At 43.0% G+C, this 72,089-nt stretch overlaps 3 protein-coding genes and 1 non-coding gene across 5 annotated transcripts; 3 read left to right on the top strand and 1 right to left on the bottom strand.

The window, feature by feature from the left end:
* Window positions 1-42,131: 42,131 nt before the first annotated feature.
* On the top strand, window positions 42,132-46,139 carry LOC127295264 (HVA22-like protein a). Its single transcript, XM_051325178.1, has 6 exons — window positions 42,132-42,414; window positions 43,710-43,736; window positions 43,832-43,954; window positions 44,524-44,767; window positions 45,291-45,780; window positions 45,862-46,139. The coding sequence occupies exons 1-5, from the start codon at window positions 42,359-42,361 to the stop codon at window positions 45,762-45,764; spliced, it is 924 nt and encodes a 307-aa protein (XP_051181138.1). The 5' UTR covers window positions 42,132-42,358; the 3' UTR covers window positions 45,765-45,780; window positions 45,862-46,139.
* A 9,387-nt stretch (window positions 46,140-55,526) lies between these two features.
* Window positions 55,527-59,786, top strand: LOC127295265 (peptidyl-prolyl cis-trans isomerase CYP23). Its single transcript, XM_051325179.2, has 8 exons — window positions 55,527-55,714; window positions 56,208-56,321; window positions 56,418-56,566; window positions 56,759-56,831; window positions 56,911-57,000; window positions 57,316-57,355; window positions 59,327-59,409; window positions 59,517-59,786. The coding sequence occupies exons 1-8, from the start codon at window positions 55,589-55,591 to the stop codon at window positions 59,535-59,537; spliced, it is 696 nt and encodes a 231-aa protein (XP_051181139.1). The 5' UTR covers window positions 55,527-55,588; the 3' UTR covers window positions 59,538-59,786.
* Window positions 59,787-60,243: 457 nt separating this feature from the next.
* LOC127297688 (U6 spliceosomal RNA) lies at window positions 60,244-60,346 on the top strand. The gene has a single exon (XR_007849381.1). It is a non-coding gene; the product is annotated as a U6 spliceosomal RNA (small nuclear RNA).
* Window positions 60,347-60,690: 344 nt separating this feature from the next.
* On the bottom strand, window positions 60,691-63,916 carry LOC127295267 (uncharacterized). Of its 2 annotated transcripts, XM_051325180.2 has the most exons (4): window positions 63,648-63,916; window positions 63,392-63,490; window positions 62,960-63,283; window positions 60,691-60,952 (listed from the first exon to the last, which is right to left on the bottom strand). In XM_051325180.2, exons 2-4 carry the CDS (start codon window positions 63,407-63,409, stop codon window positions 60,902-60,904), a joined length of 393 nt encoding a protein of 130 aa, XP_051181140.1. In that variant the 5' UTR covers window positions 63,410-63,490; window positions 63,648-63,916; the 3' UTR covers window positions 60,691-60,901. The 2 variants fall into 2 exon arrangements, with proteins under 2 accessions (XP_051181140.1, XP_051181141.1); XM_051325181.2 differs by lacking the exon at window positions 63,648-63,916 and having other exon boundaries at window positions 62,960-63,280; window positions 63,392-63,641.
* Between the last annotated feature and the right edge of the window lie 8,173 nt (window positions 63,917-72,089).

Here is a 72,089-nt window from a genome sequence, read left to right as displayed (position 1 = left end):
TAAGGCGAAGTAGGAAATGTATATCCATCGAGTACAAAACTATACTACATGATTATGCATTTCAGCAATCATGTCGAGTACAAAACAAAAAATGCCCATCGACATTTTAGCAAACATATCGTGTACAAAACTCTGCCATGGCATTTCAGCAAATTAACGGATCGAGTGCAGAACTGACTCTATATGCCCACGCAAATGAACAAATTGATCGAGGACAAATCGAGTGGAAAACTATAAAGTGCCAATTAGTTCGAGCATACTGACGATTTTTTTAGCAGCATCAAGAAAATATAAATCGTTAGGTCGTCATGCCCGATGCATGATTGAGCTAGAGATAGCAGCCCTACCGTGGATCAACTTGATCGCCGGTGCGTCTCGAGAAGAACGACGGGGAGGAGAAGCTTCTTCTTCGCACGGACGGGACGGGAAGGGGAAGCTCTTCGCACGGACGGGGATAAGTTGTGTAGGGGTGGGTGGGGGGTCATGCGGCCGGGCCGCCGGGGTAATAATTAAGGTCGGTAGGTGGTGTTTAATGGAGTTGCATGTGTAATTTGTCGTGCACAAGGTTGAGGAATAGGCGGTTCCCTTTGTCGCGCGCACAATTCAAACTATCCCGCCCATGTAGTTTAAATTCGCCCTATTTTCGTTAAATCGGCATAAAGTCATGTGAGTGGGGGGAAATTAGCAAAGTTGCTTGAAAAATAGTAAAACTCTGAAATTATCCTTTAAATATGCTCTACTTCGTGTGAAAATCGGGGTGTCACTACTAGGAAATGGCTTACCGCCGGCGACCTGAAATGGCTTACCGCCGGCGTTTTTGCATTCGCCGGCGATCACCTCGCCGGTGGTAATGCCTCATCGCCGGCGCCTTCCAATTCGCCGGTGGTAAGTGCCGTTACCGCTGGCATTTTACCCAATTCGCCGGGGGTAAGTCTTACCGCTGGCGTCTTCCCATTTCGCCGGGGGTATCAGGTCGTAGTGCTGGCGATTTGGAAAACGCCAGGGATACATGAAAATTTCGCCAGTGGTAATATTAACAGGAGCAAAAATAAAAAAACTCGAATTTCACAATATATACACCAGAATTCATAGCATATACACAGAATATACAGGCAAATACCAAAATGACAGTAAAATAGACATCATTAGCAAGATACACATCATTGGCAATGATACACATCATTAGAAAGTCCCGAAATGTCCATAACATGCATGCATATGCATCAATAACACAAGTGTCAACCATATGGTTCAAACATAAGATACACAAATACATATAAGTCCAGTCGACGACCTAGCTAAACAACAATGACATAATAAACTAGAGAGGCGGTGGCGGCAAGTAGCATCACTGCTGGCACCCCGCCGCTGCACTCTGCCGCTGCTGGATCGCGCCTCTCACCGCTGCTGGAGCTCGCCTCCTGCGCCCATGCTTCCGGCTCAAGGGTGCCGGCGCTGCCGGGACAGCTTCACCTCCCTCCCTGGTGGCCCGCTCCCATCCGGCATCCCTCTTGACGTGAAGCCATGGAGGCAAGGCCACTCGCCGTCGCCTCCCCCGCCCGAGCACCATGCAATGTCTTGAGCTGGTAGATCTGCAGCACATGTTGATTTATACGCATCAATACAGCAGTATATGAATTTTTAAATGCGGCAGTATCTGAATATTACAATGTACAGCAGAATATATGTCAGTGTTTACAGTGAACATCAGCACAAAAGAACAAAATTGCAGGTTATGTGAAGCAGATCAGGACAATTTGCACACAGATCACACACTTAATCCTGTAAACATTGAGCCAGAACGTGAATGATTCGTTTAAACTGAAAATTTGGGTTGAAGCTGAACACTTCAGGTCATTCGGAAGCATGTGCACAAAATCACTCTTACACAAGCAAGGGCATGTCCTAGAACCCCAAAATCTACACGCCGAAAGGAGCAAGCAAGAAAGGAACCAGACCTGCATTGCATGAGGTAGGTGGATCCTTCTGCAGATCCTTGATCTCCTTCTGTATCCTCTTAGACACCATCATGCATACACTTGCTGTGTCCACCTATTTATCCAAGAACCAGAACTTAGAGATAATCAAATCTGCTGCGCTATACACAATCAGGAGAGGAATTTAAACAGAACCAACAATGGAACCGGGGAAAAGGGCCAGGAGCAAGCTATATATGTAAATGAACCCCCAACCCTCTCCTGTTTATCTTGATGCTAGTTGCAGCTTGCTTGCTGCAGGTTAGCATGCTGGTTTTATTTATTCGTCTTCATATATAGCTTTCAAAGTCTAGTAGACAGACTATTGCTCTTTTAAAGCATTGATGTTTGAGGACAGCATACTATGATTGGCTATTTACAGTTCATCAAGTTCCCGCAAATTAATTTGCATGCGGAGTGCGTCGTTGTCATCTTACAGTAGCCTTTAGTCTACTGGAACAACACTACAACAGTACTCCCACCTAAATGCATTGTTAGAGGTAATTGGCCAATTAATAATCTGAGTAGGCTTGTTCATCCTCACATAAAACGTACTGGTGTATTGTATATCAGATCTCTCTAAACTATCTATTTATTGAATATTTTATTCAGGTTTGTGAGATAGATATCACTGCAAAGAGTTGCACTCTCATGTGACCTAGTCATTTTTTGGTCATCTGGTAGATACAATGTCAACATAATTTTTTGGTCATCTGGTAGAAACATTAGGGAGAACTAAAGTGAGCTGAATAGTGTTGAAATGTCAGAATGAAATACTCCAAAAAAGGTTTAATACCATGACCAGTAATGGATCATTAGCTTTGTTTGGTAAACCTTGCAATTCAATTTGAAAGGTGACTTTGAAGTTTATTTTGTCCTTAACAAAAAAGATTCAGTTTGGAATTAATCAAACAAGAAAATTTGGTTTATTTTTGTGTGTGCTTTCTATGTTCCCAAATATGCTCTAGTCAAGATTAAACATTTGACTCATTCATGTTCTTAAAGTAAAAAAATCCATATCATTTGCCATGAGAGCATCGATGCGCGTAATGAGGTGAAGAAATTTTCTGGGCGGGGAGCGAAATTGGAGTCGGGAATTGGGGGAAAAGGGTGAGGGTGTGAGCAGGCACCTTGAGCTCGACGTTGATGACGCGGCAGAGCAGCTTGGAGGGCAGATCGTAGAGGCGCATCTGGTTGCCACCTAGAAATAAGACAAAACAAAAAACACATCGAGAGCGTGAGAATTTGGCGCGCGAACCGAAGGGGAAGAGCCGAATCGCGAGGGGGTGGTGAGGATATGAGCGAAGAGGAGGAGGCAGGGAGCGTGCGGGTACCTGCTCGATGTGTCCCTGCGGGAAGTAGAGGATGAGGTCCCCGACGCGCGGGACGGTGACGAGCGGGCCGGCGCAGGCGTGCCAGAGCTCGTCGAAGAGAGGATCCCCCGCTGCTCGGAAACGACCACGGAAACGTGACGAACTAGAAGAGGAGACTAAGGGAGAAGGCCCGTGTTGAACAGATCTGGAGGCGCGCGTACCTGCGGAGGGCGTCTGCGGCGGCGCCATGGCGGCGGCAGGCATCGCTGCGGCAGCGTCGTGGGCGGCGTAGCCTGGGGACGCCCGAGATCGTCTTCTGCGACCAGATCCGGTGAGTAGGCGGCGAAAGCGAGCCGGAGGAAAGGAGGGGATCCTGAGGACGGGGAGAAGGGGCTTTGGCGGCCCGACGGCACGAACTTGGCCGCCATCATCTCAATCTGCGGTGCGGGGAAGGGGATGCGCCCGCCGTGGGTGGCCGTCGCCGCCAAGTCTGGGTGGGGAGGAAATGGGGATGTAGGGTTCCTTTCTATGTGAGAGACTTGTGCGTGTGTGGCGACGAGGGTGTGGGGTGGAGAAATCCAAGATGACCAAATACCCCCGGCGAAAACGAAACACGGACACCGGCAGTAATTTCGGCCCAAATGGCTCACAGCAGCCCACTTTATCCCTGGCACGTGTAAATCTGTTTCGCCGGCGGTAGTTAATTTACCCCCGGCATCTTCGAGACAATCTCGCCGGCGGTAAGGAGAGGCCCATCCAGGTGCTCTTAGCCCACCATACCCCTGGCTGTTACAATCCTGATTCGCCGGCGGTAAGTGCCCTATCCCCGGCGACCTGAAATCAACTCGCCGGCGGTAACGTGAGGCGACCCTGGAAGGCCTTACCGCCGGCATCTTGAAATCATACTTGCCGGCGGTAAGGAGTGCGGCTATAAGCCTTTTCCTAGTAGTGTGTGAGGCATGTTGAGCTGTTTTATTTGTACTTTCTTCATTAAAACTCCCACCTTATGCACTTTGGATGGAAAGAAATCATTTGTACATAAATTTTGACAACGCCATTTGTAAACATTAATTGTTTTACATGCCAAGATGCACCCATCCACCAAATATGGGGCAAAAGTTTATCACAATCTAGATATATATGTATAATTTGTGAGGGACCCCTTTTGATTTTGTGCAATTTCCACTAATTTGCTAGAGAGAAGGGGTCAATTAATTAGGCCATGTTAGGGGCTATGTGTTTTAGATTAGGGTTGTGTGGATTCAAATACAACTTCTTTATTTGTGTGCTATGATTAATCAAAACTAGATCGATCGACTGCGCACACATTATTAGAGGCACATGCCTTTGCGCACAAAGTGCATGTGTGTGTTGTTGGCCACCAACGAGAGAGCGGCGAGAGAGCGATTAAAATCCCCAAATTAAACACATATATAAGCATGCATGGTTAGGCCATGTTGTGAGGCAAATTAATTAAAGTGTGTTTTTATTTCAGACCTTGTCAAAATTCAAGTTAATTAATTGAATTATCATTACTTATTATATAATTAATGAATCCCAATAATGTCTATATATATATGATCGATATAGGCCATATATTAATTGGGGTTAATCTAGGGTTTACTAGCTATATATATAGCAAGGTTTTATTAGATCGGGTTATTAATTAGCTTGGGGTTATGTGTTTTAACGAGGGTTTGATTAGCTAAGGTTAGTTTTCTATATATATACGGTTTAGGGTTTAGGGTTAATGGCACATATATTTAATTAGAGGACCGCGAGGACCCCTGGCCTGCTTGATGCGCAATTAAGGGTCGTCGTTGGCCTATAGCTAGCTATATAGGGTTTTATGGTTTATTTAGAGGGTTTATGTGTTAGGGTTAATTATAACTTGTTGTGAATTAAATTACAACTTTTTTATTAGTGTGCTACACAATTAATCAAAACTCTAGCTAGATCGATCGAGTGTGCACATACAAGCACTATTAGAGGCACCCGCCTTTGCGCGTAAAGTGCAAGCATAATGTGTCTCGTTGGGCTAGCCACCAATTGATAAAGAGGGAGATAGAGATGAGAGATTATTGAAATCGCCAAGAATGTTCAAATATATATATATATATGCATGCATGGTAGGCCATGCAAGCACACTAATTATATATATATATATATTGTGAGGCAACTTAATCAAAGTGTGTGTTTTCATTCGAGAACTTGTCAATATATTCAAGTTAATTAATTTATCAGCGCTAATTATATAATTAATTAATGAATGAATCTCAGGGATGTTCGATCATACATGATCGATATAGGCCATATATATTAATTGGGGTTAATCTAGGGTTTGCTAGCTAGCTATATATAGAGAGCAGGTTTTTATTAGATCGGGTTATAGCTAGTATAGTTTGGGGTTATGTGTTTTAATTAAGTAGTCAGGTTTGATTAGCTAGGACGGGTTAGTTATATATATGGTTTAGTTAGGGTTAATGTCACACTTAATTTAGAGGACCGCGAGGCCCCCTGGCCTGCGTGATGTGCAATTAAGTGTCGTTTGGGGCCTATATATATAGCTAGAGCTAGGGTTTAGGGTTTATAGGGTTTAGGGTTTAGGGATTAGGGTTCGGGTTTAGGGATTAGGGTTTAGGGTCTAGGGTCTAGGGTCATTAGGGTTAGGGTTGTTAGGGATTAGGGTTAGCTAGGGGTTATGGTTTAGGGTTTAGGGTTTAGTGTTTAGGGTCTAGGGGTTATGTGTTTTAAGTATGGGTTAGGGTTTAGGGTCTAGGGTGTTTAATTAGGGTGTTTAGGGTTTAGGGATTAGGGTTTTAGGGTTTAAGGTTTAGGGATCATCGATCGAGTGCGCACACACATTATATATTAGAGGCACCCGCGCCTTTTGCGCATAAAGTGCATGCGTATGTGTGTGTTTTTGGCCACAAACGATATATAGATCGAGAGAGAGAGAGAGAGAGAGAGAGATTGAAATCCCCAAGAATATGTTCAAATATATATTAAAATATATATATGCATGAATGCATGCATGGTAGGCCATGCATGCACACTAATTATATATATATTGTGAGGCAACTTAATCAAATGTACGTGTTTTTCATTCGAGAACTTGTCAAAATTCAAGTTAATTAATTTATCCGCGCTAATTAGTTGGTCGCCTGCTTGATGCGCAATTAAGTGTCGTTGGCCTATATATATATATATGTAGGGTTTAATTAGGGTTTAGGATTAGCTACACCTAGGGGTTAGGGTTAGGGTTAGGGTTAATTAGGGTTTAGGGTCTAGGGTTTAGTGTTTAGGGTTTAGGCTTTAGTGTTTAGGGTTAAGGGTTTAGGGTTTAGTGTTTAGGGTTTAGTGTTTAGGGTTTAGGGTTTAGTGTTTAGGGTGTTTAGGGATTAGGGATTAGGGTTTTAGGGTTTTATGGTTTAAGGTTTAGGGATATCATCGATCGAGTGCGCACACACATTATTAGAGGCACCCGCGCAATTAAGTGTCGTTGGCCTATAGTGTTTAGGATGTTTAGGGTGTACGTTTAGGGTTTAATTAGGGATTAGGGATTAGGGTTTTAGGGTTTAGGGTTTAGGGATCATCGATCGAGTGCACACACACACATTATTAGAAGCACCCGCGCCTTTGCGCATAAAGTGCATGCGTATATAAGTGTGTTTTTTGGCCACCAACGATATATAGATCGAGAGAGAGATTGAAATATATATATATCCCCAAGAATATGTTCAAATATATATTGAAATATATGCGCGAATGATATGCAAGGTATGCCATGCGCGCATGCACACTAATTATATATATATATATTATGAGGCAACTTAATCAAATGTGTTTTCATTCGAGAGAACTTGTCAAAAATCAAGTTAATTAATTTATCAGCGCTAATTAGTTGGTCGCCTGCTTGATGCGCAATTAAGTGTCGTTGGCCTATATATGTAGGGTTTAATTAGGGTTTAGGGTTAGCTACCTAGGGGTTAGGGTTAGGGGGTTAGGGTTAATCAGGGTTTAGGATCTAGGGTTTAGGGTTTAGTGTTTAGGGTTTAGGGTTTAGGGTTCAGGGTTTAGTGTTTAGGGTTTAGGGTTTAGTGTTTAGGGTGTTTAGGGATTATGATTAGGGAGATTAGGTTTTAGGGTTTTATGGTTTAAGGTTTAGGGATCATCGATCGAGCGCGCACACACATTATTAGAGGCACCCACGCAATTAAGTGTCGTTGGCCTATATATGTAGGGTTTAATTCGGCTTTAGGGTTTAGGGTTAGCTAGGGGTTAGGGTTAGGGTTAGGGTTTAGGGTTTAGGGTTTAGTGTTTAGGGTTTAGGGTTTAGGGTTTAGGGTTTAGGGTCTTGGGTTTAGTGTTTAGGGTTTAATTAGGGATTAGGGATTAGGGTTTTAGGGTTTAAGGTTTAGGGATCATCGATCGAGTGCACACACACATTATTAGAGGCACCCGCGCCTTTGCGCATAAAGTGCATGCGTATATAAGTGTGTTTTTTGGCCACCAACGATATATAGATCGAGAGAGAGAGATTGAAATATATATATATATCCCCAAGAATATGTTCAAATATATATTGAAATATATGCACGAATGATATGTGCAAGGTATGCCATGCGCGCATGCACACTAATTCTATATATATTATGAGGCAACTTAATCAAATGTGTTTTCATTCGAGAGAACTTGTCAAAATTCAAGTTAATTAATTTATCAGCGCTAATTAGTTGGTCGCCTGGTTGATGCGCAATTAAGTGTTGTTGGCCTATATATGTAGGGTTAATTACGGTTTAGGGTTTAGGGTTAGCTAGCTAGGGTTTTAGGGTTAGGGTTAGGGTTAATTAGGGTTTAGGGTTTAGTGTTTAGGGTTTAGGGTCTAGGGTTAGGGTTTAGGGTTTAGTGTTTAGGGTTTAGGGTTTAGGTTGTAGTGTTTAGGGTTTAGGGTCTAGGGTTTAGGGTTTAGTGTTTAGGGTGTTTAGGGTGTACGTTTAGGGTATAATTAGGAATTAGGGATTAGGGTTTTAGGGTTTAAGGTTTAGGGATCATCGATCGAGTGCACACACACATTATTAGAGGCACCCGCGCCTTTGCGCATAAAGTGCATGCGTATATATATAAGTGTGTTTCTTGGCCACCAATGATATATAGATCAAGAGAGAGAGAGATTGAAATATATATATCCCCAAGAATATGTTCAAATATATATTGAAATATATGCACGAATGATATGCAAGGTATGCCATGCGCGCATGCACACTAATTATATATATATTATGAGACAACTTAATTAAATGTGTTTTCATTCGAGAGAACTTGTCAAAATTCAAGTTAATTAATTTATCAGTGCTAATTCGTTGGTCGCCTCCTTGATGCGCAATTAAGTGTCTTTGGCCTATATATGTAGGGTTTAATTAGGGTTAGGGTTAGGGTTAGGGTTAATTAGGGTTTAGGGTCTAGGGTTTAGGGTTTAGTGTTCAGGGTTTAGGGTTTAGTGTTTAGGGTTTAGGGTTTAGTGTTTAGGGTTTAGGGTTTAGTGTTTAGGGTGTTTAGGGATTAGGGATTAGGGTTTTAGGGTTTTATGGTTTAAGGTTTAGGGATCATCGATCGAGTGCGCACACACATTATTAGAGGCACCCGCGCCTTTGCGCATAAAGTGCATGCGTATATATGTGTGTTTTTTGGCCACCAACGATATATAGATCGAGAGAGAGAGATTGAAATCCCCAAGAATATGTTCAAATATGCGCACACACATGAATTATTAGAGGCACCCGCGCCTTTGCGCATAAAGTGCATGCATATGTGTGTTGTTCTGGCCACCAACGATAGATCGAGAGAGAGAGAGAGAGATTGAAATCCCCAAGAATTAATATGTTCAAATATATATACAAATATATGCATGCATGGTATATATATTGTTGTAGGCCATATATCGGGAAGCAAGTTTTTTTGAGAACTCTTCGAAATATATATATATTCAAGTTTACCAATGCTAAATGTACACTAGTGCACATATTTATAGATGACCCCTTGATGCGCAATTGTTGGCCATTTAATTTGAATCCCATGAATGTTCATACATGATCGGCCATATGCAAGTTTTTTTGAGAACTTTCAAAATTAAATACAACTTTATCGATGCTAATCGAAACTAATATATATTGCACACATTAGAGGACCCCGACCCTTGCGCAAGTGTGTTTGCCACCATCTATAGATTGAATCACAAGAATGTTTATACACATGTGGTATGCCATATTATATCGTGAAGCAAGTTTTTTCGAGAACTTGTCAAATTTCAAGTTTATCGGTGCTAATGGAATCTAGCTAGTGCACATTAATTAGAGGACACCCCCATTTCGCAAGTGTTGGCCATATATAAAGTTTGAATCCCAAAAATGTTCATATATGCATGATATAGGCCAACGATCGCGAAACAAGTCTCTTGAATATATTGTCAAAATTCAAGCTTATCAGTGCTAATGGAACTATTGCACACTAGAGGACCCCGTTGCGCAAGTATTGGCCACCTATATATAGTTTGAATCCCAATAATGTTCATACATGATAGGGCATATGTGTAAAGCAATTTTTCCCGAGAACTTGTCAAGATTCAAATTTATCGGTGCTAATGAAAACTAGTGCACATTAGAGGACCCCCTTGCACAAGTGTTGGCCATCTATATATACTATGAATCCCAATAATGTTCATACATGATAGGGCATATGTGTGAAGCAATTTTTTCCGAGAACTTGTAAAGATTCAAATTTATCAGTGCTAATGGAAACTAGTGCACATTAGAGGACCCCCTTGCACACGTGTTGGCCATCTATGTATAGTTTGAATCCCAATAATGTTCATACATGATAGGTTATATGTGAATCAATTTTTTCTTCCAAGAACTTGTCAAGATTCAAATTTATCGGTGCTAATGGAAACTAGTGCGCACTAGACGAGCCCCTTGCGCAAGTGCTGGCCATTACATATAGTTTAAATCTCAAGAATGTTCATATATGATAGGCCATAAGTGCAAAGGAAATTTTTTTCCCGTGAACTTGTCAAAATTCAAGTTTATCGGTGCAAATGGAAACTAGTCCAAAAAATTACATAGAGGTCCAAAAGAACTAGACAATAACTAATAGGACCTGCAACTTTACAAAAAGAACCCCAAAACATATAGAAGAAAATCAATCGAGTCCTTCTCGACGGCACATCAGATCTCTGCTCCGCATCCTTTCTAGCAACTCCGTCGCCGGGGACGCACCACTTGGGACAGTGTCGCTGGTAGTCGCCAGGACGAAGGAGAAGAAGGGCCTCAGCAACGACATATTGGCTCTGAGAAGGGCCGCTGAAAGGCCAAGATGTTCACGGGCAAGACGGATGACGCCGTCGTATGCCCCGAGCTTGTGAACGTTAGCAGCTTGACTTCCCCATTGGCCAGATCTGAAGCACTGACCAAAGCAAGCCTCACCGTTAGCGCCATCACCTTGATGGCACCAGATCGGGGTTTGGCCGGCAAGATCCGTCAGATCTGATCCGCCAGATTCACCATAGGCTAGATCTGAAGCCGATGACGAGATCCCCGACTCCATTGCGCCATTCTGCTCATGGGAAACACTGGATCTAAGCTTACAACAACACTAACTCCCTCGGATCCAAATTAGCTGACTCAATGATAACGCGTGAAGCACACGTCCTTTGGGAACCCCAAGAGGAAGGTGTGATGCGTACAGCAGCAAGTTTTCCCTCAGTAAGAAACCAAGGTTATCGAACCAGTAGGAGATGAAGGCCACGTGAAGGTTGTTGGTGAAGGAGCGTAGTGCGGCGCAACACCAGGGATTCCGGCGCCAACGTGGAACCTGCACAACACAATCACAATACTTTGCCCCAACTTAACAGTGAGGTTGTCAATCTCATCGGCTTGCTGTAACAAAGGATTAAACGTATGGTGTGGAGAATGATGTTTGCTTGTAGAAAACAACAGAGAACAGAGATTGCAGTAGATTGTATTTCAGATGTAAAAGAATGGACCGAGGTCCACAGTTCACTAGTGGTGTCTCTCCAATAAGAAATAGCATGCTGGGTGAACAAATTATAGTTGGGCAATTGACAAATAGAGATGCATACATATCATGATAATTACTATGAGATTTAATCAGGGCATTACGACAAAGTACATAGACCGCTATCCAGCATGCATCTATGCCTAAAAAGTCCACCTTGAGGTTAGCATCCGCACCCCTTCCAGTATTAAGTTGCAAACAACAGACAATTGCATTAAGTATGGTGCGTAATGTAATCAACACAAATATCCTTAGACAAAGCATTGGTGTTTTATCCCTAGTGGCAACAGCACATCCACAACCTTAGAACTTTCTGTCACTGTCCCAGATTCAATGGAGGCATGAACCCACTATCGAGCATAAATACTCCCTCTTGGAGTCACAAGTATCAACTTGGCCAGAGCCTCTACTAGCAACGAAGAGCATGCAAGAACATAAACAACATATATGATAGATTGATAATCAACTTGACATAGTATTCAATATTCATCGGATCCCAACAAACACAACATGTAGCATTACAAATAAACGATCTTGATCATGATAGGCAGCTCACAAGATCTAACATGATAGCACAATGAGGAGAAGGCAACCATCTAGCTACTGCTATGGACCCTTAGTCCAAGGATGAACTACTCACGCATCAATCCGGAGGCGGGCATGATGATGTAGAGCCCTCCGGTGATGATTCCCCTCTCCGGCAGGGTGCCGGAGGCGATCTCCTGAATAGCCTGAGATGGGATTGGCGGCGGCGGCGTCTCTGGGAGTATTTCCGTATCGTGGCTCTCGGTAATAGGGTTTTCGCAACGGAGGGATTTTATAGGCGGAATGACAGCGCAGGGGGGCACCCCAGGGGCCCACCCCATAGGGTGGCGCAGGCCCCTCCTTGGTCGCGCCGCCCTATGGTGGCGGCTCCTCGTGGCCCCACTTCGTATGCTCGTCGGTCTTCTGGAAGCTCCGTGGAAAAATAAGACCCTGGGCGTTGATTTCGTCCAATTCCGAGAATATTTCCTTTGTAGGATTTCTGAAACCAAAAACAGCAGAAAACATCAACTGGCTCTTCGGCATCTCGTTAATAGGTTAGTGCCGGAAAATGCATAATAATGATGTAAAGTATGTATAAAACATGTGGGTATTGTCATAAAAGTAGCATGGAACATAAGAAATTATGGATACGTTTGAGACGTATCAAGCATCCCCAAGCTTAGTTCCTACTCGCCCTCGAGTAGGTAAACGATAACAAGGATAATTTCTGAAGTGACATGCTATCATAATCTTGATCAATACTATTGTAAAGCATATGAAATGAATGAAGTGATTCGAAGCAATGGTAAAGACAATGATTAAACAACTGAATCATATAGCAAAGACTTTTCATGAATAGTACTTTCAAGACAAGCATCGATGAGACTTGCATAGGACTTAACTCATAAAGCAATAAATTCTTAGTAGAAAGTTTTGAAACAACACAAAGGAAGATATAAGTTTCAGCAGTTGCTTTCAACTTCAACATGTACATCTCATGGATAATTGTCAACACAAAGTAATATGATGAATGCAAATAAGCAAGTATGTAGGAATCAATGCACACAGTTGACACAAGTGTTTGCTTCTAAGATAGAAAGAAGTAGGTAAACTGACTCAACATAAAGTAAAAGAATGGCCCTTCGCAGAGGGAAGCAGGGATTAAATCATGTGCTAGAGCTTTTCAAGTTTTAAAATCATATAGAGAGCATAAAAGTAAAGTTTTGAGAGGTGTTTGTTGTTGTCAACGAATGGTAGCGGGTACTCTAACTACCTTATCAACCAGACTTTCAAGAGCGGCTCCCATGAAGGACATTATCTCTACCAGCAAGGTAGATCATCCCTCTTCTCTTTTGTTTACACATGTATTTTAGTTTCATTATTTATAGATGACACTCCTCCCAACCTTTTGCTTACACAAGCCATGGCTAACCGAATCCTCGGGTGCCTTCCAACATTCTGATACCATGGAGGAGTGTCTTTTTTTCTTTTTGCAAAATTAAGTTGCTTACTGATTGATCAGGGCAAAGCATGTGAAGAGAATCATTAATGCAAGTTAATTAATTGGGGCTGGGAACCCCATTGCCAGCTCTTTTTGCAAAATTATTGGATAAGCGGATGAGCCACTAGTCCATTGGTGAAAGTCTGTCAGAAGTAAATGACAAGATCGAAAGATAAAACACCACATACTTCCTCATGAGCTATAAAACATTGACACAAATAAGAGATAGTAACTTTTGAATTGTTTAAAGGTAGCACATGAAGTATTTACTTGGAATGGCAGAAAAATACCACATAGTAGGTAGGTATGATGGACACAAATGGCATAGGTTTTGGCTCAAGGTTTTGGATGCACGAGAAGTATTTCCTCTCAGTACAAGGCTTTGGCTAGCAAGGTTGTTTGAAGCAAACACAAGTATGAACCGGTACAGCAAAACTTACATAAGAACATATTGCAAGCATTATAAGACTCTACACTGTCTTCCTTGTTGTTCAAACACTTCACCAGAAAATATCTAGACCTTAGAGAGACCAATCATGCAAACCAAATTTCAACAAGCTCTGTGTAGTTCTTCATTAATAGGTGCAAAGTACATGATGCAAGAGCTTAAACATGATCTATTTGAGCACAACAATTGTCAAGTATCAAATTATTCAAGACAATATACCAATTACCACATGAAGCATTTTCTGTTTCCAACCATATAACAATGAACGAAGCAGTTTCAACCTTCGCCATGAACATTAAAAGTAAAGCTAAGAACACCAGTGTTCATATGAAACAGCGGAGCGTGTCTTTCTCCCACACAAAGAATGCTAGGATCCGAGTTTATTCAAACAAAAACAAAAATAAAAGCAAACAGACGCTCCAAGTAAAGCACATAAGATGTGACTGAATAAAAATATAGTTTCACTAGAGGTGACCTGATAAGTTGTCGATGAAGAAGGGGATGCCTTGGGCATCCCCAAGCTTAGATGCTTGAGTCTTCTTAAAATATGCAGGGATGAACCACGGGGGCATCCCCAAGCTTATACTTTTCACTCTTCTTGATCATATTGTATCATCTTCCTCTCTTGATCCTTGAAAACTTCCTCCACACCAAACTCAAAACAAACTCATTAGAGGGTTAGTGCATAATCAAAAATTCACATATTCAGAGGTGACATAATCATTCTTAACACTTCTGGACATTGCACAAAGCTACTGAAAGTTAATGGAACAAAGAAATCCATCAAACATAGCAAAACAGGCAATGCGAAATAAAAGGCAGAATCTGTCAAAACAGAACAGTCCGTAAAGACGAATTTTTCTGGGGCACTTAACAGGCTCAGATGAAAAAGCTCAAAACTAATGAAAGTTGCATACATATCTGAGGATCACGCACGTAAATTGGCAGATTTTTTTGATTCTTCTACGGAGAGATCTATGCAAATTCGTGACAGGTAGAAATCTGTTTCTGCGCAGCAATCCAATTCTAGTATCAACTTAACTATTAGAGACTTTACTTGGCACAACAATGCAATAAAGTAAAGATAAGGAGATGTTGCTACAGTGGTAACAACTTCCAAGACTCAACAAAACAGTAGTAAAAACATACATGGGTTATCTCTCAAGAAGTGCTTTTCTTTAACGTCTTTCAGCTAGGCGCAGAAAGTGTGAATCAAGTATTATCGAGAGATGAAGCATCAACATTATTACCAGGGGAGTTGGGAGTTTTCTCAACAATGCATTGTATCTTGTCTATATAAGTAACTCCTCTTTCGTTGCTCCTAGGCTTACTATCCTCATCAAACAAATTTTCAGGAACAAGCCAAGCATAGTTATTTTCTAGAGCTTCATGCATTCCCATGAGTTTATGAGGTATTGGTACTTTAATCTCCCCCTCATAATTGGTTTTACTAGTATATTTTAGCCTATCTCTTTCCCTCTTTTCAAGGATATTTGCAAAATTGGTACAAAAGCCTAGCATCTTATGTCGAATAAAAACTGTCCTAGCTTCTCTAGCTACATCACCAAATTCTTTAAGAAGGGTTTCTAAAACAAAATCTTTCTTTTCTCCTTCTTCCATATCACCAAGTGTAAGAAACATATGTTGCATTATTGGATTAAGATTAACAAATCTAGCTTCCAACATGTGCACTAAAGAAGCAGTAGCAATTTCATAATTAGGAGCAAGTTCTACCAAGGATCTATCTTCAAAATCTTCAGCCCTACTAACATGAGTGAAAAATTCTTCTATATTATCTCTTCCAATGATAGACCCTTGCCCTACCGGTATATCTTTCAGAGTGAACTTAGGATGAAACATGATGAAATAAACAAAAGGTAAATAAAATAAATGCAAGTAACTAATTTTTTGTGTTTTTGATATAGGAAGCAAACAAGACAGTAAATAAAATAAATGCAAGTAACTATTTTTTTTATGTTTTTAATATAAAGAAGCAAACAAAGCAGAAAATAAAATAAAGTAAAGCAAGACAATAACAAAGTAAAGAGATTGGATGTGAGAGACTCCCCTTGCAGCGTGTCTTGATCTCCCCGGCAACGGCGCCAGAAAAAGAGCTTGATAACGCGTGAAGCACACGTCCGTTGGGAACCCCAAGAGGAAGGTGTGATGCGTACAGCAGCAAGTTTTCCCTCAGTAAGAAACCAAGGTTATCGAACCAGTAGGAGATGAAGGCCACGTGAAGGTTGTTGGTGAAGGAGTGTAGTGCGGCGCAACACCAGGGATTCCGGCGCCAACGTGGAACCTGCACAACACAATCACAGTACTTTGCCCCAACTTAACAGTGAGGTTGTCAATCTCACCGGCTTGCTGTAACAAAGGATTAAACGTATGGTGTGGAGAATGATGTTTGCTTGTAGAAAACAACAGAGAACAGAGATTGCAGTAGATTGTATTTCAGATGTAAAAGAATGGACCGGGGTTGATACGTCTCAAACGTATCCATAATTTCTTATGTTCCATGCTACTTTTATGACAATACCCACATGTTTTATACATACTTTACATCATTATTATGCATTTTCCGGCACTAACCTATTAACGAGATGCCGAAGAGCCAGTTGCTGTTTTCTGCTGTTTTTGGTTTCAGAAATCCTACAAAGGAAATATTCTCGGAATTGGACGAAATCAACGCCCAGGGTCTTATTTTTCCACGGAGCTTCCAGAAGACCGAAGAGCATACGAAGTGGGGCCACGAGGAGCCGCCACCATAGGGTGGCGCGGCCAAGGAGGGGCCCGCGCCACCCTATGGGGTGGGCCCCTCGGGTGCCCCCCTGCGCTGCCCTTCCGCCTATAAAATCCCTCCGTCGCGAAAACCCTATTACCGAGAGCCACGATACGGAAATACTTCCAGAGACGCCGCCGCCGCCAATCCCATATCGGGGGATTCAGGAGATCGCCTCCGGCACCCTGCCGGAGAGGGGAATCATCACCGGAGGGCTCTACATCATCATGCCCGCCTCCGGATTGATGCGTGAGTAGTTCATCCTTGGACTAAGGGTCCATAGCAGTAGCTAGATGGTTGTCTTCTCCTCATTGTGCTATCATGTTAGATCTTGTGAGCTGCCTATCATGATCAAGATCATCTATTTGTAATGCTACATGTTGTGTTTGTTGGGATCCGATGAATATTGAATATATGTCAAGTTGATTATCAATCTATCATATATATGTTGTTTATGTTCTTGCATGCTCTCCGTTGCTAGTAGAGGCTCTGGCCAAGTTGATACTTGTAACTCTAAGAGGGAGTATTTATGCTCGATAGTGGGTTCATGCCTCCATTGAATCTGGAACAGTGACAGAAAGTTCTAAGGTTGTGGATGTGCTGTTGCCACTAGGGATAAAACATCAATGCTTTGTCTAAGGATATTTGTGTTGATTACATTACGCACCATACTTAATGCAATTGTCTGTTGTTTGCAACTTAATACTGGAAGGGGTGCGGATGCTAACCTGAAGGTGGACTTTTTAGGCATAGATGCATGCTAGATAGCGGTCTATGTACTTTGTTGTAATGCCCTGATTAAATCTCATAGTAATTATCATGATATATGTATGTGCATCTCTATTTTTCAATTGCCCAACTGTAATTTGTTCACCCAACATGCTATTTCTTATCGGAGAGACACCACTAGTGAACTGTGGACCCCGGTCCATTCTTTTACATCTGAATAAAATTTACTGCAAACTCTGTTCTCTACTGTTTTCTACAAGCAAACATCATTCTCCAGACCATACGTTTAATCCTTTGTTTTCAGCAAGCCGGTGAGATTGACAACCTCACTGTTAAGTTGGGGCAAAGTATTGTGATTGTGTTGTGCAGGTTCCACGTTGGTGCCGGAATGCCTGGTGTTGCGCCGCACTACACTCCGTCACCAACGACCTTCACGTGGCCCTTGACTCCTACTGGTTCGATAACCTTGGTTTCATACTGAGGGAAAACTTGCTGATGTACGCATCACACCTTCCTCTTGGGGTTCCCAACGGACGTGTGTAATTGCACGCCATCAAGCTCTTTTTCTGGCGCCGTTGCCGGGGAGATCAAGACACGCTGCAAGGGGAGTCTCTCACATCCAATCTCATTACTTTTTTATTGTCTTGCTTTACTTTATTTTATTTTCTGCTTTGTTTGCTCTCTATATCAAAAATACAAAAAAATTTAGTTACTTGCATTACTTTATTTACTGTCTTGTTTGCGTTCTCTATATTAAAAACATAAAAAATTAGTTACTAGCTTTACTTTATTTAATTCTGTTCTGCTTAGTTTATTTTTATTACTGTTAAAATGAATACTCCTGAAAACACTAAGTTGTGTGACTTCACTAGCACCAATAATAATGATTTTATATGCACTCCTATTGCTCCACCTGCTACTACAACCGAATTCTATGAAATTAAACCTGCTTTACTGAATCTTGTTATGAGAGAGCAATTTTCTGGTATTAGTTCTGATGATGCTGCTGCCCATCTTAATAATTTTGTTGAACTTTGTGAAATGCAAAAGTATAAGGATGTAGATGGGGATATTATAAAACTGAAATTGTTTTCCTTTCTCATTAAGAGGAAGAGCTAAAGATTGGTTGCTATCTTTGCCTAAGAATAGTATTGATTCATGGACTAAATGTAAAGATGCTTTCATTGGTAGATATTATCCTCCTGCTAAAATTATATCTTTGAGAAGTAGCATAATGAATTTTAAGCAGTTGGATAATGAACATGTTGCCCAAGAATGGGAAAGAATGAAATCTTTGGTAAAGAATTGCCCTACCCATGGACTAACTACTTGGATGATCATCCAAACCTTTTATGCAGGACTGAATTTTTCTTCGCGGAACTTATTGGATTCTGCTGCTGGAGGTAGTTTTATGTCCATCACCTTAGGCGCCGCAACAAAGCTTCTTGATGATATGATGATAAATTACTCTGAATGGCACACGGAAAGGACTCCACAAGGTAAGAAGGTAAATTCTGTTGAAGAAACCTCCTCCTTGAGTGATAAGATTGATGTGATTATGTCTATGCTTGTGAATGGTAGATCTAATGTTGATCCTAATAATGTTCCTTTAGCTTCATTGGTTTCTCAAGAACAGAATGTTGATGTGAATTTCATTAAGAATAATAATTTCAACAACAATGCTTATAGGAATAATTCTGGTAACAACTATAGGCCATATCCTGCTAGTGGTAATCCTTATGGTAATTCTTATGGTAGATCTATTTTGCCTAATGAGGAAAAGATGCTAGAAATTGAAAGAGCTACTAAGAGCTTTATGCAATCACAATATGAGCAAAATCAATTGTTTACTAAAACTATGAATGAACAATCTGCTTTGTTAAAAAATATAGGGAATCAACTTGAAAATTTGAATATGGAGATTTCTGGTTTGCAAACTAAACTTTCAAATGCTGAAAACCGAATCTCATACATGTCTGAGTCACAATCTTCTTTAATTAATAAAATGGCTGCTAAACCTGAGGATAATGATAACAAAATTGTTACTACAGCAAACGCTATCCAAGTTCGAATTAATGAAAATATTAGATTGATGGCTGAATTGCATGCTAGGTGGGAAAGAGAAGAAAACGAAAAACTTGCTAAAGAGAATAATGTAGCTAAAGTTTGGACTATCACCACCACTAGTAATGTTGATGCCTCACATGTTGCTACACCTCCTACTATCAATGGTAAAATAATTGGTGTTGGTAATGTTTCTACTCCTAGTGCAATGCGTACAAAACTGCCTGAAACTGCTAAAACTGTTGAAACTGTTTGTGATAAAACTGCTGAAATTTTTCAAAATATTGGGGACAATGATCCCATTACTGTAGATCATAATGGTTTAGATTTTGATGATTGTCATATCTCTGAAGTTATAAAGTTCTTACAAAAACTTGCTAGAAGTCCTAATGCTAGTGCTATAAATTTAGCCTTTACAAAACATATTACAAATGCTCTCATTAAAGCTAGAGAAGAGAAATTAAAACTTGAAGCTTCTATTCCTAGGAAGTTGGAAGATGGTTGGGAGCCCATCATTAAGATGAAAGTCAATGATTTTTATTGTAATGCTTTATGTGATCTTGGTGCAAGTATTTCTGTTATGCCTAAGAAACTCTATGATATGCTTGACTTGCCACCATTGAAAAATTGTTATTTGAATGTTAATCTTGCTGATCATTCTATAAAGAAACCTTTGGGGAGGATTGATAATGTTCGCATTACGGTTAACAATAGCCTTGTCCCCGTTGATTTTGTTGTCTTGGATATTGAATGCAATGCATCTTGTCCCATTATTTTGGGAAGACCTTTTCTTCGAACTGTTGGTGCTATTATTGATATGAAGGAAGGGAATATTAAGTATCAATTTCCTCTCAAGAAAGGTATGGAACACTTCCCTATAAAGAGAATGAAGTTACCTTTTGATTCTATTATTAGAACAAATTATGATGTTGATGCTTCATCTCTCGATAATACTTGATTCACACTTTCTGCGCCTAGCTGAAAGGCGTTAAAGAAAAGCACTTCTTGGGAGATAACCCATGTATGTTTTTACTACTGTTTTGTTGAGTCTTGGAAGTTGTTAGTACTGTAGCAACCTCTCCTTATCTTTACTTTATTGCGTTGTTGTGCCAAGTAAAGTCTCTAATAGTAAAGTTGATACTAGAATCGGATTGCTGCGCAGAAACAGATTTCTACCTGTCACGAATTTGCGTAGTTCTCTCTGTATAAAAAAAAAATCTGCCAATTTACGTGCGTGATCCTCAGATATGTACGCAACTTTCATTAGTTTTGAGCTTTTTCATCTGAGCAAGTTAAGTGCCCCAGAAAAATTTGTCTTTACGGACTGTTCTGTTTTGACAGATTCTGCCTTTTATTTTGCATTGCCTCTTTTGCTATGTTGAATGGATTTCTTTGTTCCATTAACTTTCAGTAGCTTTGTGCAATGTCCAGAAGTGTTAAGAATGATTATGTTACCTCTGAATATGTGAATTTTTGATTATGCACTAACCCTCTAATGAGTTTGTTTTGAGTTTGGTGTGGAGGAAGTTTTCAAGGATCAAGAGAGGAGGATGATACAATATGATAAAGAAGAGTGAAAAGTCTAAGCTTGGGGATGCCCCCGTGGTTCATCCCTGCATATTTCAAGAAGACTCAAGCATCTAAGCTTGGGGATGCCCAAGGCATCCCCTTCTTCATCGACAACTTATCAGGTCACCTCTAGTGAAACTATATTTTTATTCAGTCACATCTTATGTGCTTTACTTGGAGCGTCTGTTTGCTTTTATTTTTGTTTTTGTTAGAATAAACTCGGATCCTAGCATTCTTTGTGTGTGAGAAAGACACTCTCCGATGTTTCATATGAACACTGGTGTTCTTAGATTTACTTTTAATATTCATGGCGAAGGTTGAAACTGCTTCGTTCATTGTTATATGGTTGGAAACAGAAAATGCTTCATGTGGCAATTGGTATATTGTCTTGAATAATTTGATACTTGGCAATTGTTGTGCTCAAATAGATCATGTTTAAGCTCTTGCATCATGTACCTTGCACCTACTAATGAAGAACTACTGTAGAGCTTGTTGAAATTTGGTTTGCATGATTGGTCTCTCTAAGGTCTAGATATTTTCTGGTGAAGTGTTTGAACAACAAGGAAGACAGTGTAGAGTCTTATAATGCTTGCAATATGTTCTTATGTAAGTTTTCTGTACCGGTTCATACTTGTGTTTGCTTCAAACAACCTTGCTAGCCAAAGCCTTGTACTGAGAGGAAATACTTCTCGTGCATCCAAAACCTTGAGCCAAAACCTATGCCATTTGTGTCCACCATACCTACCTACTATGTGGTATTTTTCTGCCATTCCAAGTAAATACTTCATGTGCTACCTTTAAACAATTCAAAAGTTATTATCTCTTATTTGTGTCAATGTTTTATAGCTCATGAGGAAGTATGTGGTGTTTTATCTTTCGATCTTGTCATTTACTTCTGACAGACTTTCACCAATGGACTAGTGGCTCATCCGCTTATCCAATAATTTTGCAAAAAGAGCTGGCAATGGGGTTCCCAGCCCCAATTAATTAACTTGCATTAATGATTCTATTCACATGCTTTGCCCTGATCAATCAGTAAGCAACTTAATTTTGCAAAAAAAAAAAAAAGAAAAAAAAAGAGAGACACTCCTCCATGGTATGAAAATGTTAGAAGGCACCCGAGGATTCGGTTAGCCAAGGTTTGAGAAAGCAAAGGGTTGGGAGGAGTGTCATCTATAAATAATAAAATACATCTGTAAACAAAAGAGAAGAGGGATGATCTACCATGCTGGTAGAGATAACGTCCTTCATGGGAGCCGCTCTTGAAAGTCTGGTTGATAAGGTAGTTAGAGTACCCGCTACCATTCGTTGACAACAACAAACACCTCTCAAAACTTTACTTTTATGCTCTCTATATGATTTCAAAACTTGAAAAGCTCTAGCACATGATTTAATCCCTGCTTCTCTCTGCGAAGGGCCTTTCTTTTACTTTATGTTGAGTCAGTTTACCTACTTCTTTCTATCTTAGAAGCAAACACTTGTGTCAACTGTGTGCATTGATTCCTACATACTTGCTTATTTGCATTCATCATATTACTTTGTGTTGACAATTATCCATGAGATATACATGTTGAAGTTGAAAGCAACTGCTGAAACTTATATCTTCCTTTGTGTTGTTTCAAAACTTTCTACTAAGAATTTATTGCTTTATGAGTTAAGTCCTATGCAAGTCTCATCGATGCTTGTCTTGAAAGTACTATTCATGAAAAGTCTTTGCTATATGATTCAGTTGTTTAATCATTGTCTTTACCATTGCTTTGAATCACTTCATTCATTTCATATGCTTTACAATAGTATTGATCAAGATTATGATAGCATGTCACTTCAGAAATTATCCTTGTTATCGTTTACCTACTCGAGGGCGAGTAGGAACTAAGCTTGGGGATGCTTGATACATCTCAAACGTATCCATAATTTCTTATGTTCCATGCTACTTTTATGACAATACCCACATGTTTTATACATACTTTACATCATTATTATGCATTTTTCGGCACTAACCTATTAACGAGATGCCGAAGAGCCAGTTGCTGTTTTCTGCTGTTTTTGGTTTCAGAAATCCTACAAAGGAAATATTCTCGGAATTGGACGAAATCAACGCCCAGGGTCTTATTTTTCCACGGAGCTTCCAGAAGACCGAAGAGCATACGAAGTGGGGCCACGAGGAGCCTCCACCATTGGGCGGCGCGGCCAAGGAGGGGCCCGCGCCACCCTATGGGGTGGGCCCCTCGGGTGCCCCCCTGCGCTGCCCTTCCGCCAATAAAATCCCTCCGTCGCGAAAACCCTATTACCGAGAGCCACGATACAGAAATACTTCCAGAGACGCCGCCGCCGCCAATCCCATCTCGGGGGATTCAGGAGATCGCCTCCGGCACCCTACCGGAGAGGGGAATCATCACCGGAGGGCTCTACATCATCATGCCCGCCTCCGGATTGATGCATGAGTAGTTCATCCTTGGACTATGGGTCCATAGTAGTAGCTAGATGGTTGTCTTCTCCTCATTGTGCTATCATGTTAGATCTTGTGAGCTGCCTATCATGATCAAGATCATCTATTTGTAATGCTACATGTTGTGTTTGTTGGGATCCGATGAATATTGAATACTATGTCAAGTTGATTATCAATCTATCATATATATGTTGTTTATGTTCTTGCATGCTCTCCGTTGCTAGTAGAGGCTCTGGCCAAGTTGATACGTGTAACTCCAAGAGGGAGTATTTATGCTCGATAGTGGGTTCATGCCTCCATTGAATCTGGGACAGTGACAGAAAGTTCTAAGGTTGTGGATGTGCTGTTGCCACTAGGGATAAAACATCAATGCTTTGTCTAAGGATATTTGTGTTGATTACATTACGCACCATACTTAATGCAATTGTCTGTTGTTTGCAACTTAATACTGGAAGGGGTGCAGATGCTAACCTGAAGGTGGACTTTTTAGGCATAGATGCATGCTGGATAGCGGTCTATGTACTTTGTCGTAATGCCCTGATTAAATCTCATAGTAATTATCATGATATATGTATGTGCATCTCTATTTGTCAATTGCCCAACTGTAATTTGTTCACCCAACATGCTATTTCTTATCGGAGAGACACCACTAGTGAACTGTGGACCCCGGTCCATTCTTTTACATCTGAATAGAATCTACTGCAAACTCTGTTCTCTACTGTTTTCTACAAGCAAACATCATTCTCCACACCATACGTTTAATCCTTTGTTTTCAGCAAGCCGGTGAGATTGACAACCTCACTGTTAAGTTGGGGCAAAGTGTTGTGATTGTGTTGTGCAGGTTCCACGTTGGCGCCGGAATCCCTGGTGTTGCGCCGCACTACACTCTATCACCAACGACCTTCACGTGGCCCTTGACTCCTACTGGTTCGATAACCTTGGTTTCATACTGAGGGAAAACTTGCTGCTGTACGCATCACACCTTCCTCTTGGGGTTCCCAACGGACGTGTGTAATTGCACGCCATCAGGAGTCCACAGTTCACTAGTGGTGTCTCTCCAATAAGAAATAGCATGTTGGGTGAACAAATTACAGTTGGGCAATTGACAAATAGAGATGCATACATATCATGATAATTACTATGAGATTTAATCAGGGCATTACGACAAAGTACATAGACCGCTATCCAGCATGCATCTATGCCTAAAAAGTCCACCTTCAGGTTAGCATCCGCACCCCTTCCAGTATTAAGTTGCAAACAACAGACAATTGCATTAAGTATGGTGCATAATGTAATCAACACAAATATCCTTAGACAAAGCATTGATGTTTTATCCCTAGTGGCAACAGCACATCCACAACCTTAGAACTTTCTGTCACTATCCCAGATTCAATGGAGGCATGAACCCACTATCGAGCATAAATACTCCCTCTTGGAGTCACAAGTATCAACTTGGCCAGAGCCTCTACTAGCAACGGAGAGCATGCAAGAACATAAACAACATATATGATAGATTGATAATCAACTTGACATAGTATTCAATATTCATCGGATCCCAACAAACACAACATGTAGCATTACAAATAAACGATCTTGATCATGATAGGCAGCTCACAAGATCTAACATGATAGCACAATGAGGAGAAGACAACCATCTAGCTACTGCTATGGACCCATATTCCAAGGATGAACTACTCACGCATCAAACTGGAGGTGGGCATGATGATGTAGAGCCCTCCGGTGATGATTCCCCTCTCCGGCAGGGTGCCGGAGGCGATCTCCTGAATCCCCCGAGATGGGATTGGCGGCGGCGGCGTCTCTGGAAGTATTTCCGTATCGTGGCTCTCGGTAATAGGGTTTTCGCGACGGAGGGATTTTATAGGCGGAAGGGCAGCGCAGGGGGCACCCGAGGGGCCCACCCCATAGGGTGGCGCGGGCCCCTCCTTGGCCGCGCCGCCCTATGGTGGCGGCTCCTCGTGGCCCCACTTCGTATGCTCTTCGGTCTTCTGGAAGCTCCGTGGAAAAATAAGACCCTGAGCGTTGATTTCGTCCAATTCCGAGAATATTTCCTTTGTAGGATTTCTGAAACCAAAAACAGCAGAAAACAGCAACTGGCTCTTCGGCATCTCGTTAATAGGTTAGTGCCGGAAAATGCATAATAATGATGTAAAGTATGTATAAAACATGTGGGTATTGTCATAAAAGTAGCATGGAACATAAGAAATTATGGATACGTTTGAGACGTATCACTCAACTTTGCTTATCTAAATATGGATGTATCCACACATGTTTTTACTCTAGATACATACACATCTAAGGAAAGTTGAATCAATTAATTTAGTTCGAAGGGTGTACGATATACAGAGAGAAGTCGGCCTCGTCTCCTGCCGGCGAGGCCGCCGGAGAGAAGGGGGAGAGGAGCCGGGGGAGTGGGAGAGACTCGAGAGAGAAAGAGAAGAGGAAGAAATGAGAGCTCCCTGGGGAAGAACATTATTTTTGTCGTTCTGCTCGTAGCTTGAAACAGAAAATTCCAGCCGCGCGCCAAATCATCCCGCCGCATCCATTCGAAAATCCCGTGACCAGTTTTACCCTTTTAACCCTGGTCCGAAAGCTACAACCCACCGACCATGGAGGGCTCATTCGGTAACAATAAAATATCTTGCCTAGATCCCGAACCCTCCCCACAGGCCCACACCCACCCACCAACCATTCGCCCCATTAGCTCAAAAACACTCTCACACGCCAAAGCTCTGACTCTCTACAGTACTAGATCTGCTTCGCCGCCGGCATACTCCTCCACAGTGTAGCCTTGATCGTGTTGGCTGTCCACCCACCTGATCCGCTCCCCCGCCGCCCTCGCCACCGACGGATCTGCTTCACCGCCGACCTCGCCACCGACGGATCTGCTTCACCGCCGACCTCGCCACCGACGGATCTGCTTCACCGCCGACCTCGCCACCGACGGATCTGCTTCACCGCCGACCTCATCCACAGCGTAGCAATCAACACCTTTCCTGTCGACGCACCGGATCCTCTCCAACGGAACCGGGTCTACTTCACCGCGGCCCCCCTCCACAGAAGCCGATCTATTCCACCGACTACCTCGGCGCAGCGGCTGTATCAACTTCACCGAATCCCTTGCCAGCCAACCAGATCTGCTTCACTAACGCCCGCTTCTACTGAAACAGGGTCAATTCATCGTCTCCCGCGTTCACCGCCGCTGGAATGCAAGTTGCCGCCCCCGTCCACCCCGCCGCAGCTTGGTTAGTACGCTGGCCCGTTAGATCGCGGTGTTTCTTTAGCCATGTTTTGTGTAGTTATTTGCAGATCTCATATGCCATTAACTTTCTTGATGTGTTGCTTCGCATGAAGTTCGTTTCAATATTGTACAATACAAAAGCATTATCCGGTCGCTATCATCCTGTTCATTCTACTGACACCTGTGTGCATCCACATATTTATAGCCTTATACCCATTCATTTGCTGCCAACTGTTTTTGTACTGCATGCTATTCCTTTTATAGTCATGCTATGGGCATTTCCAATCTGGTTGTTCTTATACCACGTCATTAGCTCACCGCTAGCCGCTAGCTGTTTTCTCGTGCCTGCTATTCTCACACTGCTTTTATAATCATGCTATGTGCATTTCCAATCTGCTTGCTCTTATACCTCGTCTTTAGCTTATAGCTATTTTTTTCCATGAATGCTCCTGTCGCACAGCTTGTATAGTTATTGCTGCGTGCATGTCTGGTCTTTGTATTATCATAGACTAACTTGTCAATGTTATTTTTCCTAGGGATTGATCATGCGAACCACTTATTAGAACATCCAATATTAACAGCGGGGACGCTAGGGAAGGTTGGAATCTGAGTTCTTGGTTGGTAATTTTGGCAGTTTACTTCCGTTATTATCTATAACCTATATGCATTGTTCCTTATGCAAGAGATTAACACTTGGAACCCTTCCATAGCAATGCCATTCATGCTTTACTATGTTTCTGCCTATTTGATATGCTTGTCTTGGAGCAACTGCGAAGGTGATTTGAACCTGACATTTGGTCATTCTTAATGCCAGTTTACTTTATGTGGAAAACCTCGGCATTACCCTACTCTAAATCTGAATGTCTGAAATTCGTATCTCATGCAAAGCAACATCTAGTTGGTTTTAATCTGATATCTGGTAAATATTGGCTTATTCATTTGGCAGCTCAAGTTTTTTGTTATTTGAAACCAGCTGACTTGGTCTTAAATGTGATATCTAAACACAGATTAAGGACAATGGAGCAGGAGGATTAGCATTTCACTTGATGGCTGAACCTAAAATGACAGACATGTCGACCACGACTAGTGCACGCAAGAGAAGGACATGCAGCGAGCCAGTATGTGCTTAGTACATGCATCTTATCTTATCTTGTGCTTATTTCTGCTACATGCTGTTATCTGATCTCTACATTGCGTAATACATGTTTGAATAGTTAATTGTTGTAACTATGTTTGCAATATTACCAGAATGCAGTTTTAATGAAGCAGTCATCATTAGAAGATAGTCGCCAAAAAAGGATCTGTAGCGACCCTGTGCAACCTTATGATGTAAGTCTATGCTTAGTACAAGTTCCATACGTACATTGTCTTATTTATGCAACTTGTTATTATCTTATATCTACATTGCATAATAAATGTTTGAATAGTTCACTGTTGTAACTATGTTTGCAATATTACTAGAATGCAGTTGTAATGAAGAAGTCCTTAGTAGAAGATAGAGCGCAAAAAAGGTTCTGATGTGAGCCTATGCAACGATATAATGTAAGTCTATGCGCTTACTACTTGTGACTATCTCATATCGACAATGCTTAATACATGTTTGCATAGTTCATCGTTTAACTCTTTTTGCATTATTATCAGAATGCAGTTGTGATGAAGCAATCTTCATCAGAAGAGAGGCCCACAAAAAGTTCTGATCTTTCTTCTGATGCATCTTCTCATAGCCGTCAACCTAGATCATTCCTTTCATCAAACAGTAAATATCTCAAGGCTGTACTTCATAAAAGACATGGTATTGCTGCTTTAAGATCTGTAGCTGATATGTTGACAAAGAGTACACAAGATTCAATCAAGGCGATTGCCAAATGTCAACGTGTTATTGATGATGCTAATAGAAGTCCTCAATGATTCTATGTAATTTTTTTATTTGGGCACATTAATTGCCTTGTAATTTTCCTAGTTATTTTATTTGTGTATGTAATTGTGTGTATCATTGATATCAGATTTTAGGCTCATGAAATTTAATGCAAGTTGACTAATCAAACAACCAGGTCCCTACAACAGATTGGGCCGGCCCACTTACAGTACTGTGGGACCCACTTTCATTTTGGGCTGGCCCACTTACTTATTGGGCCGGCCCGGTTACACGATAGTGGGCTCCACCTGCTTATTGGGCCGGCCCACTATCTTGTTGGGCCAGCCCACTTGCTATATGGTGGACCCCACATACTAAATGGGCCGGCCCTTTAACAGGAAAGTGGGACCCACCTGTGTTTTTGGCCCGGCCCACTATCTTGTTGGGCCGGCCCACTTGCTATATGGTGGACCCCACATACTAAATGGGCCGGCCCTTTAACAGGAATGTGGGACCCACTTGTGTTTTTGGCCCGGCCCACTTTCTTGTTGGGCCAGCCCACTTGCTATATGGTGGACCCCACATACTAAATGGGCTGGCCCTTTAATAGGAAAGTGGGACCACCTGTGTTTTTTGGCCCGGCCCACTATCTTGTTGGGCCGGCCCACTTGCTATATGGTGGACCCCACATACTAAATGGGCCGGCCCTTTAACAGGAAAGTGGGACCCACCTGTGTTTTTGGCCCGGCCCACTGGCTTGTTGGGCCAGCCCATTTGATCTATTGTGTACCCCACATACTAAATGGGCCGGCCCGATAGCAAGAAAGTGGGGCCAACATGCTAATTGGGCCGGCCCACTAACTTCTTGGGCTGGCCCACTTGCTTTAAGGTGGACCCCACTTGTTAAATGGGCCGGTCCGATAACAGGAAAGTGGGCCCCACATGTCCTGTGGGCCGGCCCTTTTGCCTGTTGACCGGTCAAACGAGTGCATTCGGTCCGGCCCACATGCTTAGTGGGCCGGCCCATTTAGTTTTTGACCAGTCAACCTTAGAGGTTAGGCCTGGCCCACGTAACTAATGGACCAGCCCAGCTATATAGTTGACCGGTCAAACTAAGTCAGCTGGCCCGGCCCGCAAACTTAATGGGCCGGCCCGCTTAAGACGTGGCAGGCCTCGTGTGGGCCTACCATCTACCACGGGGTTTCAGCCGGTTAACGCCGTTAACTGCCAGTTAACGGCGTCTGCCACGTGTCAGTTTGCATGACGTCAGCACTCAACGGGCTCCCGGAAACACTTCTGCAACGGTCCGATTTTCCGTGGCGGAAGGGCGCCCAAGCGCGACGGACCGAAAAAAACGTCGTAGGACTTTGCCTGACGCAGTTTCGACAACAGAACCCATATCGTCGGGTTAGGCCCATAGGCGACGAAAAATGGCCCTTAGTGGACGATTTTGGGACGTTGCCTATCAGAACTTTTCTTGTAGTGTTAGTGGTCTTTGTGGTCTTTGTGGTGTTCTTGGGGACTCCAATTAAGTTGTGGAGATAGCCACAAGCTTTGTGCGGGTTAGGTGACCACTGATGTCTACTTCCCCCTCCTTTTCCTGTAGACAGTGTTGGGCCTCCAAGAGCAGAGGTTTGTAGAACAGCAGCAAGTTTTCCCTTAAGTGGATCACCCAAGGTTTATCGAACTCAGGGAGGAAGAGGTCAAAGATATCCCTCTCATGCAACCCTACAACCACAAGCAAGAAGTCTCTTGTGTCCCCAACACACCTAATAGGTGCACTAGTTCGGCGAAGAGATAGTGAAATACAGGTGGTATGAATATATATGAGCAGTAGCAACGGTGCCAGAAAATAGCTTGCTGGCGTGTAGTTGATGGTGGTAGTATTGCAGCAGTAGTAACACAAAGAAAACAAGAAACAAGCAAAATAGCAGCGATAGCAGTATTTAGGAACAAGGCCTAGGGATTACACTTTCACTAGTGGACACTCTCAACATTGGTCACATAACAGAATAGATAAATGCATACTCTACACTTTTGTTGGATGATGAACACATTGCGTAGGATTACACGAACCCTCAATGCCGGAGTTAACAAGCTCCACAATACTGTTCATGTTTTAGTAACCTTATAGTGTAAGATAGATCAAAAGACTAAACCAAGTACTAACATAGCATGCACACTGTCACCTTCATGCATATGTAGGAGGAATAGATCACATCAATATTATCATAGCAATAGTTAACTTCGCAATCTACAAGAGATCATGATCATAGCATAAACCAAGTACTAACACGGTGCACACACTGTCACCTTTACACACGTGCAGGAGGAATAGAACTACTTTAATAACTTTGCTAGAGTAGCACATAGATAGTAGTGATACAAAACTCATATGAATCTCAATCATGTAAAGCAGCTCATGAGATTATTGTATTGAGGTACATGGGAGAGATGAACCACATAGCTACCGGTACAGCCCCGAGCCTCGATGGAGAACTACTCCCTCCTCATGGGAGCAGAAGCGGTGATGAAGATGGCGGTGGAGATGGCAGCGGTGTCGATGGAGAAGCCTTCCGGGGGCACTTCCCCGCTCCGGCAGCGTGCCGGAGCAGACTCTGTCCCCCGAGATCTTGGCGTCGCGATGGCGGCGGCTCCGGAAGGTTTCGTGGTTTTTGCCAATCGTATCGTGGTTTTCGATCCAGGGGCTTTATATAGGCGAAGAGGCGGCGCAGGAGGGTCGAAGGGGCGACGACACCATAGGGCGGCGCGGCCAGCCTCGCCGCGCCGGCCTATGGTCCTGGGGGCCCATGCCCCCTCCGGTCCTTCCCGGGTGTTACGGATGCTTCCGGTGAAAATAGGAACTTGGGCGTTGATTTCGTCCGATTCCGAGAATATTTCGTTACTAGGATTTACGAAACCAAAAACAGCAGAAAACAGGAACTGGCACTTCGGCATCTTGTTAATAGGTTAGTTCTAGAAAATGCACGAATATGACATAAAGTGTGCATAAAACATGTAGATAACATCAATAATGTGGCATGGAACATAAGAAATTATCGATACGTCGGAGACGTATCAGCATCCCCAAGCTTAGTTCTGCTCGTCCCGAGCAGGTAAAACGATAACACAGATAATTTCTGGAGTGACATGCCATCATAACCTTGATCATACTATTTGTAAAGCATATGTAGTGAATGCAGCGATCAAAACAATGTATATGACATGAGTAAACAAGTGAATCATAAAGCAAAGACTTTTCATGAATAGCACTTCAAGACAAGCATCAATAAGTCTTGCATAAGAGTTAACTCATAAAGCAATAATTCAAAGTAAAGGCATTGAAGCAACACAAAAGAAGATTAAGTTTCAGCGGTTGCTTTCAACTTGTAACATGTATATCTCATGGATATTGTCAACATAGAGTAATATAATAAGTGCAATAAGCAAGTATGTAGGAATCAATGCACAGTTCACACAAGTGTTTGCTTCTTGAGGTGGAGAGAAATAGGTGAACTGACTCAACATTGAAAGTAAAAGAATGGTCCTCCATAGAGGAAAAGCATCGATTGCTATATTTGTGCTAGAGCTTTGATTTTGAAAACATATAGAGAGCATAAAAGTAAAGTTTTGAGAGGTGTATGTTGTTGTCAACGAATGGTAGCGGGTACTCTAACCCCCTTGCCAGACAAACCTTCAAAGAGCGGCTCCCATTTTATTTTATTTTGGGTGGCACTCCTTCCAACCTTTCTTTCACAAACCATGGCTAACCGAATCCTCGGGTGCCTGCCAACAATCTCATACCATGAAGGAGTGCCTTTTTATTTTAGTTTTATTATGATGACACTCCTCCCAACCTTTGCTTACACAAGCCATGGCTAACCGAATCTTCGGGTGCCGCCCAACAATCACATACCATGGAGGAGTGTCTATTTTTGTTAATTAATTTGGGACTGGGAATCCCATTGCCAGCTCTTTTTGCAAAATTATTGGATAAGCGGATGAAGCCACTAGTCCATTGGTGAAAGTTGCCCAACAAGATTGAAAGATAAACACCACATACTTCCTCATGAGCTATAAAACATTGACACAAATCAGAGGTGATAAATTTTGAATTGTTTAAAGGTAGCACTCAAGCAATTTACTTTGGAATGGCAGGAAATACCATGTAGTAGGTAGGTATGGTGGACACAAATGGCATAGTGGTTGGCTCAAGTATTTTGGATGGATGAGAAGTATTCCCTCTCGATACAAGGTTTAGGCTAGCAAGGCTTATTTGAAACAAACATAAGGATGAACTGGTGCAGCAAAACTCACATAAAAGACATATTGAAAACATTATAAGACTCTACACCGTCTTCCTTGTTGTTCAAACTCAATACTAGAAATTATCTAGACCTTAGAGAAACCAAATATGCAAACCAAATTTTAGCATGCTCTATGTATTTCTTCATTAATGGGTGCAAAGCATATGATGCAAGAGCTTAATCATGAGCACAACAATTGCCAAGTATCACATTACCCAAGACATTAATAGCAATTACTACATGTATCATTTTCCAATTCCAACCATATAACAATTTAACGAAGGAGAAACTTCGCCATGAATACTATGAGTAGAAACTAAGGACATACTTGTCCATATGCTACAGCGGAGCGTGTCTCTCTCCCATAAAGTGAATGCTAGGATCCATTTTATTCAAACAAAACAAAAAACAAAAACAAACCGACGCTCCAAGAAAAGCACATAAGATGTGATGGAATAAAAATATAGTTTCAGGGGAGGAACCTGATAATGTTGTCGATGAAGAAGGGGATGCCTTGGGCATCCCCAAGCTTAGACGCTTGAGTCTTCTTGATATATGCAGGGGTGAACCACCGGGGCATCCCCAAGCTTAGAGCTTTCACTCTTCTTGATCATAGTATATCATCCTCCTCTCTTGACCCTTGAAAACTTCCTTCACACCAAACTTCTCATAAACTTCATTAGAGGGGTTAGTACATAATCAAAAACTCACATGTTCAGAGGTGACACAATCATTCTTAATACTTCTGGACATTGCTGAAAGCTACTGGAAGGTAATGGAACAAAGAAATCCACCCAACACAGCGAAAGAAGCAATGCGAAATAAAAGGCAGAATCTGTCAAAACAGAACAGTCCGTAAAGACGAATTTTTAATAAATACTTCCGTTGCTCAGATCAGAAAACTCAAAACTAATGAAAGTTGCGTACATATCTGAGGAACACGCACGTAAATTGGCATATTTTTATGATTTTTCTACAGAGAAAACAGGGCAGATTCGTGACAGATAGAAATCTGTTTCTGCGCAGAAATCCAAATCTAGTATCAACCTTCGATTAGAGGCTTCACTTGGCACAACAAAACACAAAACTAAGATAAGGAGAGGTTGCTACAGTAGTAAACAACTCCAAGACACAAATATAAAACAAAGTACTGTAGCAAAATAACACATGGGTTATCTCCCAAGAAGTTCTTTCTTTATAGCCATTAAGATGGGCTCAGCAGTTTTAATGATGCACTCGCAAGAAATAGTATTTGAAGCAAAAGAGAGCATCAAGAGGCAAATTGAAAACATATTTAAGTCTAACATGCTTCCTATGAAGAGGAATCTTGTACACAAATAAATTCATGAAGAGCAAAGTGACAAGATTAGGAAGATAAAACAAGTATAGCTTCAAAAATTTCAGCACATAGAGAGGCATTTTAGTAACATGAAAATTTTGACAACCATATTTTCCTCTCTCATAATAACTTTCAGTAGCAACATGAGCAAACTCAACAATATAACTATCACATAAAGCATTCTTATCATGAGTCTCATGCATAAAATTATTACTCTCCACATAGGCATAATCAATTTTATTAGTTGTAGTGGGAGCAAATTCAACAAAGTAGCTATCATTATTATTCTCATCAAGTGTAGGAGGCATAGTATAATCACAACAAAATTTACTCTCCATAGTAGGTGGCACCAAAAGACCACTATCATTATAATCATCATAAATAGGAGGCAAAGTATCATCAAAGAAAATTTTCTCCTCAATGCTTGGGGGACTAAAAATATCATGCTCATCAAAGCCAGCTTCCCCAAGCTTAGAATTTTCCATATCATTAGCAACAATGGTGTTCAAAGCGTTCATACTAATATTACTACCAGCATGCAAATAAGATTCCATAGGTTTTTTAATTTTCGCATCAAACAATCCATGTTTTAAATCAGGAAATAGAATAAGAAGCTCATTCTTGTCCATTATGCCAAACTAGTGTAAACAAGAAACAAAAAGTTGCAATTGCAGGATCTAAAGGAAATAGCTTCGAGTACTTACAACGGCGCCAATAGCTTAGTAGCCGAGGTCCGGAGTGTGAGTACCTTTTACCTTTCCTCCCCGGCAACGGCGCCAGAAAATAGCTTGATGTCTACTTCCCCCTCCTTTTCCTGTAGACAGTGTTGGGCCTCCAAGAGCAGAGGTTTGTAGAACAGCAGCAAGTTTTCCCTTAAGTGGATCACCCAAGGTTTATCGAACTCAGGGAGGAAGAGGTCAAAGATATCCCTCTCATGCAACCCTGCAACCACAAGCAAGAAGTCTCTTGTGTCCCCAACACACCTAATAGGTGCACTAGTTCGGCGAAGAGATAGTGAAATACAGGTGGTATGAATATATATGAGCAAGAGTAGCAACGGTGCCGTAAAATAGCTTGCCGGGCGTGTAGTTGATGGTGGTAGTATTGCAGCAGTAGTAACACAGTAAAACAGTAAACAAGCAGCGATAGCAGTATTTAGGAACAAGGCCTAGGGATTACACTTTCACTAGTGGACACTCTCAACATTGATCACATAACAGAATAGAAAAATGCATACTCTACACTTTTGTTGGATGATGAACACATTGCGTAGGATTACACGAACCCTCAATGCCGGAGTTAACAAGCTCCACAATACTGTTCATGTTTTAGTAACCTTATAGTGTAAGATAGATCAAAAGACTAAACCAAGTACTAACATAGCATGCACACTGTCACCTTCATGCATATGTAGGAGGAATAGATCACATCAATATTATCATAGCAATAGTTAACTTCGCAATCTACAAGAGATCATGATCATAGCATAAACCAAGTACTAACACGGTGCACACACTGTCACCTTTACACACGTGCAGGAGGAATAGAACTACTTTAATAACTTTGCTAGAGTAGCACATAGATAGTAGTGATACAAAACTCATATGAATCTCAATCATGTAAAGCAGCTCATGAGATTATTGTATTGAGGTACATGGGAGAGATGAACCACATAGCTACCGGTACAGCCCCGAGCCTCGATGGAGAACTACTCCCTCCTCATGGGAGCAGCAGCGGTGATGAAGATGGCGGTGGAGATGGCAGCGGTGTCGATGGAGAAGCCTTCCGGGGGCACTTCCCTGCTCCGGCAGCGTGCCGGAACAGAGACTCCTGTCCCCCAGATCTTGGCGTCGCGATGGCGGCGGCTCTGGAAGGTTTCTGTGGTTTTTGCCAATCGTATCAGGGTTTTCGATCCAGGGGCTTTATATAGGCGAAGAGGCGGCGCAGGAGGGTCGAAGGGGCGACGACACCATAGGGCGGCGCGGCCAGGGCCTGGGCCGCGCCGGCCTATGGTCTGGGGGCCCAGTGCCCCCCCTCTGGTCCTTCCCGGGTGTTCTGGATGCTTCCGGTGAAAATAGGAACTTGGGCGTTGATTTCGTCCCATTCCGAGAATATTTCGTTACTAGGATTTCTGAAACCAAAAACAGCAGAAAACAGGAACTGGCACTTCGGCATCTTGTTAATAGGTTAGTTCCAGAAAATGCACGAATATGACATAAAGTGTGCATAAAACATGTAGATAACATCAATAATGTGGCATGGAACATAAGAAATTATCGATACGTCGGAGACGTATCAACCACCCTAAGGTTCCATAGTGGATCCAGGACATCCCTTTTGGTGGGAATTCTCGAGGAGAATACGGTGGCCCTCGTGCATTTGGAGTGACTTGTCCTCCACACCGCTCCAACGGAGAGTAGCACTTGCAAGAGTGTGAACTTCGGGATACACCGTTGTCTCCGCGTCACTTCGGTTATTCCTATACCCGAGCTCTTTACTTATGCACTTAACTTTGTGATAGCCTTCGTGCTTGAAGTTATATATCTTGCTATCACATAGTTGTTTGAATTGCTTAGCATAAGTTGTTGGTGCACATAGGTGAACCCTAGTTATATAGGTTTTGTGCTTGACAAATTAAACGCTAGTTTTATCCCGCATTTGTTAAGTCATATTCGTAAGTTTTAAACCGCCTATTCACCCCCTCTAGGCGGCATATGTGTCCTTTCAATGATTACTATGAGATTTGATTGGGCATTACAACATAATACATAGACCGTAATCCAACTGCATCTATGACTAATAATCCACCTTCCGGTTATCGTCCAAACCCCTTTTAGTATTAAGTTGCAAGCAACAGATTATCGCATTAAACAATGTCTGTAAACAATAGAATTACCATTGGATACAACATTGTTTTTTTTCCTAGTAGCAACAACACATCTAAAATCTTAGAAGTTATTGTCACTCTCCCAGAAAACTAGAGGCATGAACCTACTATGGAGCATAAATACCCCCTCTTGGAGTCACAAGTGTCCACTTAGGTAGAGTTTCTACTAGCAACAGAGAGCATGCATGATCACAAATAACATATGACATGAATATATAATCAATCTCAACATAGTATATAATATTCATCGGATCCCAGCAAACACAACATGTAGGATTACATAAAGATGATCTTGATCATGTAGGACAACTCACAAGATCTATACATGAAGCACAAAGTGGAGGAGATAACCATCTAGCTACTGCTATGGACCCATAGTCCAGGGATGAACTACTCACGCATCACTTCGGAGGTGGGCATGGCTATGTAGATGCCTCCGGCGATGATTTCCCCCTCCGGCAGGGTGCCGGGAGGAGCTTTAGAACTCACCGAGATGGGTTCTGCGATGGCGGACGCGACAGAACTTTTCGTGGATGGTGGCTCAGTATCCAGGGTTTTCCCGAGAATATGTATAAATAGGCGGAGGATTTAGGTCGGTGGGGTGCCTCGGGGGCCCACACCCCCTTTGCGCGCCAAGGGCAGGTCTGGCCGCCCTGTGGCGCCTCTTCGACCCCCCACTGGACCTCGTCTTCGTTTCAGTAAAATATTGACTTCGGCTTTTGTTTCGTCTAATTCCGAGAATATTTCCTGTATAACTTTTCTGAAATACAAAAACAGCAGAAAACAGGGAACTGGCACTGTGGCATCTTGTTAATAGGTTAGTGCCGGAAATCATGTAAAAGTACAACGAAGTGTAAACAAAATATATGTGAATTGGTGTAAAACAAGCATAGATCATCAAAAATTATAGATACGTTTGAGACGTATCACCCACCTCTCTCTTTCTCCACGCTGTGAGGTACCCTCTATGGCGCACTCATCAATCAAACAACAACATGTGTGTTGCTAAATCTTAGATCTTAACTAGGCATCACTACCTACCCCTTGAGTATTCTAGATCATCAAGATCAGCATCCTCTAGTGGTATTCTTTAGTTTTGCCAAAGCATTTGCTCTACAAGTAAAATTTAATCTAGGAAAAATTCTAAGAAACCTCAAACTCTCGACCGACCCCATATGATAGGCATAAACCTCAAACTCTCGATCGACCCCATATGATAGGCATAAACCTCAAGCTCTCGATCGACCCCATATGATATGAAAAATTCTAAGAAACCTCAAACTCTCGATCTACCCTGCATGTTCACTCCTTTCATGTACACGTGCATCTATTTGAGTGCATGGTTGTGATAAACACATTGTCAAATGGATAGTTAATCATGTCCACATAAGAGCAAGTACAATAAATTATAGTCAGCTGGCTATAAGGATTAAAATAATATATTCATGCTTAGTTGGAGGAGAGAGAGAGGAGGAGAGAGAAGAGGAGTGACCTCTAATGCAAGAGCCAGCTCTAGCATGTGCTCCTAAGCACTTTATGAGAGTGAAATGTGGAACATACATTGATAAAGTAGTACATGTTTATAGCGGACGTGAATTTTTGGCTCACAGGGACGCGCGTACCCTATATCTTTGTGGTTTCACGCGACTTCATGATCCGTGGACAAAGTAGCGAGTTTTAAATGCAGGGACCCACCGGTCTGCTATACATAAATTAAAAAAGAGAAATACGGGTGCAATACGCATTGATTAACCATGGCTGCCGTCACTAGAACAGACCGAAACAGAATCAACATCCCGTGCTACCGACTCAGCAGAGTTTTTCTTTTCCATATGATCCATAAATTAAATTTCGGAGGTTATTAGATTTTTACATATGATCAAGAATTTAAGCAGAACAAAATTTTCTTGCATAATGAGACATTTCTTACACGGTTTACAGATACAGATTGTGAACTGCAAATTTCTTCAGAAAACAATCTATTGATTCAGACATTTATAGTTGAGATCCCTTGAATAAAATAGCTAATTATGGAACCAAAAAAAATTGGTCGATCAAGAAAATGGATATATGAACAATATAAACTTTCCGCAACATGAAAAAAAGGGTACAACGCATCATCTGGATCCCTTTTCACATCATCTGGATATATGTCTCAAAGTCACACGTTATGAACACAAAAAGCAATGCAGTTTTCTGTAGGAATAAAATCTGCAATATTAACAAAGAACCATAATATAGATCCAAGATACATGAACACCACAGATGATGTAAACAGAGAATATCAGAATCCATTAGAAGGAATCAATGAAACAGATCTGAGACTTGAGAAAAAGATCGGATGTGCAATCTCTAAATCAAACACCTGAGACAAATTTCTCCCACTGCAATGTCAATAAATGGTGTGGATAATGAAACATCCAAAAACAAAACATGAGAGAATAGAGAAAATTGCTACTGTAACATTCGGACCATCAAAAGCATCACATAATTTTTGACATCGTTTCCTTGAGGGAAACCGTAGAGTAGGCCAATGAGTGGCTGGGGTAGGCCGGATCTGGCCACAACTTCACTGGTGGATCACTTCTCTGTGGTGGCGTCGCGATGGAGTTGTAGCCGGCCGTGGAGGGGAAGAAGACGACGAATGGCCCTGCGACTGTGTAAATCCTGGAGGCGGAGCATGGATCTAGGGATGGCTTTGGTGTCGGCGACATGGTGGATGAATCGGAGACATAGGTTCTTGATTTGGAGATGATACAGGAGGCTGAAGCAAAACAATGGTGACTGAATCTGGGAAGGAGACGGGTGAAAAGGGGAAACGAGCGGGGGTTAATGCCGACGATGTTAACTGCTGTGACATTTACTATGGTTGACGTCACATTGTGGGTCCTTTGTTCGCTTAATACGATGGAAATACACAACAGTTAACACTGCGGCATACGAGTAACGAGCGGTCAGATTCGGGGGGGCTGTCTCCCTGGGTGCTCCACCGTAATTCTCATGTTTATAGCTCACTATTATACATGTTGGCTCTATGTTAGCTATAGATGACATGGCACATGCCATATAGCCAGTAGTTGGCTATACTATTAAACTTGCTCTAAGACAACCACGACATGTGTTCAGACGGCGATGTTGTTAGCCTCGACTTTATTTGTGTCTTGCCTATAGCATTGTAGCATCATAAATATGAACACTCACATGTCCTCCTCAAACCATTGTGTCAGGTTCTCAACAACAAAGATTTTCAACATTCTTATTTACATAGTTAATGTAAAAAATATATTTGTAAGTGTAAGATCTTTATTTGCATAAAAAATATGTGCCTAACTTTAGGTGTACAAATGCGTAGCCATTCAATTGCAAATATTTCAAACAGAAATTGCGCCAACATTTGAAAACGTGTAGCTACATAATATTCGCAACGTTGGGATCATTCACTTAAAAGCAACAATCTCTCCGAAAAGTGTCTTTGCCACATGAGCACAGGTGCTCCTGATTTTTCAAAATCATATTTTTTGAATTCTAAAAATTTGAAATTAAATACCCATATACATATAAACATTTCAAAGGTACGGTATAAATTTTGGAGAAAATATGTTGTATTTTGAGCTATGCAAAAAAAGAGAAATTTCTACAAATATCCACCCTTATACGTAGCCACAAATTTGATTTTTTCCTGTAGCTTAAAATACAATGCAATTTTTACCAAAACTTTGCACGTATATTCAGAATATGTGTATGTATTCATGGAATAATTATGATGATTTTTTGAAACACAGATATACAATTTTTAAATATTTTGAAAACTAGGAGCACCTGTGCTCATGTGCACCAAATCTTCTTCCCAATCTCTCAACAAATAAATACTCTGAGAGGTCCATCCAGTCAATACGTAACTATTTTGATTTTCGCAATGTTGTACCCTTAACACCCAACGGTCCATGGCTACAAGGAGTGACTTTTTTTTAGTACATTGTGTAGTGCTTAATGCATAATAGATATCTTTTTTTTTGGTAATCTATACACCCATCTTAACCGATTCATTTTTACAAGAGTGAGATATATTAAACCTATTTCCCGGACTATGTCAAAAGAAGACAACAAGCATAGAGAATGTGAATTTAGCTTTACAAATGGAGATCGTTACAGCATAATACAACACCAACCTGGTAAAAAGACACTACAAAGTCGTACAAAAACATTATAACAGTAAACCCAACAATAGAGAACAGTCTCTTGGTGGGTGGTAGAGTTGTGGGAACATGACTACCGATGCTCAAATTTTGGTGCACATATTTACACACATGTTGGTGCGTTTAGTATGATTTTCGATGGCATTCGTACTTATCTCTCATCCTTGTCATTATAGTTTCTAATTAGAAAGCATAGTCTCATAGTACAATGTGAAAGTGGTTGGTGTGGATGCGTCTTAGTACTTGTAATCGAAAAGAAAATCAAATAGTACAGTATTAGAGGCACTGGATGAGGATCGGTCCATAAAAATCGCTGGTGAAAGAGGAACTAATTGACACAAATCATCCTGAGATTTTGCAGTAAAAAGTACCAAATTCCCAATCCACCAGTCTTTACTGCGATTCCTAAAATAAGGCTATACTAATCATACAAAAACCATATAGCAATCCAGCTGATAAGACAATATCTTGAGTATAAATTTTATAAATTCTGCAGGAAATGAACAAAATAGCGGTGAGCATTGGAGTCCGGGAGGATAAACCGGTGGATTATTCGGCTGATGAGTGATGAGTTGCGCCCCAGTATGGAGCCCGTTGGCGGCGAGTGCGTATGCGCCTGAACAATGGCAGAAGAAACCGATGCCGTGCAATTATTGCTTGCCTCCCCTGGCTGTATCTTCAGTTCTTGGTTGTACCCCTCAGCTGGAGTACCTTGTGTGTTAAGGAAGTAATTTTGCCGACTCCTCGTCACAGAAGTTAATCCGGACAAATTTCAGGGGTTATCTGCATAAATCAGTCCTCTGTGCGCGTGCCTGCGCCGTTTCGTCATTTCCAAGCGGGTCTCGTCTCCGTCCCCGTCTCGTCTTCTCCACCACCACTAGCACTAGCACGCTTTCTTTCCTCTCCAGTTTTCGCTCCCCTCGAGACCCCAAAAGCACCCAAGGCTGGGGAACAAGAGGAAAAAAGAAAAGGTAGTCTCGAAGAACCCTAGAAGCCAGCCATTGCTCTCTCCATCCCCTTCTCCCGCGGAGACAGCTCCGGACTTCCAGGACTTCGGATTGCCGATTCGAGGAAAGAGGAGCAGGCATGGGCTCCGGATCTTTGCTCAAGGTTCTTGCCAAGAACTTCGATGTTCTTGCAGGGTCAGTGTTTCCCCCTTCACTTAGCCATTTTTCTTGATTTTATTCAGTGTATTTCCGGCTCCTTCCACCGCCCTGTTCCTCGCTCCTAAAATGGCACCGGTACCAATGGCTTGTTAGTAATCGTGCGATGTCTTGGTGATTTCGTTTCGTATTCTTGAGTTTACTAGGAATTCCGAGTGCCCATCATTCCCTCCCTGGGGCCTAAGAAGGTAGAAGTTGCTGATTTATTTTTTCCCTTTTGGGCCTGAAGTTTCACTTGATCTCATGTTCGCAAGAAGAACATCTCTGTTCATACAATGCTCACATTCTCCGAACGCCGAATGCTTCTCAAAACCAAAAGTTCATCTACGACGCACGCGATGGCCTTACCCTGATGTACACCGCCGAGTCTGAATGTGCAAGACAGCTGCGGAGTCTTGTCACTTTCTGCGGGATCCTGAACTTCCCGGGTCCCTTTACATAAGGTCTGGCTTTAGGATTTGGAGTTATGCTAGTGCGTGCGATTGTAGGTTTGGCCGTTCAGTTCTCACTCTCAAGATTAGTTTTACTTTGTCTGATCTATCCTTTTTGTCAGCTGTTCCACATTCTGATTCCTTTGTACTATGTAATGAGCTAGGTCACGTGCTGAAGAATGGGTCGGCATGATTTAGTAGATCGTGATTCATGTCGTATAGTGACCTTGATTTATGTTTTAATAAGGACTGTCACTGGGAAGTGTTTTTTAACAGGACACCGTAATTTCTTAGTCCAAGGACAAGTGTGCATCAGCCGATGCAGAGGCCGCGACTTTTCCCCTTGTTGAAAGAAAAAAAAGAGTGTGTCATAGCAAAGCACACTAGTTCATTGAGCAAATGTCACATTCAGTATGGGCATAGTGTTTTAGTCTGATACGTTGGATTATTCAATGTTGACTTTTCTTTTTTATGGTACCATGCGATGTACTGTGAAAGCAGTCAAACCGAAATTTATCAGTTTTATTTGAACACCAACCCATATGATCTGGAATGCGAATAGCAAGTTAATTCATTTCTTTCTCATGTGATCTAGGACATACATAGGTTTGGTTTATACTACTGTCACTTTCGGTAGAGATATTACAGGCTTACACATACTGACTTGACGCAGATAGACTGGAAACTGCTGGTCAAATTGTTTTTTAGTTTTTGTGTGAATGTGGAGTTCCATCCTATCTAAGTCCTTAGCTTGCTTATATGCATATTATTGTTTTTCAGTAAAGTCTATTTATATATTTCTAAGTTGCTGTACATTAATCTGTTATTGCCTCTGTCTTGCAGGCCTTTGGTGGCACTAGCTTATCCTTTGTGAGTTGCCTGTTCTTTTTAATTTGTTCCTACAAGTTCATTTATTTATGTTGTTTGATAATAGTAAGCACAAATATAATTTTGTGTTATTACAGGTATGCTTCAGTTAGGGCAATTGAAACCAAATCCCCTGTGGATGATCAGCAATGGCTCACATATTGGGTGTTATACTCATTAATAACATTGTTCGAGCTTACATTTGCATCAATTATTGAGTGGTAGGTGCTACTGTATTTTCAATGCTCTTTTGTCATGCCAAACAACCTAACGATCCTATTCTGCATTATTTGCATGCCAATCCTTGGAGCAAGGTTTTGGTTCCTTATTTAGTTTGCAAGATGAGCATTCCACTTCAGGGCAAAGAAATCGCGTGTTCACCATAGATCAGGGGGTTTCACACCTTGTATTAAACTGATAATTAATCAGTACAAAAGTAAATGAACTAAATTTGATAACAGAAACTATGGTTTAAAACCATATTGCATTGACGGGCTAGCGGTTTACTTTCACTCTGGAAGCGCTTCCCATAGAAAAAGGAAAATATACTATGTTTGACAGTTTTATGTTCATGCTGTCTAAATTTTTTGTTACATCTGATCTAACTCGCAATCTTGCATGGTTTGGAACACTGCAAGTTTGACTGTCCACCATAATATACGGAATAAAGTATTATTTGTTAATTTTAACTGAACCAACTAATTCATTCTTACTCAAATCTCTTTTTACTATTGGTCATCATAGTGCACTTACTCTAAAATCCTGGTCTTAACATATTTGATTTTTACAGGCTTCCTTTTTGGTCCTCTATGAAATTGATCTTCATTTCCTGGCTTGTCTTGCCATACTTCAGTGGTGCAGCCTATGTGTACCAAAAATATGTGCGGCCTGTGTTTGTTAAAAACCAGATGGTCAACATTTGGTATGTCCCTCAGAAAAAGGGCATTTTCGGCAAATCAGATGACTTCCTCACAGCACTTAATAAGTACATTGAAGAAAATGGACCCGAAGCACTGAAGAAATTGACAGATAAGGTACATGGACCTATATGTACTTGTATATGCTCCTGCTACATGCACTAGCTCACATGCCAGTTCATGTCTGAGGTAGTGATATTGGTTTCTATTTTTTTTCACCTAGGTCATTGGTGAGGCCAATTACAAACTCCTTTAAAAAAATTGCAATCTCAATCTTTTTCGAGGATTATAAAAAATGACAAGAGATGAAGTAGATATTGAAATATGCATGAAGTTTAGATGACATTTGCAACTCAAATTGCACAAAATCTAATTTACTGCCTGATTTAAATGTCACCAGGGTCACAACTAGTGGTATTCAATTCACCTCACAGGTATTTGAGTATGCTTTGTTGTAAGGCTAAGCCTTGATGGTTTTATTATGTATGCTCGTAGCTACCTGATTGATCATTTAAGCGTTGCTTGTTATGCAAAATTATTTCCCTCAAATCTGAATGGATTGTTTGAACATTGACTAGTTGGTCTTTCAAAATTGCAGGCTGACTATTGTTGTTCTCATGTCTTGTATGATGTGTTGTAGGATGGCAAGTCATCTAAACAGTCTGGAAAATTGTGGAAAGGTTTGAAAGAATCAAAGTCATCAAAGGAGTCAAAAGAACTAAAGGCATCAAAAGATGCAAAAGACTCGAAGCCATCGAGGGATTCAAAGCCAGCAAAGGAATTGAAAGAACAGAAGAAGATACTGAAGGACTCACAAGAACAGAAGAAGGCACTGAAAGATTCAAAAGAACTGAAGAAGTCACTGAAAGACTGGAAAGGGCTGAAAAAGTCACTGAAAGATCCAAAAGAAGCTGCGCCACTCAAAGATTCAAATGAACCTGAACAGAAGAAGAGCAGCAAGCGCGTGACATTTGCCGAGGTAGAGCCAGAAAAAGAATTCAGAGCATCTAACAGTGACTGGCATCCAACCTCAGATTATCACAGCACATACCCCGAGCACAACACGTGGAACAGCAGCTTTATGATCTTCGATGAACATCGTTACTGGGACTAGTTCCCATCCAAGACTGGTAAAACCTGAACTCTCACTATCTCTGTACGTTGGAAACTATATACTTCCGAGTTTGGTGATAATTCGATTTCTTGTTCAGACCAACGCAGCCTGGCATAGATTTTTCTTGGTTCATCAGAAGCGTCGAAAGACCCATTTCAATGTCATTCAAGGGAATGGAGGTCACCAGCTGCGCCTTTAGTCTTTGATCAGTTGTTCTGACTTGTCATCTTTTAACATATAATTGTACGTTGTTCATGTAACTTTAGATGAGTATGTAGTAACTTGAGCTGTAGGCTTATGTAGATGGTTGTGGTGGTGACGAACTGGTGATGGGGATATCAAATCCATTGTCAGGGCGTGTTGACTTTGCGTAAATTTTGAATTCGTGCGCAATTAATAGGGCCTCTTCGGATCATAGTAAAGGGAAAAGTGGAACTCGGAATTTGACAGGAATTCAAACACCACACTTAGATCTAAGCGACATAAAGATACATGAAACATTATAACGCATTTTCGTCGGCAAACCTGTTGGCGCAAGTCTACACACTCTGGTTCAAAATATTTGCTCAAAAGTAGACGTATCCATATATTAAAACATGTTTAGATGCATCTATTTTTAAACAATTATTTTAAACCGAAAGAAGTACTAATTCAGACGCATGGAGGTATCAATCGTCTAAGAGATTCTGAACTAATTCGCCGAGTTAGGGATGGTGTATCGACAGCCGCAGTTAAGCCACGGCTGAAGTACACAGAAACTTCCATTGATGAAGCAAAAGAATGGTGCTTCTGTAGTTCTATGCATAGGAAGTAGCAATGATCTCCATCTTCGAGCTGACTGTTTCCTGGTACCTCTCACTTCCATTAGGGATCACGTTTACTCAGGCACTAAAATTTGCTAACACAGCAAGCGGATTGTTGGTACCACCGTAGCAGGGGCAGTTCATAGATTCCTTTTGGTGCTTGTGGTGTTTCTAGAGGAAGATCAAGAGATGGATGGTCAACTATATATGGTTGCATGCATCAATTGATGTAACAGCGTTATCAAAAAAAAAAGTGTAAAGGCCGGGAGTCATTCTCCTTTTCTTTTTAAAACTGAGCTTAGAATGGTTGTGGAGCACGCCAACACAATATTTTCACATGAAGATTAATGGGACGCACAGAAAGAAATCCATTTTTAGAATGAGGACTGGACCGGGGTGGGTAACCAAACACGAGGACATTGGACAAACCATTCATACCCACCTCTCCGTGACTATGAAAAAGGGACAACGGCGTGCCCGAGATTTTGATTGGGACAAAGTGCATCCCCATATACCATCTTAAAGGCTCTTGGCTTGTCTTTGTTTGGTTGTGGATCTTCATATTTGGGTGTTCCTCTATCTATTGAAAAGAAGACGTGCATTTTCGCGTGTTCCTGAAAAAAAAGCTTACACCCGAAAAATTTCTCAAACTTTTCTTGGGCAGATCAGTTACAAAGATATTGGCTAAACAACAAAAAATGTGCACGACAACAATTCTCTTCCTAAATGGGTCTGTCCCTTGCAGATTTTAACGTGCCATCTAAGTACAGGGAGCAATATGGTGCATTAATCACGGGTTTGTTTTTTCGATAAAGAAAATATATTAATATCAAAAGATACCAATTACATCCAGCCTCTGCAACAACGCAACACCCTAATGGCAGTACGGATGCACACAGGCAAAAAAGAGAAAAGAAAACTAAGAAATAAGTCCCGCTACAGTATCCCAGGTCTAGCAACAACAATACACCCACCACCAAGACAACACCTGAAATACAGACTCTCCAAAATCGACGCCTCCAAGAAGGGAACAGTGCACCAGCGCCGTCGTTGCCCGATCAAAGATCTTAGGTTTTCACCCTGAAGATAGTCCCCGCTCTCAAAACAATGCCTCCAACAAGGTCATTGCCAGGCACAACCAGTTAAGACCAGACCTTGGGTTTTCACCCTGAAAGGTAGGACTCTGAACTTTACCTGTGTTGCCGCCCCCACTTTCATACCACTGCTGCGAAACCCGGAACACCAAGCAAGTTCCTCAACATCGCGAAGACTTGAACCTTCTTTAGCTAATTCCCCAATCCTGCCTTCATGATATTCTCTGCTTCTGACTTCACCATGGATCAAAAGTCAGTTGATGTCAAGTCAGAGCAGAGCTTCACGCCGCTCCCTCCGAAACCAATCGATCCGAATAAAAGCATGGGTACATGCGACCGAATACCACCCGAACCTGTGAACTCTAGGCAATAGATGCACTGTTCCATTCGCTATCGGAGCTTTCCGGAAATCATCACTCCAGCTAGATGAAGAAAGATCGGCATCCAGAATGTCTTCATCTTTGCGAAAGAAGAACCCTAGGACCACCACCATGAAAGCCGGAACAGACGGCCCCCACACCGCCGCCATGACTGGGAACTGATGTCTACGCACGCTTCTATTCCTGTAGACAGTGTTGGGCCTCCAAGAGCAGAGGTTTGTAGAACAGTAGCAAGTTTCCCTTAAGTGAATCACCCAAGGTTTATCAAACTCAGGGAGGTAGAGGACAAAGATATCCCTCTCAAGCAACCCTGCAATTACGATACAAGAAGTCTCTTGTGTCCCCAACACACCTAATACACTTGTCAGATGTATAGGTGCACTAGTTCGGCGAAGAGATAGTGAGATGCAAGTGATATGGATGAATATGAGTGGTAATAGCAATCTGAAATAAATATGGCAGCGAGTAAACATGTAACAGAACTTGTTGGAAACGGTGTTTCAATGCTTAGAAACAAGGCCTAGGAATCATACTTTCACTAGTGGACACTTTCAACATTGATCACATAACTGAATAAATAAATGCTACTTTCTACACTCTCTTGTTGGATAACAAACACCATTCATTGTGTAGGGCTACAAAAGCACACCTCAAGCCGGAGTAAACAAGCTCCACAACATCCGGAGTTCATATTAGAGTAACCTCTAGAGTGCATAATAGACCGTTGCAATTTAGACCGAGTACTAACATAGCATACACACTGTCAACAATAGCTATGAAAGGGGGAATAGATCGCATCAATACTATCATAGTAATAGTTAACTTCATAATCTACAAGAGATTACAATCATAACCTACGTCAAGTACTACATGATGCACACACTGTCAACATTACATCATGGAGGAGGAATAGACTACTTTAATAACATCACTAGAGTAGCACATAGATTAATAGTGATACAAAGCTCATGATCACATAAAGATCACACCATGGGAGAGAGAGATGAACCACATAGCTACCGGTAGAGCCCTCAGCCTCGGGGGAGAACTACTCCCTCCTCATCATGGGAGACAGCAACGGCGATGAAGATGTCGGTGGTGTCGATGGAGATGGCTCCGGGGGCAATTCCCCGTCCCGACGGCGTGCCGGAACAGAGACTTCTATCCCCCGAAACGGAGTTTCGCGATGGCGGTGGCGTCCCTGGAGTCTTTCTGGAGTTTCGTCAATTGGTATCGAAGTTTTAGGTCACGAGGGGTCTTATAGGCGAAGAGGCGGCGCAAGGGGGCACCTGGGGGTCCCACCCCATAGGGCGGCGCGCCCCCCCTCCAGGCCGCGCCGGCCTATGGTCTGGGGGCCCCAGACCTCCCCTCCGACTCTCCTTCGGTGTCCTGGTCCGTCTCGGTGAATTATGATGTTGGGTCTTCGTTTCGTCGAATTCCGAGAATATTGCCCGAACAGCCTTTCTGGAACCAAAAACAACAGAAAACAGGAACTGGCACTTCGACATCTTGTTAATAGGTTAGTTCCGGAAAATGCATAAAATCATTGTAAAGTGTGAGCAAAACATGTAGATATTGTCATAAAACTATCATGGAACATCGGAAATTATAGATACGTTGGAGACGTGTCAGGAACCACGGTCCATCTTGTTGGAGATATGCCCAAGAGGCAATAATAAAGTGGTTATTATAATATCTTTGTGTTTATGATAAATGTTTATATACCATGCTATAATTGTATTAACCGAAACATTGATACATGTGTGTTATGTAAACAACAAGGAGTCCCTAGTAAGCCTCTTGTATAACTAGCTTGTTGATTAATAGATGATCATGGTTTCGTGATCATGAACATTGGATGTTATTAATAACAAGGTTATGTCATTAGTTGAATGATATAATGGACACACACCCAGATGAGCGTAGCATAAGATCAAGTCATCAAGTTCATTTGCTATAAGCTTTCAATACATAGTTGTCTTAATCCTTCGACCATGAGATCATGTAAATCACTTACACCGAAAGGGTACTTTGATTACATCAAACGTCATTGCGTAAATGGGTGACAATAAAGATGGGATTAAGTATTTGGAAAGTGTGAGTTGAGGCATATGGATCAACAGTGGGATTTGTCCATCCTGATGACGGATAGATATACTCTGGGCCCTCTCGGTGGAATGTCATCTGATTAGCTTGCAAGCATATGAATAGTTCATAAGAGATCACATACCACGGCATTTAGTAAAGAGTACTTGTCGGTAACGAGGTTGAACAAGGTATGGAGATACCGATGATCAAACCTCGGACAAGTAAAATATCGCGAGACAAAGGGAATTGACATCGTATGTAAATGGTTCAATCGATCACTAAGTCATCGTTGAATATGTGGGAGCCATTATGGATCTCCAGATCCCGCTATTGGTTATTGCTCGGAGAGGAGTCTCGACCATGTCTGCATAGTTCGCGAACCGTAGGGTGACGCGCTTAAGGTTCGATGTCGCATAAGTAGATTTGAATATGGTATGGAGACGAAGTTTGTTCGGAGTCTCGGATGTGATCCAGGATGTCACGAGGAGGTCCGGAATAGTCCGGAGAATAAGATTCATATAAGGGAAGTTGATTTCTGGGTTTCGGAAATGTTCGGAATTTTTTCGGTGGTTGACTGGAAGGTTCTAGAAGGTTCCGAAGGGGTCCTCCATGGGGCCCACGACCTAGGAGGCCTAGCATGGGCCGAGGGGATGCTCCCTGGCCTAATGGGCCAGGGGCACATGGCCCCCAAGGCCCAGGCCGGCCAACCCCCTAGGGTTTCCTAGGGGGGGATCAACTTGGGGGAGGGGAAAGCCCTCTCCCCCCTCTTGGCCGCCGCCCCCCTAACCCTAGATGGGAAAGGGGGCCACCTTGGCCGGCTGCCCCCCTATATAAAGAGGGGAGGGGGTGGCCGGCCACACCCCCCCATCCATTGCCTCCTCCTCTGGCCGCCTCTCCCTCCACCATACGCTGCTCCGGCTTAGGCGAAGCCCTGCAGTTTTTCTTCCTCCACTACCACCACCACGCCGTCGTGCTGCTGGAGTTTGGAGGAGATCTACCACACCTCCGCTGCCCGCTGGAACGGGAGAGGAAGGAGCTTCATCGACACCGTACGCGCGACCGAGTACGGAAGTGCTGCCGGATTGCAGCACCGGGGACGATCGTCTACACCAACAACGAGATTAATCTCGTAGGCTTTGGAATCTTCGAGGGTTAGTCTCATCTCCATCTCGTTGCTTCGATCTTGTAGATTAGATCTTGGGTGTTCCATAGATTAGATCTTGGATTTATTCGTCTTGCGGTAGGAAAATTTTTGTTTTCTATGCTACGATTCCCATCACACCTTCCTCCCCCAACTCGGCCGGTGGAGGCCAGTATCCATCGGGATAGCGGCTACGCACGCCCACGATGCGGAGACGGCCTGTTGCTGCCCTCCAGGATAGCCTGGCCGAGCCTCATTGTCGCCGCCTCGCGACCATGTACCTTGCCACTGCCGCACTTACGCCCCGCCGAGTTCCGCCACACCACCGTGTCCCCCGCCATGATCCAGGTGATGTAGTCAAAGGCCACCACAACTAGATCCGCCGTCCACCGCCGTCGCCCCTGAAAGACCCCGCCTCCGCGCGAAGGGGAGTTCATGGGCGCGCCACCACCGCCCCTGCCTTTGGCAGCCGGCGCGGCCACCACCGCCGACCCCGACGACGGCAGCGGCCGGGAAGAGGAAGATCGGCTGCCTTTTCTAGAGTTTGGGTCGTCGCCCGGAGCCACCTCGCGCGAGACGACCCGGGGCGAAGATCGGGTGGGGAGGGAGGAGAGGGGGATGGAGGGAACGGTGGTGGAGGGTGAAGGGGCGGCGCTGCAGGGAGGGGTCAGGTGGGGAGGGAGGCGGCGACTGGGTGGAGGGGCGGCCCCTTCACCCTCCACCACCGTCCCCTCCATCCCCCTCTCCTCCCTCCCCACCCGTGGCCTTCTTAAACAGTGTGCTTAAGAAGGAAATGTTACAAAGCCTGAAAATCTTATGTTACATCTGCTGGATTCAAATCTTGGATATTTGTGCATTGGCATTTGTGAGAAAACATCCATAATATCATTTTTTCTAAACACTAGCGTCCTAACTCCCATTCCCTTCGGCTCTACTTTCTTCTTCTCAAACGATTTGAATAAATTAAGTCCGAACGGATAGTGCATGAGAGCCTTTGCTGATGATGACCGAAGTACAAGAATTTCCATTGGTGAAGCACAAAAATGGTTCTTCTAATGCATCCAATTACAGCTAGGCATGGGCAACCTGGCCCGGTCCGAAAATCCCAGGCCGGGCTAGGCTAAGTTTGAACATCGGGCTGGGCTCGAGCCTACATATTCAGCTAGAATATTGGGCCAAGCTGGGCCATGGGCCTGCGAAATACACATTTTACTGAAGATTGGGCCAAGTCGGGCTTTTTAGGCTTCAGACCGAAATTCCTGGCCCAACGGTTGGGCTAGGCCGGGCTTAGGCTTGGACTGTCAGCTTAAGGCTTTTCAAGGCCCGACCCAAAGCCCTACCCAGCCCGAAAAATTTCCCGGTATACTTTCAATGGTCTCCTTGTTCAGTCCAGAATCATACTCCCTCCTTTCCAAAACACATTGCCTATACTTTTTTGGTGAAAGTCAAAATTTACAAACTTTGAGCAAGTATATAGAAAAATAAAAACATTGAAAATATCAAATCAGTATTATTAGAATCATCGTGCACTACATTTTTTTATATTATATGCAGCTCTTATTATAGATATTGATATTTTTCAAAATAACTAATCTAATTTTCTAAAGTTTGACTTTGACTAAAAATAGTATGTAACTTATTTTCAGAAAGGGGGAGTATCCTCTAACATTTCTTTGTAATATCAAAGCCTAACATTACTAAAATCCTAACCTTTCATCCCCAGAACAACGTTATGGGTTGTAACACTCCCACTATCCTATCTCCAGTTAGCCCATCAATGGTCAACTTTGGGTGGAGAACCGGAGATGCGTTTAGGACTCCTGATTTTCGTTCCAAAGCACTTCATGATTCCATTTTAATTTAGCTAATTGTATAAAATCTTCTAAAATTAATATAAACAACTGCCATTTATTTTTACCTGTGCTACCAAACTTTGATGGTTTTTTTACTGTACCACATATCCTCTATTTTTTACCCCCCCCCCCCCCCCCCCGCCCCTCGGCTCCGTCATTTAAACCGCCAAAGCAAAATTCAAGATAGAACAAGCACGATGTTTCACCTAAATGGAATCAATTTTACTTGTATATAGGATAATTTGTGATATGTGATTGAATCTCACGCAACTAATCATGAGACAAAAATCGAGATTTATGTTACTCATTTACTGACATGGCCCCACGCCTTGGCTTCTTACACGGTGATAGGAACCACTCGCCTTGCAGATCATGGGGACGGCTGCTAGAGATTCGGACGAGCTGTCATGCTAGACATTCGATGATGGGAGTACATAGCAATATTCATGCATTCAATGGCAGGCGTTGCCGTCGCCCGTCGGTAGGTAGATGTGGTTGACGTGAAGCAAAGGAGGGAAGAAACAATGGAGACAATTGTTGTGAGGGAGAGGAGGAGGAAGAAAGATTAGGATATTTTTTCGCTAACTGTGATTTTCAAGGTGAGTCAATGAGATGTTCAATAGGAACCATCTTGTTCTGGTGACCGGCTATGATTTCCAAAAAGGTTGTGACATTATAGAGTGGTGTTAGAGGATACGATTCCGTTCGAGCCAACTTATTTCCTGGTACCTCTCATTTCCATAATGACTCGTGTTTTAAGGCACTACGACTTACTAATACAACAAGTTGCTAGTTGGCGCTGCAGAGATTTTTTTTGGGTGTTTGTGGTGTTTCTCGAGGAAGATCAAGGCATGTATGGTGTTACATATTGCGCAAGAAGGATTTAAGTCCAGTTTTTATAGACACTAGAGATGAATGTTGGTATATATTGCACAAAGGGATTGGGATGAAATTATTACGAATACGGTTGTAGGCGTGTCATTATTTGAGGCCGGTGCATTTATTTCAATCACTCCTATGATTTTTTCCTGGATATTCTATTTTGTGGGAAAATATGATGGCTTTTTAGAGATTCTAAACTAAGGCTACAATAGAGTAGCAACATTGCTTATATGATGACAATCAGAACCTTAAAATTATTGCTGGCACTTGGAGCTACCCTTGGATTCAATCTTATTCACTTCCCAAAGTATGCCTTTCCCAAAAAATTCACAAATCCTCCTACATCTTTTGAATTGAAGTGGATGACCTGTTGTCAAAAAAAGAAAAATGGATTTTCCCTGGTTGTTGCTGCAAGACAGACTAAGCACTAGAGATCTGCTCCAGCGAAGGACTTTATTCTTTCCCAACTACATATATGTCCTTTGTAATGATTCCATACAGATAACCAGAAATCATCTCGTCTTCCACTATAAGTTTGTTGAAGCTTGCTGGCAATATGTGCCTCCCATCCGGGTTGTGTTGACCAACTTCAACAGAGATTGCATTAGTCTCTCTTCATGGAGATTATCATACTTGATGCTTGGGCAGTCTGGAAAACCAGAAATGCCTTTGTTTCCCAGAATGCAAGGCCAAGTCTTTTCAAAGCAAGAACTTTTTTCAAGGAGGAGCTTAGTTGGATTAAATACAGACAAAGAAAGGCTTATAACAAATTTTAACTTGGATTGCTAGATTTATTGAAATTCTTAGCTTAGTCTTTAGCTTAGTTTTCTTTCATATACAATTATCTTGCACAATTTACTCCTTTTAAACGCAAAAAAAGAAATATGTAGTAGCAAGGCTACTGTTTCGGGCCAAAGAAAAAGATATGCATACGCCTTACACGCCCGTGGATTCATCTGGTTGGCATGTGCCTACCTAGCACCTAGCAGCGTGAACCGTGCAAGCTTCTCCAAGCACAAACTGACTAGCACATGACACAAATCAAAACCCTTAATACCTAACCATAGCTTGAATAAATTTTGTACACACTTTTAGTTTTAGATATGCTCATTTTTATTGGCTTGCTAGCTTTAGGAAAAGGTACGAGTCTACCGAGAACTTACCTGTCAGTAGAATGACGTTATCGAATCTCATGAGTACTAAAAACAAAGTTTCAGGACATCTTTAAGGTGCAACCTCATTTGTAACTGAAAAAAATATTAGTTGCAAACTTACATACTCCCTCCGTTCATAAAAGGATGTCTGAACTTACTTAAAATTTAGATGTATCTAGACTCAATTTAGTATATAGATACATCCAAATTTTGAAAAAGTTGAGACATTTTTTTTGGACAGAGGTAGTACATAAATTATGATGCAAATCCAAGGAGAGATGAGTAAGAATTAGCACTTAGTAAAAAAAATTTGGTGATCACAGCAAGTTAGTGGTTAGGGAAGGCGCTCTCTGACAGCAGCTCCGCTCGACTACATCTAAACCAGAGCGGACACACAAGAAAAAGAAACGAGGAGTAAAAGAAACGAAAATGGCGGGTTTGCTCCGCCACGTCGCCGCCGCCCTTCTCTGCCTCGTCGCGCCCGCCTCCCTCGCCGGCGCTTCCACGTATTACGCATCGGATCCTAACCTCGGATCCGCCCGGGTCGTCTTCCAGGTCCTCCCGCTCCCTGCTCTCTGTTTCTGTCCTTACCGTCGCGAGATGCGCTCCCAGATTTTTGGCTTCAAATTCGTGCAAAATGAGGGGCTTGTACTAGCGTTTTGGGAAGGGAAGATGTCCGGGAGCCAGTTTTTCTAGGTTAATTCTTCTATGTTAGTCGATGGATTTAGTGAATCGTGAGTTGCGACCGAGGATCTAAGCGAGAATTTCAGAGTCGTTGCTCTTCCTCTAGAAAGCTTTGCGGGATTGGTTTAGCATGGGTGATGTGGCCAGAACTGTACTGGAATTAAGAGTGGGAGGACCGCAAGATTTGTATACTACTAGAAAACTAGGAATCTAGGATTGCCAGTGATTTGAGTGTTTGCTTATTTCTCACTAATGTTCAGTATGAATCAAATTTAGTACTCGTAGTATGTTATTCGCCAGTGTTATGACCTTTTCTGTTTCTAACTGATATCACATGTTTGTGTTGCTGCAAATGTAACTGCAGACAAATCATGGTGACATTGAGTTTGGCTTCTTTCCTCACGTTGCACCTAAGACAGTTGAACACATCTACAAACTTGTTCGGCTGGGATGTTATAACACAAATCACTTCTTCCGGGTGCGAATCAGTTTAGTTACCTTCGCCGGCACAAATCTTGTGCTTGTTGCTCACTTCTTTTCATCAGATGCCATGCTGAATTGTTCCTGGTTGCAGGTTGACAAGGGTTTCGTTGCACAAGTTGCTGCTGTAGTCGGAGGCAGAAAAGCCCCTATGAATGAAGAGCAGGAACAACAGGCGGAGAAATCAATTGTTGGTGAATTTAGTACTGTCAAGCATGTCAGAGGAATTCTCTCGATGGGAAGGTACTTCATGTGTGAAGACTTGGAAGAATTCTGTCTCTGTTTTCCATAGTTTCTTTTGTCGCACTGTATGAATCCAGATGAATGTAATGTCTCCTTATTAACACAGCTGTAGAAAGTATCATCAAGAGTTACTTCGTCTCTACAATGATATGTTACGGATTTATGAACTTTTGTTTCTTCTTTACCCCCAAGGTACTCTGACCCAGACAGTGCCTCCTCTTCCTTTTCTATCCTTCTTGGTGATGCTCCACACCTTGATGGCCAGGTATTTAGCAATTTTTCAGTGATTCACTTTCAATATCTGCTAATTAACTTCATGGAGATTGATGCACAATGAATTTCAGTATGCTGTATTTGGGAGGGTCACTAAGGGTGATGATACGTTAAGAAAACTAGAGCGTCTGCCAACCCATAAAGAAGGCATTTTTGTGATGGTATGTATTTGCAATTGCACAGTTCTCTGTGATGGTGAATATTTTATTCTGCCTTACTTAGTATGATTATTTGCATCCTCTCCAAACATGTTCTAATAGTCTTTGGTAGAAAGTTATTCCTTTTCTTTTTCAAATGAAGCAATGCGCTTCACATTTGTTGCCATTCAAGTTTGTTGCAGTCCATAACTCTCACTCAACTTTTTTTTGCCTCGCTAGCAATGCCCATTGATTCAGACATTGAGCCATACTCTCACTGTTTATGATTGATTTTATTCTATATTGAAGCTTATATTTATTGAATTTTGTCATTTTCAGCCTCTTGAGCGAATTGAAATTCTATCGACATACTATTATGGTAACTGAAAGTTCCTTATTTCTCCCCCTTCTGCTGTTATTTTTTGTATCTTTAGAATCATTACTGCATACAGTACTAGTACTCTTAAGTTGCAAATGCATTATGTTAGACAACGTTTTATATTTTGTGCCTGCATGCCCTTTAGATGAGGCCATCTTTGTGATGTTGTATAAAATTGAATTTGTCTTTATGTGTCATTAATATTTGGATTTTTTCTCTAGTACTTGAATAGATGTCAACATGAAGCTTCTATAGCTCATTAAATAGAATTGCAGACCCTTACCCGTCTACATTTTCTGTGCTACAGTAACTGATAATGGAGCGGCACTAACCTTTCAAAAGAATCAGGCGTTGACAACTAGAGTACTGAAGTATTAATTAATCTGTATTGTACACAGGGTTGCATAATTCCTTATGTTTTATATAAAGCAAACGTATCTGCATGATTTCTCTGCTGGCAAGCTATCCAGCACTTCTACTATATAAAGTGTAGTTTCATGTATTTGTAGCCTAGTAGGAACTTTGATCCAAAATGTGATAACTACCGTGCTGAAGATAGCTAGAAGGTATGGCTGCAAGGATTTTGTAGACATAGGCTGAGCGAGACTGGATTGCATGTTATTGCTTCCTTAAGCTAGACTTCTTAGAAGTATCCTAATACAAACTTCTCTCTTAAATCAACCCATAAGCTAGCCTACCAAATCTGCTAGCCTACTCCCTCAGACCCTCTGCCTTGTACTCCTCAGGCATTAGCTCCTCCCTCTTGTGGAGTCAAAGTCAGCATTGTAACTAGCTATTTGGATACTGCTTTTTCTGACCAGTTCACAACATAATCTGAGTACATTTCTCTCTTGTTTCAAATGGATAATAGTGTTATCGCACGGACTGGATTACTAGATTGCTTTGGTACTAAAACTTTGTGTAAAAAGTCCATAGATTTTGCTCTTTTTTCAGCGTTGTTCCAATCATGAGAGAAGTCCATATTGCCCCCCTAAACTCCTAAAGTTCAGTTTACAACCCTGAATAGTGACTTGGTTCAACTTTCAACCCTAAATTATGAAAACCGTTCAAATTTACCCCTTACACTGCTTGGATAGGTTTTGAGCCGGTTTTTCTTGCCACATCAGCGTGTTCCCGCATCTAATTCGGTCAAAATACCATGTACATGTATTTGTCTATATTTCCTCATACATACGTGGGCTAGAAACAGAGGCTCATCTTTTCACGCAAGAAAGGCAGGTATCGCTTAGGTCATCGGAATCGCTGAGCAGGTAAAACCCTTCGTCTCTCTCTCACACCATTAGGCTCAGATTTTCAATCTCTCTCACTTCCTCTCTGAATTAGCGGCCTTGGCAGGGGCGGCCAGCGGGCCTCCGCAGGGGCAGGCTGCTGCCTGGGCAAGGGTAGTCCAGGGGCCGGCGGCGCCGTCATCTGCCAAGGGCCGATCTATACTGGCATCTCTCGGGGGGAAAAGAGGAGAATGAGAGATGAGGTGGACTGTGTCAGTTTGTGGCGTATGCATGGAGTAACACAAATACTGTACATGTACATGTACATGACCATTACGCTAAGTTTGCATATGAGAATAAATCGCTGATGTGGCGAGTAAACCGGCCCAAAACTGGGCCAAACATAGGAAGGGAGTGATTCTGAACGGGTTTTGTAATTTAGGGTTGAAGAATGAACCAAATAATAAGAATTTAAGGTTGCAAACTGAACTTTAGGACAAGTTTAGGGGGGTAAATTGGACTTCTCTCTTCCAATCATAGTAAAATTGAAATGTTCCATGTTTTATCATTTTCCTGTCTTTGCATCTTATATTCTGTCCGTACGTAAATACTTCATTGGCAATTTATAGTTTTAAATTGTCTTATGGCAGTCTCTTTTGTGGCATAGATTTTGGTTAGGTACTAACTCATTCAAAACCAGAAGGTTCACAGGTTAGCCTCAACATAGTTAACTTGCATGCAGATATTGAAGTAGAGGGCTGCGAAGCAGAGAAGTCTATTCTTAAGAGAAGGCTTTCTGAATCAGCATCAGAAGTTGAGAGATGGGTAAGAATTTCACTTAAGAAGTGTTGAAGAAAATACCTCTTACACAAAACTGAACTCAGAGAAATATCCCTAGTTGTCACATAATCCAAATTACATTTTTTTTGTAGAGACGAAAATGCTTCGTGTGATCCAGCAGTTGAACGGCGAGTAAGATGGCATGTTTTTGGGCCTCATGACATGCGTTTCCAAGGGACATTCATATGCCTCTTCCACGAAAGAAACAATATTGTACTTGTTGTCCAAATGCATTGAATTATGTAATTTTACTCCGACTAGAACCTTGTACTTTTGGCAAACTTGAATATACCTCAGAGTCCAATCCTTATAAAAAAAAACTGATATGCTGTCCTGTTCTGCATATCTATGTGCACTGTGAAGACTGATGTTTAAGACAGTTTGTATCCTTTTTTGGAATTCTTCTCTAAATGCTAATTTTGTTTATATTATGAAAAAATAAGATATTGTGCATTGGCACAAAAGAGAATGAGATGAACAATTTTGTGTCGTTATTCATGAACTAAAACAGGATGTTGAGACATAGACGCTAATCTGCTAAGTGCAATAATCTGATGATTAAAAGGCAGCTCTTGTTGCCGTGCCCATATTATTATCTTAAAAAAACGGGGCTTCAAGGTTCACTCGTTTTTATCTGGTTGGTCTAACCCAGGATGGCAAAGGGAGAGCTTGCTAAGTTGGGCCGGAAGCAGGACAGCAAAGAAGAAGGCCCAGCTATCCTATCGCGTGTCTGCGACGGAGTGCGAAACAATTTAGTCCCACATCGCTTAGCTAGGAACAACTCCACCAGTTTATAAGCCCGTCGCTGCCAGGACTATCGTCCCTTCGGGGACATCTGATAAAATTGGAACGATACAGAGAAGATTAGCATGGCACCTGCGCAAGGATGACACGCACAAATCGAGAAATGGTCCAAATTTTTTTGAGATTTTGCGCGCCGGTCCTTTTTCTTCACAGATGTGCCCCTTGAATCTGTTTTCGCACCCCTTGGTTTTTCCCGCACTTACAATAAGAGCCTCTACCCTTCCTGTATTCTTTGAGCTGCCCCCTCTCTGCTATTTAGCTCTGTGCCCTTTGTCCTTCAACTGCCTATCTTTTTACCATTGGATCCCTGCATTTTTGTTAAGACCTTACAACGAAGTTCTTATGCAAAACGAAGGCGGTATGTGCAACAAGATTTGCACCTATCGTTGTAGGCTTGTAGCCATGCGGTCTGAAATTTGATACGGAGTAGTATTCGTAGAGCCTACACATAATAATGGTATCTACAGAGCAAATTCCGAAATGGCTCTCGTACTTTCAACCAGTTGAAAAAATAAAGCACACTTGTCGACACCCATACTCAGCACGCACAAATCACATGTTTTTGGTGAGACGACAAACCCAGTAGCAGAGAACTCCATTTCCCGTTCCTGTACATATTTCCGTTTCTTGATCGATTGGCGAGATGGTTCTTGGTACAGGTGCAACCTCGGTTTCACCATCCACCCACGCAACCAAACAGATAGTCCTTCACTTTGCTCCTCGCCTGATAAATTTAGAACTGAATCAAATCGATTTATTCATAGATAATATAATTTGGTCCAAAATAAACGAACTGCACATGTTAATACTTTTGGCGGCACTAAACGAAAATGTCATGAAGAAAAAGGTGGGAAGCACGTTGCAGTTGGCAACGACATCTCTCCAGCTAATTCTGAGTCGCATTATCCGATAAACAGTTGTTGATCAACGCATAACTATATCTCTCTGCCCGATGAATAGCTGGTCGGTTTCGCATATTCTGGGAAGGAAAACGCTTGTAATTCGCCCACCGATTCATCAGCAGAAATCGGTCGTGTCTCCTCGCGCCGCGTGTCCCTGTTACGTGGCATACAGAAACGGGCCTTATCTCCTCCAGACCTCCACGGACCCGACCTCCACTAGTCAATCTCTCCCAAATCCCCATCGTGCTCGCGACCGCCTACGAATGCCCCGTCACCACTTCTGTGGAGGCGGCGGCCGTGAACGGAGGCGGAGGCGGGGTTGGGCGGGGCAGCGACGGCGCCGTCCGCCACGAGGGCCACCACCCTCGACCATTCTGGGGCCAGGGGCGGCGCTGGCTGCGGGGGGACGAGGTGGAGGCGGGAGGAGTAGGGCGGCGCGAGCGGTGGGCTGACGGCGGCGCTGGCGGCGCTGGGACGGAGGTGGAGGCGGGAGGAGCAGGGAGGCGACTGACGACAGCTGCCGAGGAGTAGAAGGCGCCGGCGCCGGTGGCCATGGACGGAGATGGGCGGGCTCCAACAACATCTACCTATTTGCCGCCGTTGTTGCAAGGCCACCGCAGCAACCACATGTACCACCAAGGTCGCCGGCGCAGGAGATACTAGTGGAGATGCCAAAGAGGTGTGGGGCGGGGACGGGTACGGCTCAGGCCCATTTCCCCGCACCGACGCAGAGGAGGAGGTCACGGGAGAGGACCTCCGCCGTCAGTTTAACATGGAAGAGGAACACCAATGTAAGTTTTCCAATGTGTTCTTTTGTTGGAAATGTGGGTGTTTTTTGTGGGAACCATCTATGCAGTATGTTGTAAAGGGATTTTTCATAGTAAATTTGCAATGGTGAAGTAGTCGAATTTTTTGTTGGAATCCTCCATAATTTTTGCTGAAAATATCTACTGTAATATGGTGGAAATTGATTCCGCACAGAGAACTATAATGTTGGAATTGATGTAATCTAAGTGTTCTTTTGTTAAAAAGGTATGAAATTATTGTTGAAAATTGTGGTACTAATTGTTGTTAACCATCCTGTAATGTGCAAAGAGTTTTTCTGATTGGATTAATGTTAGATTTGTTACTATTTTTTATTGAAAATCGTGAAATCTTTTGTTGTAATTTAATATCTATTATTGGTGCAAAGAGATTTTTGAAGTATGATTAATGTTGTCTTTTGTTACTACCTTTTGTTGGAAACTGTGGGAATTTTTGTTGTAAATTAATCTCTGATATTGTTGTAAAGAGATTGTCAGATATGCTTAATGTTGGCTTTTGTTACTATTGTTTGTTGGAAACTGTGAAATTTCTTGTTGTGAATTAATCTCTAATTTTGTTGTAAAGAGATTTTTCAGATATGATTAATGTTGGATTTTTTATATTTTTTTTGTTGGAAACTGGGTAAACTTTTGTTGTAAATTAATCTCTAGTATTGCCGTAAAAAAAGTTTTGAGATGTGAGTTCTTGTATTCCGTCTACGAACCAATTTGTATGCACGGAAGAGCCAGCATAGTGAGGTTTGCATGAATAAGTACAGGTCAGGGAACGTGGGTGACGTATACAGAAAGAGACGTTTCCAGGTGGGGCAACGGAAAGCGACGTTTTCCACTAGCAGCATCGAAGGGTCACACGGGGCCCATCCTATGGGGCGGGGGCGACCGATTTTCCCCCCAAATCGGTCGGCCGACGCCCAGCGCTCGCCTTCTGGGAATTATCAGTTTTTCGAGCATGGGAATTGTCAGTTAAGTAGCTTAATTACTTCAGTTAAGTTATACTAAGCTGACCTTGGGTGCTTCTGGGCGGAGCGGCCGGCGGAGGTCGGTGCCGTCGCTGTGCTGGCGGCGGTGGTGGCAGTGGCGGCGATCGTCGTCCCCGTGCTCGGAGTGCTGCTTGACGTGGTTCCGATCGTCGTCGTCGCCGCCGCCCACAACCTCTGGTGCACTGCCGGCGCTGGACCAGAGGGAGGGCATGCTTTTGCGCTGCATCCTGGCGGCGCGGATCTTGGTGAAGTCCATGGAGTAGTCAGGCAGAACGCCGGCGGCCTTCATCTGGTCCCATTCGCCGAACGCCGGCACCGACGCCCGCTGTCTCTGCAACGTCCCCTCCTGCTGCAGGCGCCAATTTTAACACGGGCATCAGAAAACAGATTGATCTTCACAAGAATGCAATCGATGCATGGGATGGAAGACACATCAGGTTACAGATCGAGCTCTCACCTCCATTATCTTCTCCATCGATGGAATCGATTCGATCACCTGCTGAAAAACCTGTCACTTTTGGCTGATGCAAGGCAAGAGCTAGCACACAACCAAGACCTTGCACACAACACAAATAAATGAGCCGAAAGAAGTGTTATATATGGGGCGACTTAACAAGAAGAACTAGTACTGTACAAAATGGTGTTTAATTTGGGACTTGAAGGCCACGTCTTGGGCAAAGCCAGCACATAATATATGCAGAGAGCTGTCTCACCGTTGGATGTGGTCTGTACCGACTAGCTAGCTGTGTTTTTCTCTTCGAGATAGCCAGGTGATCAAACGCCAGTTTACAAGCCACCACACGGCACACGCACACACGGTTAAAGAAATTTCAGTGCCGAATCGGCATGATTTGGGGCAGCACATAACAGTACGAGCTATACCGTTATCTTATCTTTGTAGACTGGGTCTTGTCGTCTAAGTACCACCGGAAGGTTTTTGATAGTCACATCTCACATGCTGATTCGGAGGAATTATACTTGGCGGGGTGCCGATGATGAGCCAGCTGTGGACAGTGACGCACTCATAAACTTGAGTCCGGTTTGTAGGCCCAAACAAAAAGTTGTGTGCACACCATCATCTTTTTCACATTTTTTTCATGTCTCACAACATATATTATATATGGACTTGAAACTTTGCAAGTCACTGAAACATAACAACTAGAATGTTGGAAAAATAGTTAAGAATTTTTGTGCAATTTAAATATAGATATAGTTAATGTAAAAACAATTTGAACTACTTTTGGCACAATCTAGTTTTTATGTTTGAGTAATTTGCTAAGTTTCAACTTCAAAGATTGTATGGCGTGGCTGATACAAAAAATAAAAAATAAGTTTGAGAATAAAGAAAAGAGATAGCGTGGATCTTGATGCACCTATAAACAGTCCACGTATAGGTGTGCACTGAGCACCTACTCAGAAAGTCCCTTCTCAATCCCAATTCCTTAGGCTATCTTGGCATCATTGATTTGGATAGATTTGGAAGGGCTCTTATCTTTCTTCGTTGCCCATGGTTCCTCCAGGGATGGACGATGGACAATCTTGGGATGGCTTCCGAGACATAGTTGCCATACTTTTCATGCTTGCGTCAAAGTCGGCAATGGCCGTAAGGACCTTTTTAGGCATGATACTCCCTCTTTTACATAAATTTTGTCGCGGTTTTAGCTCAAATTTAAACTAAAAGCCCGATAAGTATTATGTAAGAGAGGGAGTAATAGTTGCGTGGTGGCCTGATAAAGAATTGTATCCTTTGCATATTCAAGACTGCATCGAGGAAGAGAAGAATCATTGAATAGGAGTAAGAGAACGATCACTAATGGAAAAATCAAAGGTTCATAAGATCAATTTCCTTCTCCTTACGATTTCCCGGTCTAAATCGAGCAGAAACCACTAGTTTGTATTTTCCTACTAAATTAACTCTAGGATCCCTTTTCCCCTCTATGTGTAGTTTACATCCCACGTTAATTTGATATAAAGAATTTCTATAAAATAAGATATTATTTTTTTTGGAACAAATTGTTATTTCATCAAGTCGGTTGCTAGGCTTAGGGATGTAGCTCAACTTATGGACCTTATTTAAGAGTTTGAGGAGCCATGATATGTCACCATTGCCCCAAGCTGACTCCTTTAGATGGGTTCACTCTTCAGACGGGTATATTCGCCCAAGTCCCTATATGTGGCATAGTTTTTGGTTAGCTATCCCTTTTCAGACAAGGACAATTTGGGACGCAAAAGGTGAACACAAATCTCGTCTCTTTGATTTTTTTGGCTCTTCACAACCTTGAGATGCACGATTAGCCTCATGAGAATCGGTGTGTGCTTTGTGGTTTGTATGTGGAGACGTGGTTCTCTCATTGCTGGCTAGTTGGAATGGTGTCCTTTTTGCTAGCACTGACAAGCTTTTTATATCGTGATGCTGGTGTGATATGTTGTTGCGTGCCAATGCGAAGGAGCATCGGATATGTTTTTCGTGGGCTGGTCATCTATGCATTTTGGAATATATGGAAGGAACGCAATAGGTCAGCATGACCCTCTTCGCCCTTGTAAGGTGACCTTCCTCATCACTCGTGAGGATTTGACACGATGTAGATTGGTGACTGTCGATGAGTAGATTTCTTTCTAGGCCACTGGGTTTTTTGGTTAAGGAGAAGGTCGAGTAACAAATTTTCTGCGAGAGTAATTTTGTGGTGTTTTTCACAGAGTGTTTCAACAGATCTATTTCTTCTTCTTTGATGGATAGACAACAACTATTATCGTTTATGTCACCCCCCCACCCCAAAAAAAAACTAGAGTTGTTCAGCATGTGGGCTGGCGCGTAGCACAAACCTGATGGACTCCTTATCAAGAAAATGAATAGAACAATTAGCGGACTCCTTCACGGGCCAGGGCTCACGGGGTAACCCAAATCTTCCGAGTATCCCAATCACGACGGAAAGTTCGCGCCGGATCGATCTCAAGAAGACGGATGTGGAGAATATCCTCTCGAGAATTCAATCGCGTAAATTGTGCGCCTAATTCCAAGTTTCCTTACTGCTGAACACCTACATAGGTCGGACTCGGATTCGCCCAACCCAGGCACGGTTGTTGTGCCCTTCGATATATCCGCCGGAGTGCCGCGCCTGCTTCCGGCCACACCCTTTTTCCTTGGTACGTCTACATTCTCTAGTCTAAGAAAAGCTTCTTCTCTCCGCCGGATTGATCTTCCAGATCTCTCCTTCTGTCTGCTGCTCCAGGTAGGCCTGCGGTCTTCGTTCGGGTGGATGGATCGGTCGGCGAAGAGATGCGGCAACCGCAACCCCGCCGCCGACCTCACGGACGACCTCATCGTCGAGATCCTCTCGCGGCTCCCGGCCAAATCAGTCTGCCGCTTCAAGTGCGTCTCCCAGCACTGGCTCCACGACCTCATCGCCCACCCCAACTACCGCGCCAACCTCCCCCAGACGCTCACCGGCTTCTTCCGCTGTATTGACATGCCAAGCCCCAGCGATGGCAGTACCGTGTCGTCTCCCGATCTCGCCAGTGGAGACGATGACGACGACGACGAAGAAGACGAGGACATTGCTGATGAATACGACTCGGGCGATGACGCGCCATCGGTTCCTGATTTCGTGAGCATAGTGAAAGAGCATCAGGTCGTCTCCCCCTCCCTGTCCTTCTTGCCGAGTGGGCTGTACAGAAGCGTCGCCCCCAGGCACTGCTCCAACGGCCTTCTCGTCTGCCTCTGCTGGAAGGCTTCCCCGAGGAACGAAGCTGACTACGTGGTGTGCAACCCGGCCACCGAGCAGTGGGTCGTCTTGCCCGGCAACGGCCACACCGACAGGTCGGAGATGCAGCTGCATCTGGCCGTCGACCCCGCCTCCTCCTCCGGACACTTCCACCTCTTTGCCCTCCAGAAGAACGAGCATGGATACCTTATCGGAGCGGACATATACTCCTCGAAAACGAGAGCCTGGAGTTATAGTGAGAGCGGCTGGGTCCACGAAGACATGCTGTACCCGGTTCCGCACAGCGTCTTCTTCCATGGCATGCTGTACTTTGTCACACTCAGCTCCACGATCGTCGCCGTTGACACGGAGGGGACGACGACGTGGTCCACCATCTCGATGCAGGAAACCATGGATGACGACTACTCCTCTCAGATGAACGCCGCCTTCGTCGGGGTATCCCAGGGGCGCTTGCATTACCTGGCCAACAAGCGCAGCGACGAATCCGAGCTGTCGGTGTGGGTCCTTCGCGATGACGACGAATGGACCTTCAAGTACAACATAAGCACAAGCACAACCAGTCTTTTTGGAGCCAAGTTAAACGACCTAGGTGACTATTCTTTGGTTGCGATCCATCCGGAATGCAGCACCATCTTCTTCACTGTGAGAGGCGACAACATACTCTTGTCCTATCACATGGATCGTGGGGAGGTTCGTGTTCTCGGCAGTCTCATTTCTTACTTCGATGGGTGGTCGCGCTATCCATATCTTCCATACGTTCCCTCCTTCAGATCCATTGCTTGATAAGCGTACAGGTTCATGCCTCACAGACTGCAGTGACCGCTGGCAAGGATGGTTGTTGATGTATCTTTCGCAAGTGTTGAAGCTTTGAAGGACTACACCTACACCTTGAGCGGCTACACGGAGCTTTGACGCTATCAGGAGATCCTTGGTGTGTGTGTTAGGTCATGTCGTGAGGAGTTGGGAGCTCTGTATGAACTTTTATGCGAACCTTAATCTTTCTATGTGTGTGGGTGTTGTGTTGTATCGAAACTATGTTCCGTGTGTGACTTTATCTATAAAGCTGGGCCGATGGGCCTTCTATTTAATTTTTTTTGACCAAAATAATTATTAGGGCTACAACTTTGTTGATCTGTATCCTTTAATCATCACAACAATGCAATGCATATAGGGATGTGCACTCGTGAAGTCTAGAGCTCTCGCCTCCGCTATCTTCTCCAGTGAATTGAACCTACTCTTCTCAACACGTACGAATGAGGGAGGGAGGGTTAGACTTAAAAATATAAGGACCGGTGTATAAATCACTAGTACTGTAATACAAATATGCACATTTGTGGGGAGAGACTTGTATAGGATCTCTACATTAGGTAGGATCATAGGATCAACCTAAAAAAAACATACTTTAAACATGCAAAAAAATCTGAAAATAATAAACAACATGCATATAGGTTGTATCTACAACTCCAAGAAATTTCAGCTTAAAATCTGATCTACACTTGGAGAAACAAAAAAGACAAATTTTGTTGTGAATAGTGTCAGATTGACTAGTATTTCACACTATTCACATTCAGATTTATCTTTTTTATCTCTCTAAATGTATGTCGAATTTGAAGTTGCAAATTTTTGGCGTTGCATATTATAACATAGATGTGTGTTGTGATTTATTTTCAGATTTTTTGAACATGTTTTGTCTTTGCAAAACAATTATTCTCATAGATCCTATCTAAAACCTGATCCTACCTAAGTCTTCCCCCACATTTGTGCAATCGGCCCATATCCTGAGCCGACCGGAGAGGGGTCAGCAAGAATAAATGTCTCGGGTTGGAGAGCAGCTTTCTCACAGCAGCCACGGTGCAAGTTGCTTAGTGTCGTTGCCTAATCGACGGTACCTCGGAGGAGGGATCCTCACGAGGGGGAGAAGAAGTAGGGGCCATAGGGCGGAGTACTCTCGGGACGGTGGTACGCGAGTTACCCAGCTTCGGAACACCTGCACGATGACAGGGCCTACTGCTGCTTGTCTGGAATTATCTGGGCGCTTTCGCATTGTTACAATGAGTTGTGGTTGTGCCTCTAGGGCTCCCGGGATCCGGCTTATAAAGGCGCACGGATCTAGGGTTTACATGGAGAGTCCTAGCCGGATTACAGGTCGCCTAACTACGGTACATGGTCTTGCCGTGTACGTCAAGGATCTGCCTTCCTCCCTACGTCGTACTGGATCCGGGTTCCACATGGGCCTCCATGGATCCGGGTTACTCCTGGGCCTCCATGGATCCGGGTTACTCCTGGGCCTTCATGGATCCGGGTTCCACATGGACCTTCACGGATCCGACTTCCTCCGATGATCGGTTGGGATCCGGCTTCCCTATCCTGGGCTGGACTTCATCCTTTAGGATCAACAGCAACTGGGCTGCCCGGTGGGCCATAAGCCATCACCACCATCTGTGGGCCACCCGGGCTTGCCGGAATCGGACCATGTCGATGGTATACCTATGAAGTATATCCACAACACTTAGTCATTTTAAAAGAAAGCTTAGATTTTTTTTAAAAAAATTATAACCCTAAACCCTAGCTCCTTTTTTCTTAATTAGCTGTGCTCATTTAAAAGTTGGCCGATGCTTCATGTTACTGGACCCACGGATACGTGTACACGATGTTGCACAGTGCACTGCGGACACACATGCGATACTGCACCGTTTCACACGCGTACGGCACAAGTGCACCCGTCGACGCTTCTTTTGCTCAGTACTGCCCCTCGTTAGTTATCTATGCTCAGTTTTACCCCGGAGGATGTGGTAAACATCGTTATTGTGAAGTCAAATTAGACACAACTAATTCAAAAAAAAATCAAAAAATAGTGGCACATTCGCATCGAGTCTTGTTATGTGACCTACCACCTATGAGAAAAAAAGAGTCATAAGTTTTTTTTCCCCAAAATCACACTTCTCAAAATGAGGTACTAGCTATGAAGAAACATGGCATCCGACTCAATCCCCTTCCTAAAATCGGCATCCCAAAACATAGTTTATCTGAATGAGGTCATATTTGGCACAATTGTGTATCTTTGAATTTTAAATAATTTGGTGTAGGCCAAGATGAATTTCTTTGTCGGAAACACACATTTTCCATTTTAAATCCCAAAAGTTTGAATTCCTTAGTCTTTTTTCTATATCCGTGCCCTTGGTACCTTAGTTATACTCAGTTTCCCCCTGGATGTAAACTTGTGCTCAGTTTTGCCCTCTCTCAATTCTCAAACTCTCACACAAACTCAACTTGTACTCACCTTGGCTGCTACGCTCAGATTGGCCGAGATCGTTGGCACGTGGATCGTTGCCACTGGCCGCTGATTCTCTGTGATCTAACGGGCCGGATCATGGATGCACACACCCTCTCTCTTCTTCATCTTCTTCCTATTGTAAGATCCTTCAAGAAGGAATGGCGACACCTCTAGGCGCTGCCAGACGTACCGCCAAGGATTTATCCCGAACCCCTTTACCACCACCACCACCACACCCAGAGATCCATGGCCTAGAAGCTCCACGAGTCCCATACACGGAAGTGGTAGGGCACGCCATCCGCATGACGATGGACACAATAGATGCAGAACGTCCTGCCAAAGTTCGAGCCCAACAAGGCTCGTACAACAACTCTAGTTCTAGGCCCGCCTTGCCTGGCTCCATCCTGCAAGCTCACCGTAGCCACTGCCACACCATCGCCCGACAACCCACACTGTCAAACCCTAATGCTGGGGACTTGCTACCACCATCCTGTCGCCCACCCGCGCTACCACAATCATTGAGCCAACATCGTCGCCTCTTAGTGGCCAGATCCACCGGAAGACATCGTTGCGCCGCAACCGGCGGATCCAGGCCCACCTGGCCTAGATCTGGCCCACATCGAGCACACAACAACGTCACGGGCCGCCAGCCTCCACATCGAGCACACAACTGCTGCATAGATGGCCGACCCCAGCCCTCATCGCCCACAACCCGCACCGTCCAGACACGCCGACGCTACCGACCGTCAGGGACACAACACCATCACCCCACCACCAGCCGCGACGCCGCCGCAGGATGCTCCCCTCGCTCACCCGCTCAAGCCAGAGGCGAGAAAACCTCACTGTCGCCGATGCCGACCGGGCTTTGCCCGGTCGCGCCCTCAAGCATCGGCTAGAGACGAGGGAGAGGGGAAGGGGAGGCCTAGGGTTTCCTCCCGACCGCCGCACGATGGCGGCACAGGGGGGAGCCCTCTGTCTGGTATACAAACTCCCTCGTACATACACATGTCTTAAGCCAAGGTTTGAATTTTTAACCGCTATTAATGGTTTAAATATTTGAATTGAAAATTTGGAAAGCATGTCCACATGTTTTCCAACTGTTAGAAAAAATAAGGGCTACAAGAATCAATATGAGACATTATAATTACTATCATTAGGCAGGGCAGTATAACCTAACATTATCGGATGCATTTAAGTAAGCCAATTTTGCAGGTCCAATCATGTTATAAAAATGCTTCGTATGTAACAATTTTTTCTATGTATGTAACATCAAACTCCAACATTTCTATATAGTCACAAAATAATGGTATAAATTTTTTTGCCAATAATGCAAAAAAAAAATCCTTAATGTAACATTTCTATCTACTTATGTAACATTTTAAAGTACGACATAGTTTTGTATCTTTTCTCTGCAACAGATCCAACACTTGTTGACTACTTATTTAACATTATAAGAACACGTATGTAACATTAGTGCAATTTCTCAGTATCATACATAAAAAATCATTGTTTTATGTTGCTCGCATTTACACAATAAAAATACAGTATGCATGTATGTAGCAAAACATGGCACCATATGTAACATCGAGGAATCCCCAAACAAAATTGACCTTCACAACCACCATTGATGATTCTCGAGGAGAGGCTCAAGGAGGATGCATTTGTCGCGGCGGGGAGTGGCAGGCTCGGCTGGAGGGGCACTCTCGGAGAGATGCTCGGCTAGATGGAGGCACGGTTGGAGGGCCTGCATCCGGAGAGGACCCACCGGAGGGAGGTGCGGACATCCAATTCTCAAACCCAACCAGCAGGTGTGGAGGTCGTCGTCTAGGCTTCAATGGCCAGCTCGCAGATGTCTTGACTCTTGTCCAATCAGCGACACGTGGGCGGCGGTTGGGGAGATGCCGTCCATGGCAGAGCTCCCAGGCATCGTCTCCGCCTTCTGGGCGACGCATGGGGAGGAAAGCTCGCCGTCCATGGCGTTCTCCGTCCGGGTGAAGCGTGTGGAGGTCTTCTACGGCCCAGCAGTGAATTTGGTGCAAGGTCGTGCTGGAATTGGTAAAGCCATTGATAAGAGACAGGCTTTGAGAGTGTTTACAGAAAACGACCGACCAACTGCTCCCGACCCTAACGCCTCCCCTCCCGTGGCGCTCCCCAGGGCG

Source organism: Lolium perenne, chromosome 4, assembly GCF_019359855.2.
Source record: "Lolium perenne isolate Kyuss_39 chromosome 4, Kyuss_2.0, whole genome shotgun sequence".
NCBI classification, from domain to species: domain Eukaryota; kingdom Viridiplantae; phylum Streptophyta; class Magnoliopsida; order Poales; family Poaceae; genus Lolium; species Lolium perenne.
This window is presented reverse-complemented; position numbering and strand designations above follow the sequence as displayed.

Excerpts from the sequence above, each read along its gene's own strand:
- LOC127295264 (XM_051325178.1), top strand. The coding sequence starts at position 42,359 with ATGGGCTCCGGATCTTTGCTCAAGGTTCTTGCCAAGAACTTCGATGTT. Across the intron at positions 43,737-43,831 it reads GTGGCACTAGCTTATCCTTT|GTATGCTTCAGTTAGGGCAA; the intron begins GTGAGTTGCCTG and ends GTGTTATTACAG. Across the intron at positions 44,768-45,290 it reads TGAAGAAATTGACAGATAAG|GATGGCAAGTCATCTAAACA; the intron begins GTACATGGACCT and ends GATGTGTTGTAG.
- LOC127295265 (XM_051325179.2), top strand. The coding sequence starts at position 55,589 with ATGGCGGGTTTGCTCCGCCACGTCGCCGCCGCCCTTCTCTGCCTCGTC. Across the intron at positions 57,356-59,326 it reads TCTATCGACATACTATTATG|ATATTGAAGTAGAGGGCTGC; the intron begins GTAACTGAAAGT and ends ACTTGCATGCAG. Across the intron at positions 59,410-59,516 it reads CATCAGAAGTTGAGAGATGG|AGACGAAAATGCTTCGTGTG; the intron begins GTAAGAATTTCA and ends TTTTTTTTGTAG.
- LOC127295267 (XM_051325180.2), bottom strand. Across the intron at positions 60,953-62,959 it reads TCCGCCCAGAAGCACCCAAG|GCGAGGAGCAAAGTGAAGGA; the intron begins GTCAGCTTAGTA and ends TAAATTTATCAG.